Source organism: Barbus barbus (genome assembly GCF_936440315.1).
Source record: "Barbus barbus genome assembly, chromosome: 13".
NCBI classification, from domain to species: Eukaryota; Metazoa; Chordata; class Actinopteri; order Cypriniformes; family Cyprinidae; genus Barbus; species Barbus barbus.
In genome coordinates this window covers 20,619,224-20,691,312 of record NC_136741.1, presented here as the reverse complement: position 1 = coordinate 20,691,312, position 72,089 = coordinate 20,619,224, and the positions used below count along the sequence as shown (strand labels likewise).

Below are 72,089 nucleotides of genomic sequence, written 5' to 3'. Positions count from 1 at the left end.
CTATTATTGCTGCTGCAATGATGCACTTGACTAGTCCTGGCAGGTTTGCCTGTCAAAGGCACATCTCACCCTTAGAGACATGCATACTTTTGAATTTGAAGATGCAGCCAAGCTATTTTCTAAGAATTTCACTTTAATTTCAGCAGCTGACAATGCTGACCAGGTCTCCACACAGGAAGGGCATTGTTAAGAAAGTTCAAGCAGTGATAAGGTTAATAAATAGCTCCACAGCACTGAAATGCCATGTCAATTTGCAATGTCTGCCACATCTTCAACTTGGAAGGTGAGCTGCCTTCATATTGCTTGAAAGTACAGGCAATGTCTGAAACCAGCTGTAAATTGAATTTTAATGGCACCATATAATATGCTGAGCCATGCACTTTTTTGCCAGCTCTCTTCTCAACGTTGTCACAAAGCAGTCATTCTTATGACCCTGAATTATACCCGTCATCGCAGTCTTCAAAGATTTATCCAAACAACCTCTGAAGCATACAGCAGTCGATTTCTGTGTGCAATATGTGGATTAAGTTTTAATTTAGCAAATAATTGTGTGTTTATTGTTGCCTGGCTATAACCAATGCATTTTCGGGAGCCATTAGTTGGGGTGTGTTTTGACTGTATAAATCTAGAATAACATTTGTTTGTTCAGTTGTCAGGCTACCACTCAGACTATTGATCGTGCGTGTGTTTGAGAGAAGGCAGTGAACTGTGTTATGTTTTTTTCTCTCTAACTCAAAGACTATTCGCCTCCAGATTAGGACTGCTGTAGCCTGCCGGGTTTCAAAATTGAACAGAAAAATCCAAGCTATACTGCATCACTCGCCTATCAGATCATATTCCCAACCTGTATATGCATCAGACTTTCTTCTGCCCCTGAAGTATTTTTGCTCCACCTTTACCACTATATCTCCTGCATGTATTTCAGCCACTGCATACAGGACAATTGCATATTAAAATCTATAATGTTAAGCAAATGTTACCCCTAAAAAATAAAATAAATAATTTGTTACTTCATTAAAAAAATAAAAATAAAGTTAAAAAATATGCAGTACTATACTTTATACTTTATAGTACTATAATTAATTATGAAATAAACAGTATTATCTTTACTGGACACAATCATGATTCAAAATGACAGCTTACCTTTAGCAAATACATTGAAATTAGTTGCAGCACTACAGAACACTGAGATTAATATCTTAGAGATTTTGCTTGTGTTGAAATCTTTCTCAGTTTAATTTTCTCACATTCTTGTATATTATTGAATAAACATCCATGGGGACATTTTACAGTCATAAGCAGGGGTCTTAGAGCAGTAAGTCACTGTACAAGGAGATGAGCTTTTATGATGTTGAAGAACGAAAGAAAAAATCCTTTACAACTGAAGTGTCTGCAGATTTTTCTCTGCAAGGGCAACTCAATGCCAAAATCAATAGGAACATCTCCTTTGAGGTAATAATAAAAACAGTATGAGTACATAAAAGTAGGGAGCCTTATAATGCTAAAAAAAATAAATAAATACCAAAACCCTCTAAAGTGATAGGAACCGATAAGATTGTTCTGTAATTCACCCTGTGATATCATAATGACCAGAATGTGCTTTTTAATTTCAATATTCTACCCAGTAGAGCAGATGAGTCTATCTTACAAAAATAGCATGTGTTAATCAGTGGGAGTTATTGTGTGTTTCTCATCAGCTCAGAGGGTACGGAATAATTCCGCCTGTTTAAATGTAAAGTAGATAACAGCTCTGGATGGTGGTATTCTGGAAAGTGATAAACCAGTATGAACAGACCTGGGGTGAAACAGCGCTTAGTCCAACAGAGCTAAATTCATTTTGCTAGCTCACAAAATGGAGTTATCTGAATCAACTGTCCTCTATATTCACTACAGGATATTGAGGAAGGCCAAGGTCAAATTACATCAAAATCTGAGAGCATTAGACTCCAATGCCAGAGAAAGTTTTCCAACTCAGTCAGAGATAATCTCAAACTCCAACTGCGCTCAGCAGGGACTAAAAAGCTTAAGAACTGATAGGATCCTCAGACCACGTAAAAATGGTGCTGTAGGCAAGAAAACCGATGATTTGATTAACCATAGAATCCAATGGGTTCAATGAGAGCTTTGAATAATTTGCTTTTAAGATTCAATGCCATGGCTGTCTGTATTGTTTAGGGTCTATAAACACGGTAAGGTAAACATCTACTGAACATCTGCTGTTTATCTAAGGAAGTTACTCCCACCTTATTGTGAGCTTGATTCAGTCATATTAAATATGTTGACTTGAATAAAACCAGTTCATTTTGATGTCACCACACAAAGACCTTTTTTAGGTTTACTGACGAAACATTTTACACTGCATAAAGTGACGTGACTTATGCAATGCTAACGTGCCATGCTCTTAAAGGAATAATTTTCCCAAAGATGAACATTTGCTGAATATGTACTCACCCGCAGGCCATGCCGGATGTAAATTAGTTTTTTTTTCTTCATTTGAACAGCTTTGGAGAAATTTAGCCTTACATCACTTTTTCACCAATGGAGTAAAGCGTGTGCCATGATGAGAGTCCAAACAGCTGACAAAAATATTACAATAATCCAAGTAAACCACACGACTGTGGTCCATCAATTAACGTCTTATGAAGCAAAAAGCTGTCAAAAGAAGTCCATAATTAATGCATGTTTAAACTTCAAAACATTGCCTCTAGCAAAAATATGAGTTCTTTATCCATAATATTGCTTTTGCCAGTGAAAAGTGTGTCTCGTATGAATCAGAACAGAAATATGTACAGATCAAGCAAGCAAAACAGTTCTAAAATATGTTGGTGGATTTTGACGTTACTTGCCAGAAGTAACAGTTTTAAGTTAAAATGCCTTAATGAGAGATATGTTACTTACAAACACAAAGCTTTAAGCTTCACAAGACTTTACTGATGGATTACTTGTGGATTAATGTGATGCTTTTATTATTTTGGACTCCCATTCTGACAGCACCCATTCACTGCAGAGAGTGAGCAATCCATTGGTGAGCAAGTGATGTAATGCTAAATTTCTCCATATCTGTTTCAGTGAAGAAACAAACTCATTTATACATGGATGGCCAGAGGTGAGTAAATTTTAAGTAAATCTTAATTTTTGGGTAAGGTAGTTCACCCAAAAATGAAAGTTTTGTCATCATTTATTCACCCTCATGTTATTCCAAACCTGTGTGCATTTCTTTCTTCAGGAAAAAAAAAAAGCTCAAAAAAGTTTATTTTTGATATACCAACATACCCAAACAAGTTTGCTTTTAATATGCCAACAAACATACGTGCATGTCCACTAGTTTTACTGAGACATATTTCAGCCACTTTTGACACTACTTTTATTAATTAGCACATTAGGATATATCATAGATGGTACTATACAGTAGTTGAAACATTCTTGAGAAGCCATTTGCACTTGATTATGTTAGAAAATGTAAGAACACCACTAAGAGTTTGGCCTTCGAATGATGGTTTGTCAGACATACTACAGGCCATCTGTTACATGCCTTCCCAAGAGCTATGACTCTAATCCTTGAAGTCCACACATGTCTTTATGTACTGTACATGCATAATCAATGATTGGGGCAGCAGCAGTATTACTTTTGGTTAATCATCTAGGCTAATTACCTATTATCTAATACACCTATTCACAATACAATGAATATGGCAAAAGTTACACTGTACAGTCCAATGGCTCTGTAGCCGTTCAGCACCACGGACAGTTCCAGTGCAGCGTTGCGTTCAGAGAATGTCCCTTCTGGACGTTGCCCATGTATCTAATCCATCACATTCAGTTTCCCGATAACACACACAGGACTGATGCGTGTTCCAGCAGATTGCCAGAAGACAAACAATCTCACTTTGCCAACCTCTGTAATGGATTTGTGCTGAATTTGTCCATGATCGGAGAGCCATTTTGATTGTAGTCAGACTTGGGTTTAACCAATACTTTAACACCAATGAAAAATAAGTTATTCCTGGTCTGAAATCCTATCGGCTACACATCAAAGCATGGCTGTTGTGAACTCATGCTGCTTAAATGTCTCTTGTCATTTTCTGATTTATTCTGATAGTAAAATTTGGACATTAATGCAACGGACTGAAATCAGAGGTATGATTTTTATTAGCTGCCACTGCTGTCTGAATCACTCCTGCACAGAGGCTTAGGGCCAGGGATAGAGACTTCAGCACCCACACACAATGCTCGCGTTTCAGAATAACATCAAATGAAACTGTATCAACTACAGTTTGTACCTTTAATTAGGAGAGGACCATTTCCAAGTTATCATGTGGCATGTTTGGACCAGCTGTGTTATAAAAGTACAATTTAAAATAACTAACACTTTTAAATAACTTAAAAATGCTATTATTTTAACATTACATGATTTAATAGCTAATAACCATCCCATCCCATAATGCTTGTAACATTGTCACAGTATTTTTTTTTATGACAATGGCAACCACACCTGACAGTTTTTAGCTGCCAACTTTACAACATTTTACAGAGAATTAGAATTTATACTGTTTGCATAAAAATCCTTATAATAATATTTCCATACTATTATTAATTCAGAAAATGTGAAGTGGTAGAAACACACCAACACTTGCAAAAATAGATAACATTGTGTTCTGACCTGCTGACCAGTACAACTGATGTATTAGTGATAGCTTACAGTATTCTAAACTTATCCGGAAAAAAAGGAGAAAGCATTTTCTTTAAGCACTTACACAGATCTCTAGATTTGGTAACATAGCCTGCTTATCATTCCACCCTCGTCTCGGGTTTTATGCATATCCTCCGAAAAGCCATTACAGAGGGCTACTTGTGTTTTAAACATGTGACTTGGGTGAGAGAGGGCGCGCGCCCGCTTCTGCCAGCGTCTATCCATTGAAATTTGGCTCTGTCTCTCTCACACACACACACATACACACGGACAACGATGCAGAGTAGGAGGGTCAAGCAGAGCTATGTGATGTGACTGACTTTATAGAGGAATATCTACAGGCACTTTCAATAGAGACCGAAAAGCCTCTGTGTCGCAGTCCGTTGGCGGATGTTAAACTGAACCTCGCGCTTTAACTGATAGCTGCGGTCTGTTTCTAACTGTCTGTACTGCTAGTGGATTTATCTATTCGACATTGTTTGACTAAATGCGGTTATTTCTTCTTCAAGGAATAATTCAGAGCACTACACGGATAACATTACCTTCGCATTATAATGGGAGCGCTTTGTTTCCGAAGTTGGACTATAGTGAAGTAGCATCAATTTAAATAATTAGGTGCTGCCTGTGCGACCTTTCGTCCATTTTGTCTTTACGCCAAACAGTTTTCATTACTTCCGTGGGTTTATAGCTGGTGCCCTTTAAATACTCTTGTGAAGAAGAAAACACTGATTCAGCGAAGAATGTTGTGGTGAGTTATATTTTTCATTCGTGTTCGTTTTGACATGCTCTAAGTTGTTGTCAGTTGCAAATATAATCGTTGCTGCAGCGGGACAACTTTGAACAAATGCTACCTGATCGTCACGTCGTTCTCGTGAATGATGAGCATACAGCAGCCCATCAAGACTACACAGCTTCTTACACGAGTTACAACTGTGATCCCTCAAGACCATTCATGTATTTATGCCATGTGGTGTTTGATACAGAGACATGTCTCTCTCTCTCTCTCTCTCTATCTCTCTCTCTCTCTCTCTCTCTCTCTCTCTCTCTCTCTCACACACACACACACCAAGTTCCAATACTGCTAAAACCATTTTCTTAATCAGTGTTTTTCTAAGCATCATAAAACAATTCTCAAAACAATAAGTATATTCCAGAGGCAAAGACTTTAATGGACTTTTATAGAGAATATATATCTGACATTAAGTTTTGTTTTTCCTTTTTTAAGCATAAACCCTGCTAATGTTTGTCCCATTTATGCATAAATAAAGAAAAATGTATTTAATTCACAACGTATTCTCTGAAAACAAGCCTTAATATTTTATGCAGCTTTGCTTCTCAAGTAAATTTATCTTGTTTTAGAGGTATTCAGTGGTATGAGGTGTTCAAAGTTTGATGGAAAAAATACTGGGAAAAAATAAATAAAATGATTAGTGGAAGCTTATTTTGCATTTGACCTGTGATGCATGTTACAGGTTATAAGGGTTACACACTTCACAATTAATCTTGTTCACATGAATGAGTCTTGAGCTGATTTTGTAACTACCAGTGATGCATAAATATCCATGCATATTTTTTTCTCTCGAACAGTTAACAATTACAGTGTGGGATTCTAATGTCAGTGTGTGAAAGCCAAGCAAGCTTAATATATGCTACACAGCTGTATGCTTACAGAAAATCTATACAATGAGGCATCAGAGTTTGCTGCCCAGTGAATCAGCTGCTAGTATATTTTTTCTATAATTGGTGTCACTATATCAGCTGTACCATTTGCTAGTTACTTGGAATTACTTTAAACTAAATGACATTAAATTATAGAAAAATCTAGTACCTTAATGTGAATGGGGGAAACAACTGGGTTCTGATGAAGAAATACTGTATATATGTCTGGCCAAAGGAGAGAGCACTGAAAAAGCCAATGATTGTAGCAGAAGAGTGTTACATGACTCTTCATTATCCACAACAGACGTGCTGTGAATCATATTTCTGATACAGCATGCATAGCAAACATTCAGTACTCTGGTCTTAAATTGATAGTTTTCCCAAAAAGGTTTTTTTTTTTCTTATCCTTTACTCACTCATATTCATTCTAAAGATTTTCTTCTGTTGAACACAAAAGATGATATTTGCATGAAAAATGTTGATCACAGGTTTGGAATGACATTAGCACAAGTAAATGATGACAATATTTTTATTTTTGGGTGAGCTTAAAGTAATCGACCGATATTTTTTTTTTTTTTTTTTTTTTTACCGATACCAATTATTTGCATGTTTATGTGCCCGATAACCGATATGCAGAACCGATAATTATTTACTGTTATAAAGTAAATACATGACTGCGTGAAGTAAGTCCATACTTCACTTTGGTTTTTCCTCCTTTCAGTCATCTTAACAAAAAATGTTTTGAGAATTAGCAGTCTTTCATACAGGGCTCTAGATTCTTCCCACTGATCTCACTTTTGCGACTAACTTTCTCAGTTGGTCGCAGAGCACATAGTTTGGTTGCAATTAGTTTTTTGTTTTTGCTACAACATTTGATTAATCAATGCATGCTGATGAACTTTTATCATAGTTTGTAGTTATATAGTAACGAAAGTGTTCAACATTCAACTCGTTCTTTTTCATCTGTATTATTTATTATTATTTATTATTTTTTCATCTGTATCTTTTTTTGTGCGCTTTCACTTTCAAATTTGGGATCTTGGTGTCACATTTTGCAAGAAGAGATAATTGTCTGTTTTGCTTATCTATACACCTTTCATTTTTTAAGACTAAAACAAAATATGGATTCATTGTTATTCTTAATTAAAAAGCACAACTACAATAAAACAGGACGTTGACAGTGACAAACTAGCTTACATAACATTTACTAACAAAAACGAATACGACGAGGCATGGCTTTGGAGCAGCGCAGACCATGCACTCGTACAAATGCGACCACATCAAATTTTAACTCGCAACAAATTACCATTTTGGTCGCAGTCTAGAGCCCTGTCATGTAAAATTTAATCTTCGTATTACAACAATAAAAAACATTATTTATGAAAAGCTTTAGCAGCAACACTAATATTAGCAGTAAGCAAAATAAACGTAGAATGTCTAATGTTTTCAAATAGAGAAAATAAATAAAGGACAGGAGTCATCAACTTCATTTTTAACAACAGTTTTAGTAGGTTTATAAGCTGTTTAATAGGCTAAAGAGTGAAGAATAATTCACTGGATAATGTTAATTCACGGAATAATATTCTCTGGAATATTGGAATATAACAAGCATTGCATTTTATTGCATTTCTCAACTGGCATGCTCTATTTTTTGTCGTTCTAAATTATGCTGCTGACAGCGCGGTTTATCTATGCATTTACACAGAACTATAGGCTACTCAAACTGGATTCGAAACTGCGATCGATTGCAGAGAATTTCCATAGAGTTGTATTAATTTAGATGTTTATAAACAAAATAATGGTTATATAGTAAGTGTTAATACAATTTAGGGTGCTTCAAAAAAGGGAATCTTGTTAAAAGTTACATGCAGTGGCCGTGCTGAGCATTTCTTGAGCATCAACCACTGAGTGAACTGCAATATGAAAGCGGCTTCACGAGACTAATGATGAGACAACAGAGAGAGAATTAAATTCAATGCTTTTATTTCCAACATGCGCTAATTCATGGCTGTGTTATTTCAGGCAAAGTTATATCTTTATAGGGACAGGGCTTGATGGAGTATCTTATTTATCATATTTCTTAGAGCCATCTAATTTGTGCATTAATGACTGTAATATTAAATAGTTTACTAACTACAGCAAATCAAGTACCTGCACGCCGTTGTTGTTGTCTCGTCTCCCCTCAGATGCGCTGCAATTGCGATCCTGCGCGCAATTCTCAAAACGGGAATTTTGAGAATCCGATATTACAAAACCGATATCCGATTATGGAAAAATGCTTAAATATCGGGAAAAATATCAGTAAATCGTTATATCGGTCGATCTCTATTTAAGATGTTTTGCACACCATTATTAATATGTAAGATTATTCAATTAATTAATTATTTGAACTTAACTGTCTAATTACAGTGCCACTAATGGCACCAAAGGGAATTGTGTTCTTTTAAGTCTTCTTGTATTTATTTGGGTCAGGCATTAGACCTGGTAACCGTGCGTTTGGAAACTAGATTTCTTATTGTCGTTGATGGAGGCACAGAAACCTTATGTGTTACTTACTGCAGAGTTTATTCTCTATGTGTGAGTGCTGTTACCCCTGCACAGTGCATGTCTTTGCAAAAGAGTCATTGGCAACACAACACTGACAATCTGAATGCTGCATTCACATTTCCCTGTGTGAAGGGTCTAACTAAGTGTGTGTGCCTTTGTATCCCAGCTGTCTCTCATCATTGCTATCTGCTGGCACAGTTTTTGCCATTTTCCAAAAACACCATTTAGAGCTTTTGGCGGCCACATAAAAGAGAAAAAGACCTTTTAGCGCAAGCACACACAGACAATTACACAAATACATGCAAACATCAGCATCCAGTAGTATTCTAGCTCAATGGGTCATTCATCCTATACTGATGTGCGATATACCCATGGATGAGAGCCCGAGAGAGCCAGCGAAATACCTTTCCTAGTCTTGTGAATTTTCCTCAATGGGGCCTTTTTTCTTCAAATGGCTGTCTGCAGGTAAAGTGGCTTCCTAACAAGTCCTCAAATTAATGAATGACTCATGCGTGAAGGCCCTTCTGCAGCAATTCCAGCACATCAGAAATTTCACAGCGATGACTGATTGGTTGAAAATGCAGCAAGCAGACAGGCCTGAGCAGGAGCAGAGCTTCATGATGGTGAGCCGTAGCCCATTATTTTATGATAATGAGCTGGATCACCGAATCCATCCTGATGCTGAGATTTCTACGAGACAAACGTGTGAAAAGACAGGCGCAGGAACATTGGCTCCTTGATTAGAGCTTGAAAACAAAAAGACCCTCGGGAGTACGCAGTTGAAAAGAAGGTAAAGATGTGACATGACACCTTTCAACTAGGCAAACAAAAACCTTGATGCGTGTACGAAATGACAAGCAATAAGAGATATGCATGAAAGCGATGCTGCTAAAAGGTTTCCGGTGTCATTGTGAATTCCTTGACATGCAGAATTTGTTTGATTTTTACAAAAATGTGTGCCTTTTAAACCTGTGTCACATTGTGTCCTAACCAAAAGTGACACAATAAAACAAGCAGACACCTCCATGGAAATCTACGTTTTATTTTCCCTTATGAAAAAGAAGTTTATTCAAATGTGCTATTAGTATACTTCTTTTAAACTATAAAATAGGAAAGTATACTTTTAGTCTACTTTTTATGTACTTCTCAGAAATGGGCTTCATGTACTTCTCAGAAATATACTTAAAATGACATTTGAGTATACTTGACTTATACTTAGAAAAATTCTAAATATATTTGAGCTATACTTGTGCTCCTAGAATCCCTGTTTTCATTGTTATAGGGTAGGGGGCGCTAGTACACATCTTCTGTACAAAATTTCCAAAAACACAAGCGAAGAAGAAACTGAAACAACAGATGCTCCCACATTTATTCTAACACGATCATCAGACATAAAACAACATCAAAACTCATAAAATTATAGAATAAAATGTCACCAATGCAGAGGTAATATATGACTGTCAAGCTTTGGGGTGTTGATCGACTCGTTTATGTTTTGATTATCATTCTGAATCCAATTCATAGTCTTTTTTTCAGCTTTTTGTTTATTTCTTTATTTTTTATTTATGAAACTTAGCCACATTCAAGTGTTTAAAAAAATTGTGCATGAAGCTAGAATAAAATGTTTTTGTTTACAAGCAGATAATGTTATTGTTTCTGATGTTTTATATGTTCTGGGGTGTATTCCAGAAAGCACGGTTAACTTACATTCAGCTAAACCCTGAACTTTGGGTTGATTAACCCCAAACCTTGCTTCCTCGAGGCAGGGGCGTAGATTACGCGGGGGACATGTCCCCCCCACTTTTTATAAAAAGTAAAGTCGTCCCCCGCACTTTTTCATTGGACAGTTGTGTTCTCGACATGTTGAGGTTTTAATGGAGCAATGTATATAAATTATATAAATTTGTATTGATTTAAAAATCAAAAAGACAAGATAATTTATACATGACGTTTACGTTTCCATGGCAATCAGTCACTCATTTTTTCACGTCACAACATGCCCAGGCTCGCGCCCGCGGTCCCGCGCTGTGTCCATCATTCATTAGAGGTCGAGATGAGTTCAAAGCGACAAAAAACTCTTCACTCCTTTTTTACGAAGAAGTCAAGCAGCGTAAGTTGGATCCGAATAGTGTTGCACACTGTTGAGTGACTCTGCCTATTGCTCTTGTTGAATAATTAGCCAGTTTTGATGTTCATTATATGGAGGGGAAAAAAGCTGCCTGGACAAACATGCACTTATTTATTTTCAGTGTATTTTTCCGTAAGTCTTTTGTAACGTCTTTTATTTTAACACGTATGTATGTTATCAGAACCCTTCAAATAAGAATAAAGATAATGTTGAACTGAGATTTTACAGCGTTTGCAGCATTGTGACATGTTTAACTCTAATGTTCAATTCTACATGATGTATTTCAATCAAGTATGCAAGCACTGATCTGATACAGGACCGATCTTCATTTAGGGATGCTCTGTCATTATTGCACTAATTTGACGTTTTTATGTGTTGTCAAGAATGAACAAGAAACAGTCAGTCTAGGTTTGTTAGAGCAGAATCAGGACGACACGCAAGAAATACAAACTTCACAGGTGAGAACTGATAGAGTGGCTTTTAACACCTGGCTGTTTTTACATTGTATGAAATCTATTAATACACAAGCGTTTGTAGGATTATATATGGACCAATCATATAAAACACATAATTAGTCAAATATAGAAAAATAAAAAATAACATTAGTATGATGAACAACTTCTCAGCTATCATTTTTAACTACAGTATGCAATTATTAGCTTGCATATTGGTTGTTTATTAGTACTTAAGCACATATTAATTCTGTATTCCTCATGACCATATTCTGCATCCCATAATTATACCTAATACCTAAACTTAACAACTACAAGGACTACCTTACAAGCTATTAACAAGCAGTAAATGAAGAGTTTATTGAGGCAAAAGTCATAGTTAATAGTGAATATGTGTTTATCATTCTAAAGTGTTAAAAAACAATTAGGATAAAAATGATTGGTTATTGTCCAGCGGTGTACTTAATTAGTTATTTTCTTCTGTATGTCACTATTCCCTGTATGTACATGTTTCAAACACTACTTTATTTGCTGTAGACAGACGCAGAAGTGAATTCAGAGATGAGAGTGAATGAGACAGACAGTTTCAGTGAGGCTTCAGAGGTAAAGATTATTTACAGCATTGTCTATGATAAGATATTTATTTTAACATAGAGTAATCAGACTAATGTATAATAGAACAGAACAGAATAAAGGAGTATGTGAATGTGCAAGTATCCATTACCGTGTGCCATGTACTGTACATACAACACACACAAAATACAATTTGAAATATGTAAACAATAGTAATATGTAAACTTTTGGTAAGATGGCGCCGGTGAGATCGGCTGCCGTCACGACTGCTCCGACCAAACTTTGTCTTTTTTTGTTATTTTTTCGTATTGTTAACTATAAACACCGGTTTCTTTTTGTAAGATGGCCATTCTTACATACGACAGGGCCACTCTTATTTCTATTGGTGCACAATGCACTAACCTTTCGCCGATTTTGAACCCGGACCCATCCTGGCCAAGCGAGATCCTGAGGAGGAACAAAGGACCCGACCCGTACCGGCGTCCTCGAGGGAAACGAGCCGGCGTCAGGAACAGGCTGAGGGCTCGCGCACACCGCGCTCCCTTACCAAGTGTCCTGCTCGCCAATGTCCAGTCGCTGGATAACAAACTCGATGACCTCAGGGCAAGAGTCAGGTTCCAGAGGGACATTCGGGACTGCAACCTTCTCTGCTTCACCGAGACATGGCTGAACCCAGCGGTACCAGACCACGCCATCCAGCCGGCCGAGTTCTTCTCGGTTTACCGCATGGACAGAACGCTGGACTCGGGGAAGACTAGGGGAGGTGGAGTATGTCTGATGGTGAACAAACACTGGTGTGACGGCGCGAGCATTGTTCCCCTCTCACGCTCCTGCACACCGAATCTTGAACTTCTGACCATCAAATGTCGCCCTTTTTATCTCCCTCGGGAATTTAGCTCGGTCATCGTCAGTGCCGTTTATATTCCACCTCAAGCGGACACGGACACTGCGATATGGGATTTACATGAAACACTACACCTTCACCAGACACAGCACCGGGACGCCGCATTCATTGTTTTGGGAGATTTCAACAGTGCCAACCTCAAGCGTGCACTGCCGAACTTCCATCAGCACATCAGCTGCCCCACCAGGGGCGAAAGGACATTAGATCACTGTTACACCCCATACAAGAACAGCTACAAGGCACAGTCACAACCACCGTTTGGGAAATCGGACCACGCCGCCATCTTCCTCATGCCTGTTTACAAACAGAGGCTGAAACAGGAAGCCCCGGTGCAGAGGGAGGTCCAACGCTGGACGGACCAATCGGTGGCCGCTCTGCAGGACGCGCTAGATGACGCAGACTGGGACATGTTCCGGCGCAGCTCTGATGACGTCAGCTTGTTTACGGAAGCGGTTGTGGGATTTATAGAGAAACTAATGGATGATACGGTGCAGAAAACCATCATCAGGACGTTTCCCAACCAGAAGCCGTGGGTGGATAAAACCATCCGCGACGCCCTGAGATCCCGCTCCGCTGCCTACAACACAGGGCTCATCACCGGGAACATGGATGATTACAAGGCTGCATCTTACAGCGTGCGCAGATCGGTGAAGGAGGCGAAGCAGCGCTACGGGAGGAAACTAGAGTCGCAATTCCAACATGGCGACTCTAGGAGCCTGTGGCAGGGACTTAGAACCATCACGGACTATAAAACACCACCCTCCAGATCGGGAATGCGGACGCCTCTCTGGCTGACGAGCTGAACACTTTTTATGCTCGCTTCGAGGCTGCAGCTAATCACGCTAACGGCGCTAGCAGTGCTAACTGCATGCACGCTGAGGAAGCCGGTGAGGACAACGTATTCACCATCACGGAGCATGACGTGAGGAGGGCATTCAAGAGAGTGAACATCAGGAAGGCAGCAGGACCAGATGGCATCACAGGTCGGGTTCTGAAGGCCTGCGCTGACCAGCTAGCACCGGTGTTCACCGAGATCTTCAACCTCTCCCTGGAACAGTCCATAGTCCCCTCATGCTTTAAGCAGTCCACCATTGTTCCTGTCCCCAAGAAACCGCAGCCCACCTGCCTAAACGACTATCGCCCTGTAGCCCTCACATCAGTGGTGATGAAGTGCTTTGAGAGACTGGTCAGAGACTTCATCATTGCATCACTACCAGACACACTGGATCCACTACAGTTTGCATACAGACATAACCGCTCCACGGAGGATGCCATCTCACACCTCCTCCACACCACAACAAGTCACCTGGACTGCAGAAAAGGGAATTATGTAAAAATGCTGTTTGTGGACTACAGTTCAGCGTTTAACACCATAATTCCCTCCACACTCACCTCCAAGTTGGAGGTCCTTGGTCTCAGCACATCCTTGTGCCAATGGATCTCCAGCTTCCTGAAGGACAGACAGCAAGCCGTACGGATGGGTAAACACACCTCATCCTCCATCACCCTAAGCACTGGAGCCCCTCAAGGTTGTGTTCTGAGCCCCCTGCTGTACTCACTGTACACTTATGACTGTGTGGCCACTTCCAACTCCACCACCATCATTAAGTTTGCTGATGACACTGTTGTGTTGGGCCTGATCTCAGACAACGACGAGACGGCCTACATACAGGAGATTAAGAACCTGGAGAGTTGGTGCCAGGTGAATAGTCTACACCTGAACATCAGCAAAACTAAGGAGCTGATAGTGGACTTCAGTACGAAGCAGGAGCGGTCGTACCAGCCGATCACGATCAGCGGGACTCCAGTGGAGAGAGTGGACAGCTTCAGATACCTGGGTGTTCACATCACGCAGGACTTGACTTGGTCCTGTCATACCAGCACCCTGGTGAAGAAGGCCAGGCAGCGTCTGTACCATCTGAGACGCTTAAAGGACTTTAGACTTCCCTCTCGGGTGCTTAAGACTTTTTACACCTGCACCATCGAGAGCGTCCTGACGGGCAGCATCACTTCCTGGTTCGGGAACTGCACTATGCAGGACAGACGAGCCCTCCAGAGGGTGGTGCGTTCAGCGGAACGTACCATTCACACCGAGCTCCCTAACCTGCAGGACATCTACAGCAAGCGGTGCCTGACCAGGGCCAGGAAGATAGTGAAGGACCTCAGCCATCCCAACAATGGACTCTTTTCTCTGCTGCGTTCAGGGAGACGCTTCCGCTCCATGAAGGCGAACACAGAGAGAATGAGGAGGAGCTTCTTCCCGCAGGCCATTCGGAGTCTAAACCACTCTCCACTCTAATCACATCACCCCACACTTCCACTTTGCACATTTTTCAAGTACAATCTGCACTAATTTGTAGAAGGTTACGGAAGGATAAATGAGTGGGACTTACATACCATTTGTCTTTGTCTTTAGTATCCTTTTACTCACTTATACACTTTACTGCACTGCACAGCACAGCACACGGACACTTTATCACTGACATACACTTTACTTTTTATAGAATCTATATAGAATCATATTCTATTTTTTATTCTCATATCTATTTGTTATTTTATTTTATTGCTAGTTTATTCTGTATATATGGTTACTGTACTTTTTCTATTTGTATTTTTGTAAACTTGAGGTTTTTCTAATTTTGTTGGACAATTTGTTGGACAGTCGTACAATACATTTCACTACATGTCGTACTACGTATGTATATGTATGTGACAAATAAAATTTGAATTTGAATTTGAATTTGTACCCTTATAAAGACATCTTTGTAACTTATACTCAAAAAGGTGCACATTAGTACCTTAGAATACCAATATGTACCGTAATGACTTTTGTACCGTTTGACTTATATTTCACTGCTGGTTATACTCTGTATAATGGTGTATGTGACGAATAAAAATCTTGAATCTAATGTACAACTATGAAACTTTTTGGGGTAAATAAGGTACAAAGATGTCCTTTTAAGGGTACTGTCCCAGTGACAAGCTGTTGTATTTCTTTCTTTCTTTTTTCTCTCTTTCTTTCCTTCTGTTTTATAATCATATATAATAATATAATCATAAAGCATATTAAGCAAAAAGGTATGATTAAAAATAAAACCTGTCAATTAGACAAGGGTTAACTGAAAAAAAAACAAAACGGGTATAACACTAGACATTCCGTATCCCCCACTTTTGAAATGATGGCTACGCCCCTGCCTCGAGGTATGTGGTTCCAAAAACGCATCCGGGATTAAGTTCATTCAACTCCGAGTATGTTCCTGGTTAAGACTCAAGACATTCTCAACAGAGCGACGAATCGACGAGTCACTATGGAAACGGACGCTAAGAAAAAGCGCACCATGCTGTTTCTTTCTTCTTCTTTTGTTCGTTTACATGCTTAGTGCATATCGCCACCTAATTGATGGTTGTGTAATCATTTTTTTCCCCGTTTAATCTTCAATCCTTGAGAATATGACTTATATTTTTAGTTTGATGCCAATTATATATTAAGTCATATCAGATATGTATTTTTATTATAGAAATACATTATAGAAAATGCCAATCCATGTGTGAGATGATAATATAAAATGTAATAAGTATATATAATATAATAAATTAAACATTACCTTGTCATAGTGTTTTATAATTTATACAGATAACTGTTATATATGCCAAAATAAGTGAAGTGAAGTGAAGTGAAGTGAAGTGAAGTGAAGTGACATACTGCCAAGTATGGTGACCCATACTCGGAATTCGTGCTCTGCATTTAACCCATCCATAGTGCACACACACAGCAGTGAACACACACACACACCGTGAACACACACCCGGAGCAGTGGGCAGCCATTTATGCTGCGGCGCCCGGGGAGCAGTTGGGGGTTCGGTGCCTTGCTCAAGGGCACCACAGTCGTGGTATTGAGGGTGGAGAGAGCGCTGAACATTCACTCCCCCCACCTACAATCCCTGCCGGCCCGAGACTCGAACCCGCAACCTTTGGATTACAAGTCCGACTCTCTAACCATTAGGCCACGACTTCCCCGTAAAAATAAATAAAAATAATCATATTAGAATGATATATTACCTTATTTATTACTTATGTTAGTGCTCTCTCTCTATATATATATATATAAGGCTATATTATATAATGTTGTGCGCTATCTGTCAGGCCCACTGAAGGCTGGTCAGTATGTCACGCGTGCACTAATAGCACTGAAGTGAACTAACCCTGAACATAACCTGCTCCAGAGCAGGTTATCTTCAGAGAGCAAGTTACTATGGTTACTTACATACCCTAAAAGTAACCTCCGATTTTGGAACCGAAAGCCGAGTTTATCCGCTCACTTATCCTCAAATTTACCCGGGTATGTCACATAACCTGCTTTCTGGAATACACCCCAGATATTCATATGACATAATATATACAAATCAATATCTAAATAGGGACATAGTAGTATACTTAAAGTATGATGTAAAGTTCTCTTTAAAAAAACATACGAGTATACTGTATAGTTTAAAGTATACTCCTTTGTGAGTCTATGTGAGAGACGCATTCAGAATCAGCACATGGTCACTGTCTAGTGGGCTTTGTTTTCAAGTGCGCAACTCTAAGGCTAGAAGGGATACGGATGGCGCTACATGGCATTCGCTGTTCTTCTGCTGGCGGTTATCAAACAGCGTTGCATTACTGTGGGCGCCCTCTTCTGGATTGGGGGCGAATTGCCTGTATTTGTTGTAAAGCCTCATGCACCGAACCGAGATGTCCATACCGAATACCGAATATATGTATCGTGCCACCCCTAGTTGCAGTACAAGCTAAAAAATTGATGTAAACTAGTTGTGTACTCAAAGTTTACTACTGTTATACTTTAAAATTATACTTTTAAGTATACTTTTATACTAGAAAGTGGGCCAATTTAGGCCCAAGGAGTACTGAAATAGTACACTTAAGTATACTACAGGTACACTGATGTTTGTACACTTACTACATAAAGTATACTCAAAAATATACTTGAACTTTACTTAAGTATACTTAATAAAATAAACTTGAATTATACTACTTTTTGGTAAGGGCTAACCAGCGAAGGGACATTTTGTTGATCGGTTTCTATTTCTGCTTCATCCATAATGAGATTTCTTTGGCCCAAAATCCTCAGCTCGGCTCAGTTATTCGATGTGGACAGAAAACCTACAATGAGGACATTGATTTTTGTCATAACTCACAAGATGGTAACACAACTTCATACTGTATCTGAAGCAACATTCAGATCATTTCAATCCTACAGATTTCCATAAGTGTTTTAGTTAAGTTATGACTTTAAGTTTAAATGCGAAGTATTTTGGAAGGAATTTGTTAGATATATTTATATAACGTGAGGGCCAACCCGTAATGGTCTGTGTTTGAAGAGGAGACTCTATGTCTGGCTGAATTTAGAAAAGAAGACCATGGGTTGTTTTCTGAGATTAATTGCTGCTTTTTCCTTCCCTGTATTGCGCTGAGCCTTTCACTGATATGTGGCCATATAAAAATGTAAAAGAGAACTTTACGATCAAAAAGGCAAAGTAAAGCAACAATTAAATCAGCATCTTGTACATTACCACTGGCTCTGTGCGCTATTACTGTTACTTTTATTTCTAACCTGTAATCAATTCTTTGTAGGGTTTTATCCGAACCAACATAAATTTTAATGGAATCCAGCCCCCTATTTATTAGTCATGGTTAACTGATTTACTGTAAACCTTTACTCTGTGCATACATGTCCTGACCTGAATATCACTTAACTGGATGACTCATCAAAACCATAAGCTGTGGTCTTTTAAATCATGGATCTTCTAAACAAATGATTATATCCATGACCAAAAGAATGATCACCTTGTTGTTCATGCTTCCTCAAAGATCGAAGGCTTTATTCATATAGATTTGTATTACAATTAGACTTTTTATATAAAAAGTGCAATGATTTCACCCTAGAGACATGAACTGAGCATTTTCAAACCCTCATATTAAAATGTGTGCCATGTCCATAGAGACATTATACTCTCAGGAACATGTGATATTAAATGTGGCTTCCAGAGTGCTGGTGAACAAACAACACTACATTTATTATTTTCTTTCAATTCTTTGTATTCTTTATCTTTTTGTTTGCTTTTTCCACAAGATTTTGCATCCTCCATTGTCCTCCAAGTTGCAGTCACGGCTGATGTAGGACAGATGACCAAAACTTTCTGAGGTTCTTGTGGTTCAAGGATAACAATCTTCTCCAAAGAAATCACAGAGTACAGAATGAGAGTACATGTTTTTGGGAACACCCCATCTCCAGCTGTGGCAATCTTCGGGATAAGACGGGCAGCGGAATTTGTAGAAGAGGAATATGGTAGAGAAGCCAAACAGTTTGTCCATATCAATTTTTACGTGGATGACGGCCTGATCTCTGTTTCCAGTGCAGCCGAAGCCATCAGTCTCCTGGAAAACACCAAAAACATGTTGGCTGAATCAAACATACAGCTTCACAAGATTTCTTCAAATAACCATCAAGTCATGGAAGCATTCCCTTCATCTGATAGGGCAAATGACCTGAAGGATCTGGATTTAAGTGTCAATCCTCTGCCTCTGCAACGAAGCTTAGGGGTGAGTTGGAGTTTAGAGACAGATTGTTTCACGTTCCAAGTATCTCCAGATGTTAGACCATTCACTCGACGGGGCATACTTTCAACAGTTAACAGTCTCTACGATCCTTTGGGATTTGTTGCTCCTGTTACCATGCAGGGTAAGGCCTTAGTAAGAGAGCTGTCTTCAGACCAGTTTGACTGGGACACACCACTCCCACCGGATAAGGAGACCCAATGGAAGGCATCGACAGATTCTTTAACCGATCTCAGAGAAGTCCAGATTCACAGACCCTATGTACCAGTCTCTATGTCCTGTGCTTCCAAGAAAGAGGTGATCATTTTTTCTGATGCTTCCACAGTGGCCATAGCAGCGGTTGCCTATCTCAGAGTTGTCACTATGGATGGTCAGTGTCATGTTGGGTTTATCATGGCTAAATCGAAGTTGGCACCATACCCGGCTCACACAGTGCTGCGGCTGGAGCTGTGTGCAGTAGTTCTAGCTGTTGAGCTAGCAGAACTGATTACAGAAGAATTGGATCTGGAACTGACTGCAGTAAAATTCTACACTGACAGTAAAATTGTGTTAGGATACATCCACAATACATCTCGGCATCTGACAAAGAATGTCAGAACTACCCATGGATAGAGTGGCAGTAGATCCACCATTCACTCACGTGGGCCTAGATGTGTTTGGGCCATGGAGCATAATGTCACGCCATACCAGAGAGGGAAGTGCTGACAGAAAAAAGATGGGTTGTCATCTTTTCCTGCTTAAGTACACGAGCTGTCCATTTGGAGGTCATCGAGTCCATGTCAACTTCTAGCTTCATTAATGCCCTCAGACGGTTCCTGGCAGTTCGCGGACCGGTTAAACACTTTAGATCCGACAGAGGAACAAATTTCATTGGTGCCTGTCGAGAACTGAATATCAATACTGATGATCCAGAGCTAAAGGGGTACTTGCAGGAGCAAGGTTGTACATGGTCATTTAACGCTCCCCACTCTTCCCATATGGGAGGAGCTTGGGAGAGGATGATCAACACCGCACAACGCATTCTTGATGCACTGTTGCTTAAAACCCGTCTTTCCCGTCTTACCCATGAAGTCTTGACTACTCTCATGTCTGAAGTCATGGCAATAATGAACGCTAGACCTTTACTTCTTATTTCTTCTGATCCCAACACATTGGAAGTTCTGTCTCCTTCAATGCTTCTCACACAAAAAGCCAGTACTCTACCGGCACCCCTTGGAGACTTTGACATGAAGGACCTCTACAAGAAAGAATGGAGACAGGTTCAATGTCTGGCTGATGCTTTCTGGAAGGCATGGAAGAGAGACTATCTTGCAACATTGCAAGTACGGAGAAAGTGGACGGCGGAAAAACGAAACCTTCAAGAAGGAGATGTCGTCTTGCTTAAGGATTCTAATGCGAAACGCAATGAGTGGCCTATTGGGCTTATTGTGAAAACCATACCCAGCAGCGATAATAGCGTGAGGAAGGTAGAGGTAAAGATAATTAAAGAAGGATCTGCAAAGGTATATCTGAGGCCCATCTCAGAGGTGGTACTACTCCTGCCTGGAAAGTCATAGAAGGTTCAATAGTGGTATAAAAGTTATTATACCAGGCGGGGAGTGTGCTGTTGCATATATCTTTTGTGTTTTTGACCTGCCACCTACTGGACATTTAAGGTACTACTCGTGACATGTTTATTTTTACTTTTGTTTTCTCTCAGTGAAGATCGTCTAAAACGCAATGTACTTTGAGTGGGTGATTTCTTCGTTTGAGCCTTGGATATATATGTTCGTAAGTGCCATATTTGTGTTAAAACATACTGATGTCCATAAGGAGTTGTTTAATTGTTGAAATAATTGATTGATACTGCATTTATTGTGGGAAAACTAATTGCTTTAATTATTAATGCTACATGCTAATGGTTTAAGGGAACGTTAGGTTTCTCTTTGTTTAACACAAATGCATATATTTATAGTATATACAAAGCTAAAGTAATGTTGTGAAGAAACTATGTACATTGTATTGTTTAACTGTATATGTCATAGATATAAATGTAATGCTTAAACATAATTTTCTTCTTTGTTTGTAGTTTTACAATTGAAAATAACCAGTAAAGTCACCAAGGTCACAAGACTGCTTTCTGGAGTTTTCTTTGTTCGCTATCTGTTAACCCTTTGCTAAAGTGACGCATTGGTGAGAACAGAATAGTTCTTTTTGAGTAATGCTCTGACTAATGTGCAAAGACATGCATATTTGTCATTTATGGATCTGGATGATGCAACAAAGATAGCATATGAAATATACACTTGCTGTAGAATATTATGTTTTTTTTTCTTTGCATATGGACACACAAGGTTGTCAGTTGTATCAACAGTATGCTAAAATGTCCCTGAATGTTCACTGCAAATTGATATTATTTTGTCTAATGCTCAGTGTTTCATCTAGAATCTGACAATTATTTTAGTTTCATGGCTTGTCTGCTGCTAGAGGTCCATTTCTCAAAGTGACAGCAAGATTAGAGGGAATATTTGATTTGCATTTAACACTCAACACAATGGCTGTCATTCCTTTTCCTCCTTTTGGTCCCATGCACTGATATAAGCTAGTATTTCATATTTCTTTTATTGCCTATCTGCTGGGATATTCTCTTTGATACATTACACACTGCAAATCTCTTTGTACACATCCTTTTGTTCTCAAACGAAACACGGATAAATAATTATGAATTCCAGACACATTATTTCACTAAGAAACCTTTTACCCTCAGGCACACAATGAAAGACACTGATGATTGTCATGGGTTAGAGAATAACATTGCTAATTTAGAGTAAAAGCTCATTAGTCAGCGGAGAGAGGAGGATGTGAGGTTTATCGGTTCCTGCTCAGACTTTGAAGGTGGTTTCAGGTATGACTTCAAGTCAAGCCTGAAAGAACCAGAATTACAAATAGTGGGATCCTACTTTAGAAATTGTAATACAACCCTGTAATCAACTCTCACCTAAGATAAACACTTTTTCAAACAGTCAGACAACCCTCCATCCACCCTGCGGACACAAATTTAGAGCAGGAAATATCTCAAGAGTATCTTCATTTGCATGCTTCCAGTAGAGACAGCCAAAACTCATTGCAATTGCACAGGTTGCAAATGAAAGAACTGAACAGATGCCCTCAGTCCAAAGTGCACACTTGAGTCTATCCTCTAAACGTGGTTGACTCAAATGCCATTGAGAACTCCAGTTTGGGAGATCCCAGATCTCATCATCTCAACCTTTCAAAAGTACTTTGATAACACTTCACTTTGAGCTTGGTTTCGTGAAAGATCTGAACACCTGTAGTCATTTCATTTAAAAAATTCCCATTTCAGCGTCCTCGCAGAGATGTTCATCTTCACTGTAGACAACAAAGGAAAGGAAATTTTCAATGCCTAAAATAAGAATTTCTCTATTTATTTCTTGCTAAATTGATATTCTTTGTATTATCTGTTTGTTTTTAGTCAGTAATTTATGATTAATCTGTCCACAATAACATTATGAGCATAATCTAAAATGACCGAGTCGCAATGCTGCTTAATGAATATAACTCAACACGCTTGAGCAAAATGGTATACCGTTTAAAACAAATTGGCTTTTTGTCATTCAGACAGCTATTTGTCTAGTCTGCTTCTCTCTTATTACCAGGCATGGCTGTAGTTTTAAAATGATTCGTCCCTCTAGGTGAATACACAGGACCTTGTCATAGTCACCATTTACATGACAAATTACAATACGAGTGTTTGTATTGCTATTGTAGACCCTGCAAGTTATGATACAAATACTCTTGCTACATCTAGTTTAAATGAAAAATTGCATGTCATGTAGCAAGGCTAAGATGATCGTGCAAAACTGTATACATAATTGTCTCCCCATAAAGAGCTTAAAACACATCTTTATGAGTTCTACGGCGATATAACAATTGTTAATCCAACATAACTCTGAATTATTATTTTCTCCTTGTTTCCCAGAAAACTAGCTAATGTTTTGATCTGCTCTCCCACCAGATTGCTTAATTTGGCTCATGCAGATACTTATTTCATTTCTTTATCCTCATTTATGTGTTTACAGTTTCTCCTCCATCATTTATTTCTCTGTTCATCCCACACATTTTATACATAAATGTTCTTTTAGTCCTCCACACGTCACACTTGTCAAGTCAAGTCAGTTATATTGGTGAAAGCTCTTTTCCCAGGACGTATTGTTTCAGAGCCTTTTTATAGAAAGTCGTGGTTTAATCAACATACAGTTGTGTAGGAACCAACAGAATTGTCACTTTTATGTCATTTCAGACCAGCCTGAAGATATTTCAAGCCCGTTTGGTGTTCAATTATATTTAAGTGGCACCATTGGTGCTTTTCTTGCGTCCGCCGTTGATGATAAAATATAAATTTCTCTCTCCGGGTAGATATTTTATTTGTGGTCTAAAAGTACACCTCGGCTCCTCTTTCAACAGCATTTGATGAAGTGTATTGTTTTTGTAACCACAGATATTGTCTGATGATGCCCCTGTAAACAGGGAATGACACATACCTGATATTATTCCTGCAGATAATAACCAAAATCCTGTTACTGCACTGGGTGGGGGAGATAATGTGATTATAGCAACAGATTGCTTTGAAATGAACTGTGTTCTCAATGAATACATGTTTGCACGTTTGGCGTATGAAGATAGGATGCAGGTACAGTTCTGAGCTGTTGACTCAAGGTTGCAGGTTTTATCTCAAAGGACTGGAGAGTTACAGAGATCACAACCCTGCTCTCATTGGCATTCTGCTCTTGAATAAAGTACTTAAATAAAAGTTGCTGACTAAAATGAGAGTATTTTGCTTTTTTATAAAGAGCTAAGCTGAAATAACTCAACAGTATGCTCAGAAGAGTACACGAGCCAGAAGCACCATGCATCTCAAAGCTTTTCTCTGCCCTTGTGACTTACATTACACATCTTTTAATCGTTTCTTTTTTTCCACATTGCCACCTGCCAAGCAAAGCTACCATCCCCCCCAAAAAATAACTGGAACACATATAACAATGCTTTGCTCTCGGGAGAAATGTAAACACTGATTTTACATAAAAGCAAAACGCTTGTTACTCAAGGCAGAAAAATCGAAAGAATTGCTGATGGAAACGTTGAGATTGCGGTATTTGAAAGGGCCTTTTTTTGTGGTGCACTGTGGCGCTGAAGTGCTGCGTATTGTAGGATCCCTACTGAGTGGTTACTGTGTTCCACCGAGACTTCCTCATCAATATGCATGGAGAAGTACGGATGTCTGCATTGAAGAATTAGATGTCATGCAGAAAAAGCCTTGGTTTTAAATCTGCTGTAATCACAGCAGAAAGCATTGCAGCCCAGATCGGGGCTGCATTCACACCATTATATATGTGCTTATCAGTGTGCTACATACATTATAGTTCTGTGTGAGATGAGGGTGTAGATACACTATCCAAGAAAGGCCTCCCATAGGAATAAATACCAAAAGTGGACAACCTATGATTGCCATTTGAAATGTTAAGCTTAAAGATATTTAATTAAATTATATGGTGACCAACAGCTATGTAATTTTTATCCCGCTGCAAATAAATGTACTGCAGTGTAGGCATAGTAGCGCTTCTGTTTTTATATCCACGTCTTTTTTGTAATTAGAGGTTGTACTAAGCAATGATGTACAAGTCAATGTGATGCATTTATTTCGCAAGGTCTGTATTTTAATCTGTATTTGCATCTCCTTTCACACTGTTCCACAAAAGCATGGCGATTTTTCAAGTCGCCCACACATATGGTCACATGGCACACATGACTTGACAGACTGTCATCAGAGTACAGTAATGAGACTCTATTCCAACATCTGGTTTGGTCACGGCCATGAAGAATGATTGACAGCACTTGGTGGAAATATGGAAATAATAACAGGGTTAGACCAAGGGGTGGGACTGCGGGAGACACTGAGAACTAACTACTGAAAGAGATGTCGAAAGTGTGCTCATGGCATTGGTTTACCATGGGACTGAATTACAGAGCTTGAATTTAAACCGTATCTAGCATGTTTGCCTTTTTATACAGTTTGCGCTTGAAGCGGAAAAAAAAAGCTTGTTGAGAGTTAGAAATAATTTGGATTAATATAAGCAGTTTTAGGGAGAACCTCTCCATTTCATGTACCGGCGCAGTTGCACAGCGGATGCTAAAATTGGAAGCATGTGTACAGGAGGTTCTTATTATTTCACTTACATTCTTTTATCGTTAATTTGGTGATACTTTGTTCCTCTGAAGTACTAAAACACTCATTACCATGCAGAGAACATTTTTATGTGAATACATTACACTTCTCAGACTATTAGTAGATTATTCCCACAAAGAATCATCATACTTTTCTCCCCTCTCTATGTTGACATGATCTCTCCGGAGTCCTAAATAGTTTTCATGGCCTCAAGGAAACTGAATTTCCTGTTAATTGCCGCTCTTTTTGTCTCTGTGTGTGTGCACTTTTCACTTAAAGGAACAGTTGTTTTGGTGAGTGTGTCTTGAGTGGAGGTGAAGGTGACTGAGTGTTTACTAATGCATCTTTGTTCTTTCTGTGTGAATCTGTGTGCTGTGTGTGTTTAGGCAAGCGTTTGTTGGGCCGAAGCCATGCTGATCTTCAGTGCCGGGTGGTGGAGTGTGGTCTTGCACCAGAGCCTGTGCTGCTGAAGCCTTGTGCTGCTCCCCCATGGCTCTATGGGAGCTGCTGTTGCTGACTTTCAGCCTCCGCTGCTGGCTGACAAGCTCTGCCAGTTTAGCTGAAGAAGGTCCTGCAGGCCCCCTGGACTGGCTTCTTTCTGACAAGGGCCCATTTCACCACTCACAAGAGTACACTGAATTTGTGGAGAGGAACCGTCAGGGATTTTCCACGAGATACAAGATCTACAGGTTAGTTGGAATTGAACTGAGGCTTGACATGGTTTTTGATGGTACCAGTTGTAGTTTATGCTTTATATTGGGTCAGAAGGTCAGCGGGTCATGATCCAGTTATACTATATTTAAATACATTAGCCACATTTAGAAAGCTTGAGCATTATTAGAATGAATTAATATGATTTAGATAAAACTTTGTTTCCCAAAATGCATGATCTTTGTTGAATTTCTTTGAATCCGAACAATCCAGTAATTCTTATTCTGTTATGTCACTCCAATTCAAATTCCAACTCATGAATTAGAAGGGAGGCTATTCTGAATTTTGCTTAACGCTGTTGCTGTTTTGTTGTCTTTATAAAACAATTCTGTTATAATCAACAGAAATCAGAACAGAACTTAAACTGTCTCTGAAGAGTTGACTGACAAGAGTTGAAATCAATAGAATTATCTATATCAAGTAATTAGACATATCATATCTAAATATAGAAAGAAATACATATATTATCACAAAAATAAATTATCAAGAAAGAAAGAAAGAATAATATTTTTTTTTTCCCCAGTAAGGATGACTTAATTAATCAAAAGTGACAGTTAAGACATATACATTGTTACAAACACAACAGTAACGTGCGGTGAAATCTTGTCATGGGTAGGCTGTGACCTATCAATGTGGCATATATGTTCATATATTCATTCAGTTAATGTAGCAACCCAAGTTCATATCAGGCATCATCACATCGCTGCCTGCATACAGCAAAGTCAGTCATGTGTGAGGCTAATGCACAATCAAATCTAATAATCAAATTAATGGACACATCTATCTTATGATGACTTATACAACAAACAAATGTTTTGTGCGGGACACAGTAAGAGAGGGAAGCGGCGCGGTGTCAGCGAACCGACAAGCAGCCTAGTCACTCCTTCAAAATGCGCAAACGCGCACAGACAGCCACACACACGCTATTGGTCTGGTGACGGCGCACCAGGATTTGAATAGGCTACAGTCAGAAAACATTGTGTCATCAGTACAGCTTTAAAGTACAAAAACATCTTATTCGCTCCTACAAACTGCGCTAGGCGCACACACCGACACGCAATGAGCATCTGACGACGGCGCACCAGGATTAAAAAAAGAGAACTAGAAAACAGCATTTTAACCCTTACGAAATGCACCATAATCGCACAGATAGACATACAGTACAAATGTGGCAGAGGTGATGGAAGAGAGAACATTTTGGTGTCAGCGCACAGCAGGCCTATAGCCCACCATCAGACAACACACACAAAGCCAATATACGGGTTTAAAAAAAAAAAAAAAAAAAATGAATAGTTTACGTTTTAAAGGGGGTGCTTACTTTTATTTGTAGACGAAGTCCATACGTCTATCCCTCTGGACAAAGCTGTCAATTACTTTGTTGTAAAAGTCCTCTTTGTTGGGTGTATTACTCAATTTCATGAGTTGACAGCCAACGCTAGGCGCCGCTAGATGCTAGTATCGGGAAACGCGGATTGAGTGAGAGCGAGTGGATCACGTGACATGAAGCAAGCTCGGTCTCTGCCTCAATGTTGATAATTCAAGACAGCATGAGAACTGATTGCGCATGCGCAAATCTACGTAAACTACGTTCTATGGACCAAAGAGGCACTGCTAACCTCTGCCTCAATGGCCATGGCCTTGAATTTCCTGCATGAAACAATGGTTTTTAGGAGCAAACAATGGCAAAATGAGTATATTATGTGTATTCCTGAAAAACTTTGTTACAAAAAATAATATTTGGAATAAAATAAATGCAATTAATAATGTGGTTTGAGGTTAATTAATAAAGCTCTTGGAATTAATAAATGTAATGTCAACATTGGTGAGGCACTGCCTACCCTGCCTACCCTGACCGCACCTCCCTGAACACAAAGTATAGCGGTTTCCACAAAAGTATTAAGCAGCACAAATATTTTCAACAATGCTAATAAAAGAAACATTTTTGAGCACAAAATTAGCATGTTAGTATGATTAATGATCCTATTAAAATAGGAAACGGTTATTTAATTGTAATAATATTTAAAAAAATATAACAATTTTACTATATTTTTGACTAAATGTAGTCTTGATGAGCATAAAAGGCTTATTTCAAAAACATCTTAAAAATCTTACCTGTTCCAAACTTTTGAAAGGTAGTGTATTCTAAGGGCCTTCTTTTTGCTGAAGTGAACTTAGCAGAAGTAACATAATACACTTTTCTTTTTTTAATTGCAGTTAATAGAATTTTGCCTGTTAGAAGGTGAACAGAAATTCCAGCTTTTAAATTACTGGTGATTTCTCATACATTTCCATCAGTGCAGGGGCAGTTATCGAATATTCATCTGTTCTCAGAGGCCACATTTGACATCATCTAATTTGTAGGAGCTACTTCATGGGTGCTCTGATTGGCCCTTCATCAAAACATTGGAGATTTTTTTTAGTCTGTTGGTTAAACCTGGTGCATCAGAGGCTCAGTGCTCCCTCCGCAAGATTAATAGTCTTATCATGTGGCCAACTGATTAGTGGGCTCTTAATTCTTATTACTCGGCATTATCACCTGTTCCCTCGAGATGGCTACTGTCGGCAACAAGGCTGTGTTATGGGAAGATTACAACCACTCCATGATTAAATAAGTGAGTTGTATCAAAATACTAATTGAAAAGGAGCAGCTTTCACGCGGATGCCAGAGTTTAGGTAAAACATTTAAATATAGCAATTTCTCATTAAATAGACAGACTTATTAAGCTCCTAAATGTCTGTGTTCCTGTAATTTTTTATATTATATTATATTATATTATTGTGACAACTTACATGGGGCCATATGTAATGCATTTAAATGTAGATTTTCTGTTATGATATACTTAGCACTATACTTAGGCCGAGCCTAAAAAATATTTTCCAGTTCAGTCCCATTCACTTATTTCTCAATATGCACTGGGCCTTGAATAATTGAACAGCTGCATTGTTTGACAGTTTGCCACTTGTATTTACACAGTTGTTGTTGATATTGTTGTCAGCTGTTACATTTAGTTATTTGTTGTCTTGTGATGTAAAGATTAGTTTGTTCGTTTGCTAAAAAAGATTGCTTTGTTGATAATTACTCTAGTCGTGTTTTATGAGGGCTTCAATGCTAATTTAATCTTGTCTTGTGATTTAGAAGAAGAAAAAACATTTTGCTCTCTCTCTCTCTCTCTCATGGTATGTGTTGTAGTCAGGAGCGCACAACGAGGAGTAGGAAAAAAGGAGCATCTTTATTCAGCTTCAACACAACTTCCATTATTTAACATAAACTTAACATTAACTAACATCAATCCAAGACAAAGACTGAGGGAGAACTGAGGACTCATAAAGGGACCGACCAAACAAGGAAACAAGATAATTAATACAACACAGGTGATGAGGATGAACGATAATTAACTAATGACAGGAAACTAGAACAGGAAAAACCAAATAAGGGCAAAAAGGAAACTAAACAGAAACCAAACCATGACACTGATGTACCAAATATACTTAAAAGTAAACAAACACAATACAAACACAGATATTTTATACATTTTTAAAGAAAGTATCTAATAGTTGTTTTTGATATCAATTGTTTGTTCTTTTGAGTGTAGTATATGTGTACAGATAATGCATGGAAAGGATGATAAATTCATCTTGGTGTCTCATATTGTGTTTGTGACATTCTTAGATCGGATTGCATCTTTTAATGCTAATGCAGATTCGTAATATGTTGCACAGCCCGGAGCCTTTTACTTAAGCAATCTCTTTTTCAATGTATTTCTTTGCCGATAACAACGCATGCATGTAGCAGACCTAGCGATATTAAAAGTGGCAATATGATATTGGGGGTAGCTTTTTCTCCTTCTAGCACAGCTTTGTTACATTGCTCAATTCAAATAATCCGCAATGACAGGTAGAAGATGAATTACCAGAAGTGGTTCTCCTACATACAGTGGTGTGTAACACTGTCGTCTGGGTAATGAAAGTGCACCATCTCATCCCTTCTTCAATTCTCCACTTTCTTCTTGATTGAATTTGAAAGAATTTTAATGAGCTCTTTGTTGGAAATAGTTATTTTTTATTTGGGAGATTTCACTTTGTAGAATATTGGGAAAGTGCCATGACATAACATTCAAAGACGGGGTCCAAATATACCACCTGCTTTACAGATTCACTGCCACGGGATAGTTTCCAGAGAGGCTGATGTGCGCACAGACTAAAGCAATTCTCTCTGTCACAATCTTAATAAAGTAAGTGGGAAAATCAGTTTGAAATTGCTTGTGAAAGGTCATTTCATAAAATGCTATTTCGTTTCATGATGACAGCTGCCCTTATTTAAAGTTTTCTCTTTTTAGGGCCACTTCCTTCTGTATGATATTCAAATCATCTTTTTAATACGTATCTTAAAGGCAGAGATAAAAGCTTGTGACATAAGCCTCGAGGACTTTTTGTTCTGCAACAAAAAGCTGAGAAACAAAGCACAGAAAGCAGAATCGGTTTCAGTGCTGTTGTGAAGACTGATGATGACTTCGGTCGTAATGAGCATTTCATATAGCACAGCAGAAGTCCCATAGAGTGCTTCCTAGAGAAGCCTTTAAACTGCTCTCACACAAAGCCTCACCTGATAAGACAATCCAAGCTTATCATGCTCAGCTGTGACGGGAAAGAGAATGACAGGGAGGATTTTCCGTCTTTACTTTCCTCTTTGTAGGGAACCTTTGAACTCCTTAAAGCTAGCTCATCACAGCTCCCAAAGAACTGTCCAGTTTAAAAAGTGGCTTATCATGGTGCCATGTGAAATTGAGATAGATCATCTAAATTCAAGCAAGCAGTCATCGTCCCAATTGTTGGTATAGCACATGCCAAATGCAATATTATGGTTATTTACAGCAGCTGAGGGTGTAGCTTATGAAATTACCCAAAATTATATTCTGACATAAATCCAACAACAGCTTCGACCATACATTAATAATGTGTGTTTTTGTGACATAATTTTGACATAATTCTATCACTTTTGACCCTTATGAATTGCAAAATAGCAGATGGAATTAAGGGTGTTTGCTGGAATGAATCGATCAAACATCTGGGTCGGGAGGCCTCTGTCATTATTCCTGATTTAATGTGATAGATCCCCTTTCAGAAGACCACCCCAGCTCCATCCATCACCTGTGCATGAGGTTACTCACTATTTCTCGGCTAATGGAGAGGACAGGCTCTTATAGAAGAGAGGTGCACCGTGATTGGAGTGTGTTTTGAGATGTATTGAGTGTGAGATTGTGCCAATGCCTTTTGTAGAGGCATGTGCCTATTTTAGCGTATGCATAATTGCATAAAGCAGAGCTTAAAATATGGACCGGGGGTTCAAAGAATTATAGAGAGAAAAGGCTTGATTACTTAATTGCCTGTAACTGCATGAATTAAATTTGTTATTTTTGTATGCATTGTGAGTTGCTGCTGGTGAGACAAAGAGGAGCATTAGTCTTGACCTTCGCTTAAGAAACAAAATAGTTTATGTCAGGGCTAATTAAAAACAAGTTTTATAATTGCTTCATCAGCTACTCATCCTGCAATAAGTTGGCACAAATGCTTTTAGTATTTTGCTCTAAGGAAGATCCACTGGTCTACTAGGGTGTGTTTATGTCAGCTACCCAGTGCCAGTTTATTAGTCCACATGCTATTTTTCTACTTTAAAAAGTGACTTGGTGGCCTCTAATGTATGTTTTTTCATTAAAGATACCCAGCTAAAGACATGTTTATTTTCACTGTAAGCAGTTGGGATTGCATCAATCAGCTTAAATAAAACTGTGCTAAGATTCAATTTAGCATCTGAAAGGGTGGTGCACAGAAGAAGCTGAAATGTTCTAAAAACAAGCCAAGCTTGCTGTATTTTTTTATACTTTCCATTAAAATACCTTTTAATCATATAAACAGTTTCATATACTTTGAACAAATATTGCTTAATTGGATCTGTACACAAAACAAAGGTACACAGCTGTCACTGGTACAAAAGCTTGCACCTTACTTACCCCTAAATGGTATATAATAGTACCTCCCTTACAAAAATTAACCATGGTTTATTATAGGGACTTAAAATAATATATTAGTACATTAAGGGTGTGTTTACACTTGGCAGTTTTGGTTTGATTAAAAAACTCTTTTTCAGTTGCTTTGTTAGTGCAGTTCATTCGAACACTGCCATCCAAACTTTGGTGCAGAACAAACAATCAGGCAGATACCGCTGTCTCACCATAGCAAATAAGATTTCTGGCGCTGTTTTGACTCTTTGTTAATTATCAGCTGGAGAAAATTCCACCTTATGCATATGCATATAACAAGCGCATTAAAGCATCATTTTCGGAAGTTCGGTAATATGTCATAAAAGCTGTCCAATCAGGATTTGAACGTATTCTTATGTCTTTTGTTTTGTATTGTTGGGTTCAGTGTTTAAAATGACTGTGAACAAAAAGCGAACCAGGACTAAATGTATAATTTTCTTTTCTGGACCAGACCAAAATAAACAACAAACCTGAATTAGAAGTGTAAACACCCTAAAAATGCATATATAGTACCTACAGTGTTATTAGTGAACCAGCCCAGTAACAGTTTTGTACCTTTTTTTTTTTTCTTTTTCTGAAAGTGCATTTAGACTTTCATACAGTATGTCAGCAGTTAATTTGTATTGCATTAACTCAATATAAGTCCAATAGATTTAGAAACATTTAGTTTTTGTTCATATGTATGATATATTGTCAACTATGTGTCATGTGGTGCTATGGAGGAAGCCTAGGAGCGGAAACAATTGCAAAAATGCATGAGTCACCAAAGCCTGGAGCATTGTTTCTGGTTTTATTTTTGCCTGGAAGGATTTCAGAGCTTTGTGGTGGTATTTTTTTCATTTAGCTTTTTTTTTCTCCTCCCCCCTTTTATGAAAGGTATTGGTTGTCACCACAGGGCAGACTTCTATGAGTCTTTTTGTCGGGGCAGATTTCTGTCACGAAGTGTTTATTGAGCATAGCACCTGTCAGCTGCACATTCGGAGGCAGCGCCCTACGCATGGTATTCATCCCCCAAATGAAACATGCTCTGAGAACTTGAGGCTAGAGATGCAGCTTGGCAGGAGTGCTGGTTGCCCTGCAGGCCTCCTTCTATCATGTCCAAAACAGTGGAGAAATGTTAATGAAAACAGATCATTAGGGACAGGCCTGTTTACTGTCTCTGTTTTTCTCATGCAGGGAATTTGGCCGGTGGAAAGTGAATAACTTGGCTGTAGAGCGACGGGATTTCCTGAACTCCCCTTTGCCTCTCACCCCGGAGTTTATAAGAAACATTCGACTCCTGGGACGCAGACCCACTGCCCAGCTAATTACTGACAACCTGATCAAGAAATATGGGACCCATTTTCTACTGTCAGCTACACTAGGAGGTAGAAAAACATATTCCTGTGAAACATCCTCATGGTGGTTTTGCACAAAGGTCATAATTCCTACTGTGAACGAACTTGAAAAGCAACTAGTGTTTTTCATACAGAAGAAACACTCTCATGATCTCATGCATATTTACATCTCAATATCAACTCTATCACATCAAGCAAAATCACTTTTCCACATAATGTATTACTTCTTCCACTGTGTGGTTGAAAGGGGGAGGCAGGTGTAAACAGATGGCATCATGTCCAGAATGGGTTACTTTTCAGAAATCCACACACATTATTTAACTCAGTTCTCAAACTCGGAGCAGTCTGTGCTTACAAGTTGCTTCACGTAATGCAAAAGTATTGGCTGTACACAACTGATGTGGCCTTCGCTGCTCTGGAAAACAAGCAATATTATGTAAGGTTAGATCATGAATATTGGAGATTCAAGTCTTGGATTTGCAATAGATCTGCTTGGAATACAAACTGCCAGAGAGAGTTACAGAGCATATACAGTATAAGCATTAACTGTAAAGTCACACTGATCTGCTTTATATTATAGGGTTGGATACAGGTTTCCTGATTTAATTCTGCTTGAGAATTGAATTTCTTGATTCGATTCCAATTTATTTATTATAGTTTTGATTCTGCTAACACTATATGCCAGTGCTGTAAGTTGTGAAGGTCAGTGTTGTATGTTAAACCGGTAACTTGTCTTTTTGAACTATTTATAAAAAATAAAAATAAAACACAGTTGATTATAGTAATTTGTTTTGAGAATCGGGATACACTAGACAAACTGTATGTTTTTGATTCACTTGATGAGTCATTTGTTCGTTTAAACTTTGCATTACATTCAGTACAGACTGCAAACTCACATTTCTATCTCAGATAAAATATAATTTCTTATGCTGAAGATTTCATAGAAGTCTCCATTCCTGAAAACCAGTTCTGGAAACAGTGATACTTGATATATGACATTACACAGCCACCGAAGTAGTTAGGGTAAAAGATTGATCTTGGGATATTAAGAATCAACATAATGAACTAATAAAGGATTGTTCAAATGAAGATTGTGATTAATCAGAACATCAGTATTTGGTCACACCATTACCAAAACATTAGCTATGACTTTTGCCTCGATAAACTCCTAATTGGCTGCTTATTAATCGTTTTTTAAGGTAGTTGTTAAGTTTAGGTATTGGGTAGGATTAGGGATGTAGAATATGGTCATGCAGAATATGTGCTTTATAAGTACTAATAAACAGCCAATGTGTTAATGATAGACAAATAAGCAAATAGTTAATAGTGAGAATTGGTCCCTATACTAAATTGTTACCCTTTATTTTTACTTTGCCCTGTAGTAGTTAAGCTTATATAAAACTACAACTTGCATCAGAATCCTTAATACATTCTGCAGGAGCATAGCATAGATAAATTCTTACTGTAAAACATTTCTATATCAATAAGCATGGTCTGTTCTGTTTCTGCTAGGAGAGGAGTCTCTGACTATATTTGTGGACAAGAGGAAGTTGAGTAAGAAAGCAGAGGCGAGCGACTACACCAGTAACAGCACGGCTGTGACTCTGGAGGCCCTGCACCAGCTGGCTGCCTCCTATTTCATAGACAGGGAGAGTACTCTGCGAAAACTGCATCACATCCAGATTGCTTCCACTGCCATCAAGGTATGTCATTAGTCAAGTCGAGCCCACAGCTTCCTTCTTTCAAGTCCTCAAGAATAATCATGTTCAGTATAACAAAGTGCATTTTTTTTTCACTATCCCTGTTGCCATTATCCTGCTATGAAAAGTGTCATATGCTATGAGTGGGTATCTAGAGATATCCATTCACCGCTGAATATGACAAGTTCTGCATTGTGAGAAAAAAAAAGTAGCTCTGGTTTATGAATGGCCTATGATGCTGAGTAATTAAAATATGGGGTTGTTTATATATATATATATATATATATATATATATATATATATATATATATATATATATATATATATATATATATATATATATATATATATAAAAAAAAGCTTAATTTGAGGAAGTATCAAAAATCAGGCAGCAACATGGTGTATCTTCACAACCTATCTGGATGTTTTGCATCTTGACAGCCTAATGCCTTTTGTACAGCCCTACAAATGCAAAATGCAGTAAATATTGCAACACTTAAATTGGGGATGGCATCTGTTTAATGTATATATATACACTAAACAGAGGCCATCCCAAGTTTTATTGTTGCCATATTTACTGCATGCATATATATATATATATATATATATATATATATATATATATATATATATATATATATATATAGCAACTCACTATATATATATTATCAGTGCCGTGAAAAGGTTTTTGCCCCCTTCCTATTTCACAGTTAAAACATTGAGATCATCAAACTAATTTTAATATTACACAAAGATAACCCGAGTAAATACAAAATGCAGTTTTGAAATAATGATTTAATTTTAAAGGGAACAAATCTGTACAAACCTGCCTGGCCCTACATGAAAAAGTAATTGTCCCCTAAATCAAGATTCAAGATTTTTTATTTGTCACATACACAATTATACAGAGTATAACCAGCAGTGAAATGTAGGTAACTAATAACTGGTTGAGCCACCCTTTGCAGCAACTTGGCCACTCCAAAACCTTAATTTTGTTTTTCTTGAGCCATTCAGAGGTGGACTTGCTGGTGTGTTTTGGATCATTGTCCTGCTGCATAACCCAAATGAGCTTGAGCTAGATGTCACAAACTGAAGGCCGGACATTCTTCTTCAGGATTTTCTGAAAGAGTGCAGAATTCATGATTCCATCAATTATGGCAAGTTGTCCAGGTCCTGAAGCTGCAAAGCAGCCCCAGACCATCACACTACCACCAACATGTTTGGCTGTTGGTATGATGTTCTTTTTATGAAATCCTGTGTTGGTTTTATGCCAGATGTAACGGGACACACACACACCAAAAAGTTAAACTTTTGTCTCATCAGTCCAGGGGTGGATCTACCAGGGGCAGACCCCACCTCCCACCCCAGAATTAAAACAGAATAAAATATAAATGTAAGCAGTGTTTCATGTGATACTTTTCAGCCGTGGCGTTGACAGCGTAACGGAAAATAATGGCAAAAAAACTAGTCTTTCACTAAACTGTGCACGATGGTTGTACGCGCACGCAGCGCACCCAGTGTAGTTGGCTTCATTAACAAATGACTCTTATGAACCAGGTTTTTTTTTTTGTCAAAAACACAAAGCGTAGCCCATTCACTAACAAATTGTTTTACATTTGTTCGTGAATCAGATACTGCTTCTCGGTTTATTCAGAAGTCCTCTGAGAAATCTAATCCTGTCCGGATATGTCTGAGATTCATCCCGTAATTGTTTGGTGATCTGATTCTCTGACCGCTCGCTCCACTTTCATCATGGATATTGGCCTTTCTGCCATATCGGACGAAACAATAACATGAAATCAATAAGAAGATGCCGATCACGAAAACTAATAGCAGAGTTAGGTAAGAATCTTGTATTGCTGTTTTCTCGATTGTTAACATAATATAACTGATTTTAGTTGGCCCATTTTCCCATACCATTAATTCAGTTCTCAAAACAAAGGCACATTTTTAAAAAAGTTTAAAGGAACTCCTTTAACAGTTAAACAGTTGAGTTTTACCGTTTTCGAATCCATTCAGCTGATCTCCGGGTCCGGGTAGCACTTTTAGCGTAGCTTAGCATAGATCATTGAATCTTATTAGACCGTTAGCATCTCGCTCAAAAATGACCAAAGAGTTTCAATATTTTTCCTATTTAAAATTTGACTCTTCTGTAGTTACATCGTGTACTAAGACTGACGGAAAATTAAAAGTTGCGATTTTCTAGGCCGATTTGGCTAGGAACTATATTCTCATTCCAGCGTAATAATCAAGGAACTTTGCTGCCGTACCGTGGGTGCAGCAGACGCAATGATATTATGCCTGAAAATAGTCCCCAGCTATATCATAACTAGTTACCTAGCTGGGGACTATTTTCAGGCGCTGTGTAATATCATTGAGCCTGCTGCACCCCTGGTACGGCAGCAAAGTTTGGCTTTACCAAGCTGACCTTAATTGAGGCAAGTGAGGACTGCGGTTCTTTAGATGTTGTTCTGGGTTCTTTTATGACCTCCTGGATGAGTCGTCGTTGCGCTCTTGGGAAGGTTCACCACTGTTCCAAGTTTTCTCTATTTGTGGATAATGGCGCTGACCGTGGTTCGCTGGAGTACCAAAGCCTTAGAAATGGCTTTATAACTATTTTCCAGACTGATACACTATAACTATTTTGCTTCTCATCTGTTCTTGAATTTCTTTAGATCGCGGCATGATGTGTTACTCTCTTTAAGCATGCTTTACTTTGTCAGACAGGTTCTATTTAAGTGATTTCTTGATTCAACAGGTATAGCAGTAATCAGGCTTGTGAAATTTAATTCAGCTTTCTAAAATAATGTGGTTAATTACAGTTCTTTCATGATTTAACAGGAGGGGACAATTAAGTTTTCACATAGTGCCAGGCAGTTTTGGACAGCTTTTTTCCCTTAATAAATTAAATCATTTAAAAACTGCATTTTGTATTTACTTGCATTATCTTTGTGTAATATTAAAATTAGTTTGATGATCTGAATCTTTTAAGTGTGACAAATATGCAAAAAAAAAAAAAAAAAAATCAGGAATGGGGCAAAAACCTTTTCACGGCACTGTATACAGGTACATCTCAAAAAATTAGAATATCATGAAAAAGGCCAATATTTTTTGTCACTCATTTCAGAAAGTGAAACCCATATATTATATAGATTCATTACACATAGTGAAATATTTCAAGCTTTTATTTCTTGAAATTTTGATCATTATGGCTTACAGATAATGAAAACCCAAAATTCAGTGTCTCAGAAAATTAGAATATTACATAATATCAATAAAAAAATATATATTTTAAACAGAAATGTCAGGCTTCTGAAAAGTATGTTCATTTCTATGCACTCAGTACTTGGTTCAGGTTCAGGTCAAGCGAGTTTAATGGCCAATCAAGCACAGTAACACCATGGTCATTGAACCAGCTTTTGGTACCTTTGGCAGTGTGGGCAGGTGCCAAGTCCTGCTGGAAAATGAAATCAGCATCTCCATAAAGCTTGGAGAAGGAAGCATGAAGTGCTCTAAAATTTCCTGGTAGATGGCTGCATTGACTGTGGACTTCAGAAAACACAGTGGACCAACACCAGCAGATGACATGGCAGCCCAAATCATCACTGACTGTGGAAACTTCACACTGGACTTCAAGCAACATGGATTCTGTGTCTCTCCTCTCCACTCTTCCTCCAAATTCTGGGACCTTGATTTCCAAATGAAATGCAAAATTTACTTTCATCTGAAAAGAGGACTTTGGACCACTGAGCAACAGTCCAGTTCTTTTTCTCCACAGCCCAGGTAAGACGCTTCTGACGTTGTCTCTGGTTCAGAAGTGGCTTGGTAGCCTTTTCCTGAAGACGTCTGAGCGTGGTGACTCTTGATGCACTGATTTCACTGCTGGTTATACCCTGTATAACCAGCAGTGAATGGTTATACAGGGTAAATGCACCTACATTTCACTGCTGATTATACCCTGTATAATTGTGTATGTGACAAATAAAAACTCTTGAATCTTGACTCCAGCTTCAGTCCACTCCTTGTGATTCTCTCCCAAGTGTTTGAATCAGCTTTGCTTGACAGTATCCTCAAGCTTGCGGTCATCCCTGTTGCTTGTGCACCTTTTCCTACCCACACTTTTCAGTAATGACCCTCTGTGAATTACCCTCTTTGTGGAGGGAGTCAATGTTCGTCTTCTAGATCATTGCCAAGTCAGCAGTCTTCCCCATTATTGTGGTTTCAAAGAACAAGAGATACCCGGAATTTATACTGTAGGGATTGTCATTAATTGAAACTCAAATGTAAATATTCTAATATTTTGAGATACTGATTTTTGACTTTCATGAGCTGTAAGCTCTAATCATCAAAATTAAAACAAAAAAAACTTTTGAAATGTTTTACTTTACATGTAATGAATCTAATATATATAAAAGTTTCAGTTTTTGAAATAAGTTAACTTTTTCACGATATTCTAATTTTATATATATATATATATATATATATATATGACACGTTTTTTGTTTTTTTTTCTTCAAAATGCAATAAATCCATTGAATCAATATAAAAGTTATTTTTCATATTGAAACTGTTGAAAATACACAACATAGTAAGTTAATCCACATATGACAGCCTCTGAACTTGGTCAATACTAATCTTATATACATGCACTGGACTAAAAATACATTCAATCAGTCATCGCTCCCAAATTGAATTCAACGGGTCATCTTGTTAATGCTGTAAATTAATTACAATAATAAAAGAAAATGTTATCAACAAGAACATGAACAACAATATCACATTAGACCACAGAAAATCCAAAATGACATTTCCCTTGCATTCAACTTCCAAAATTGCATTCATCTTTGCCATGTTACATTCATTTAGTTGACTAGTGCTATACGCTGTATTAACAAAAACATAAATGGCATTAATAAAAACACTTACACTTACAAGCTACGCAATATCGTGTTCATAATCGAATGTGACTCATCTGCGATTATGAACGCGATATTGGATAGCTTGACAGTGATCTACGGATCTGTGTATCCATCTGAAAGCAATGTGTTGAAGATTTGCTGTTAATCACAGAACCGACTTTACTGATGAGATGCGCATGACAATCACATGCGATTTATTGTGCAGCCCTAAGTTTGTTTGTTGATCACAAAGTACAAAGTGGATGAGGAAAACTAGGATGCCGGGTGTATTCAAAGCACCGTCATTACTGTCTACAGTGCGTGGAATGGTTCACTGTAGGCAGGCAAGGCAAGTTTATTTATATAGCACATTTCATACACAGTGGTAATTCAAAGTGTTTTACATAAAAGAAAGTGAAATAGACATTAAAAATCAATAAAAACATGGAAATAAAAATAATAAAAACAAGGAATTTTAAAAATGATATAGAAATTGATTTAAAATAAATTTAAAGAAAATGATTATACTTAAAATTCATTGCAGTCAGTTCGGACATACACTCACCTAAAGGATTATTAGGAACACCATACTAATACTGTGTTTGACCCCCTTTCGCCTTCAGAACTGCCCTTAATTCTACGTGGCATTGATTCAACAAGGTGCTGAAAGCATTCTTTAGAAATGTTGGCCCATATTGATAGGATAGCATCTTGCAGTTGATGGAGATTTGTGGGATGCACATCCAGGGCACGAAGCTCCCGTTCCACCACATCCCAAAGATGCTCTATTGGGTTGAGATCTGGTGACTGTGGGGGCCATTTTAGTACAGTGAACTCATTGTCATGTTCAAGAAACCAATTTGAAATGATTCGAGCTTTGTGACATGGTGCATTATCCTGCTGGAAGTAGCCATCAGAGGATGGGTACATGGTTGTCATAAAGGGATGGACATGGTCAGAAACAATGCTCAGGTAGGCCGTGGCATTTAAACGATGCCCAATTGGCACTAAGGGGCCTAAAGCGTGCCAAGAAAACATCCCCCACACCATTACACCACCAGCAGCAGCCTGCACAGTGGTAACAAGGCATGATGGATCCATGTTCTCATTCTGTTTACACCAAATTCTGACTCTACCATCTGAATGTCTTTTCCAGTCTTCAACCGTCCAATTTTGGTGAGCTCGTGCAAATTGTAGCCTCTTTTTCCTATTTGTAGTGGAGATGAGTGGTACCCGGTGGGGTCTTCTGCTGTTGTAGCCCATCCGCCTCAAGGTTGTGCGTGTTGTGGCTTCACAAATGCTTTGCTGCATACCTCGGTTGTAACGAGTGGTTATTTCAGTCAAAGTTGCTCTTCTATCAGCTTGAATCAGTCGGCCAATTCTCCTCTGACCTCTAGCATCAACAAGGCATTTTCACCCACAGGACTGCTGCATACTGGATGTTTTTCCCTTTTCACACCATTCTTTGTAAACCCTAGAAATGGTTGTGCGTGAAAATCCCAGTAACTGAGCAGATTGTGAAATACTCAGACCGGCCCGTCTGGCACCAACAACCATGCCACGCTCAAAATTGCTTAAATCACCTTTCTTTCCCATTCTGACATTCAGTTTGGAGTTCAGGAGATTGTCTTGACCAGGACCACACCCCTAAATGCATTGAAGCAACTGCCATGTGATTGGTTGATTAGATAATTGCATTAATGAGAATTGAACAGGTGTTCCTAATAATCCTTTAGGTGAGTGTATAGCACAGTGCTCATTCAACAAATGCACAGTTAAACAGATGAGTTTTGAGTCTTGATTTAAATGTGGCTAATGTTTTAGCACATCTGGGGGCTGTTCCATAAACCAAGATTAGAGTATAAGCCAGGCTTATTTCGGTTAGTCAGGCTTATTTTTGGTAGATTCGGTTTCATAAATCAAACTTAAAAAAGTTCCAACTCAGTTACCCCGGCAACTTATGCTGGCAAACTAACCTGGTCCGGAGTAGGCTAACTGTCAGGCTAAGCTGAGCTCCTCTAACTCTGACCAATAGGAACGCATCGATATTACCACTGACTCTCTCACATACAGTCAGTTTAATTTATTATCGGTCCAAAAATAAAAGTATACAGAAAATACACCTTAAATAATCAAATAAATAAAAAATAGGCTACAACCAACTGTATTTAATGTATTGTGCCCAAAATGTAGGCGAATGACATTTTAACATAGTTGCTACTTCAGAAGTCTCTAGCCATGCAGCATTTCTCTCTGAATTTATGACAGCTGTACCTTTTATGGTTATTAGAACATTAAAACATTACAATCTAAAATGTCTCTTTAAAGCATTAAAGCATAAAAACACAATCAAAAGTTAAAATCACTGAATTAAAAATGTAAATTTATAATAGAAATCAGAGTACATTTTACTGATAAGAGGAACTCATTTAACTCATTTGAGCTAGTGATTAACAGTTGCTGCTATCATAAAAATACACTTATATGTAGTAAAATTATATGTCACATTTAATGTCCAACAACAAATATTTTAGCAGAATGTATATTTTATTCAGAATTCTTGCGCTAGTATTCTATTCTGCTCCGTCTGTGTAGCGCGCATGCGTGCCGCAACGCTCGTTCTCTCGCATAAGCCTCGCCCACTCCTGACAGCTAAATGGATATATTTGCATGGCTTTGTGACATTTACAGATGTAAAAAATATACCTGTGACGTATCAGTTATGCACTGAGGAAAACACAGTGTTTCAAATGCGTTAAACAGCACAAATATTCGCTGTTTGCTATGGTGGATCGATTTGATCCATGATCGACATTAAGGGCTGCTTCAGAATAAGCGTGTACGTCACATTATCCTGACTCACTGAACCTGGATAGCATTAGTCAGATTGCGTGAACTTGAATTGTCGTTTATGGAACCGCTTTAGTCCCGATTGATTTGTTAGGTTATTTCAAGTCAGGTTTTGGACTTTAATCCCCGCTTTTCTTAGCGTCTTTTATGGAACAGCCCCCTGATCTCTTCTGGAAGCTGGTTCCAACTGCGGGCCGCATAATAGCTAAAAGCAGACTCCCCCTGTTTTGTGTGAACCCTTGGTATTTCTAACTGACTCGATCCTAATGATCTGAGTGGTCTGTTCGGTTTATATTCAGTGAGCATATCAGCAATATATTTAGGTCCTGGGCCATTGAGTGACTTATAAACAAGTAAAAGTACTTCAAAAACAATCCTAAATGTAACTGGAAGCCAGTGTAAGGACCTGAGGACTGGTGAGATATGCTCAGATTTTCTGGTTCTAGTCAGAATCCTGGCAGCAGCATTCTGGATGAGCTGCAGTTGTCTAATGGTCTTCTTGGGAAGGCCAGTGAGGAGACCATTACAGTAATCCACCCTGCTGGTGATAAAGGCATGAACAAGTTTCTCCAAGTCTTGACTGGAAACAAAACATGACAGAATAACTTGGTGGATATCGCATTTTGCGTAGAATTAAAAATGGACTTTTCATTACCAACCAAATACAATACTGATTTTGGCAGAAACTCAATAAAAAAAAGGTGTTTATCGCGATTTATATATATATGTATAATTTAATACCTAGACAAATTACGTTATTAATTTATTGGCCAGTCTAGTTACTGCTTTTTGTCTATGCATAGCGGTATTTTTGCCTGATTTTTCTGTATAGAAACAATGATGGAATTCTGTATCTGCAATAACCAGCTCTAGATGGAAGAAAAATACAGAAATCACTATTTGGGAACTCCTAAAGAAAAAAAAAGAAGGAAAAAAAATGTATCCTATTCCAGGAAAGGACTCATCAAAAAGTAAACACAGAACAAAATAACTTTAATAATTAGCCCATTTTTCTTTATTTTTTTCTTTATAATGTCTTGATATCATGCTTGCCATATGCCATACCTTACTTTCTTAAAATCTATATTTAATCCTCACAGATCAACACAGTCTAATTTGAAAAGCCAAAGAATGCTTGGTGCTTCAAATTTGTCACAATTAGGGATTCAGTCAATGCGTTATTTGAAGTAGCTGTTTCACTTTTGCTGACAGCCATTAAAATTGGTCACACAAAGCAGTACAAATCCCCCAAACAAACATTTACTGTCACAGCAACGCACAGATTGACACACATATTCCAGTCCACACTTTGATGATCCCTCCCCATCCCATTAAATACAACAACGCTTTCCCTCGGCTCACAACTACTGCAGTGCTTAGACGGATTTATTACAGTTGGGAGGGCAGATCTCAGGTGTCAAGGCTGTGTATGTCTATTGCTGGTGAGAAAAGCAAAAGAGCCTGTGAGTGACGGAAGCAGCCTGCCAAGCAGGACAGTGCAGCTCCAACAGCGCAAGAGAATGAATCGCAGAAGCAGCAGGGGCCTCTGACACGCACATCATTTCCAAAGGGCGTTGACCCATGTCTACATTTCATGGGACAGACTGAGGCAAACGTTTCTCCATATGATTTCCAGATTAAAGAGAGCTGGAGTACAGAATGGGGTTTCTAGCTCCCCCCACTGGGCACCATGGAGGGGAAATTTAGCTATTTCCTTTAATTGGAAAAGCCTATTAGTGTGGTGGTGTGCTGGGACTGTGAGAGGAAAACACTGGAGCGAAGCTCTTTACAGAGTCAGGCTTTATCCCACCTTTGTGGTTTTGCTCAGGTTGTTTGTCTAATACGTGAAAATCCGAGCCATTCTGCAATCGGCGGGGATCATTTTGCTCATGATTTGACAATTTCTTCATACCAGATCAGCTCTAAGCCAAGCCAGAATTGAATTTACAGCCACGATACCTTCGGAAACACACACCGTGTCAGAATTGTAACCGCAGGGAGACAACGCCAACTCTTTTGCAGAGAATTGACTGTTGTGTTCTGTTATAAGTTGCATTTTTCAAGCAAAACCCACCATGCTGGTCTGAGCTGACATGTCCCATTCTGTCCAGTTCATTGAGTCTCCCACACCACTATTTTGATAATTTTTTTCTGGTTTGTTTCGGTTTGTTTGAACAGCATATTGGTCATTCAGTTAGGTGGTCTCTTCCTGACTTAGCTGTTCATAACCAAAATAAACTGCACTGTGGACCAAAATTGTGCCGCAAGTCAAAACTCTGGCTGTGCGAGACCATCCATGGAAAATCTAAAAAATTTAGTTTTGTCTAGTGGTGCTTTCAAAAAGAAATGCTGAAGCTGTGCTATTTGTCCAGCTGTGAAATTGGAGAAAAGCTTTCCATCAGCCAAACTTGGTGGCTAATATCTCCACACAGAATATTGTTTTCTGCTATAATTGAGATATTTGACTGATCCATAATAGCTGCTCACTATGCAGAGTGGGAATCAACAGCAGACTGTTGATATTTCACATTAAGCCTGAACAGCAGAGTATCACACAAGTCCAGGTGGCCTATAATTTGCCATTACAAGGTATTTTGTGACATGCAAAGTATTTGCTTTGAATAACAGCTGTTATCTGTAAAATAAATCTAATATCATGCTTCACTTGTTCATCAATCAGTAGCCCTTTACCATATGGCACATCATACGGTGCATTAAATAATAAAGCATATAGATGTATCATCTGATTGCATCAGGTATGGTCGTTATAAAAAAAATCAATTGCTGCTGAGCTAAGCTTTGTGTTTTATTGCAGTTCAAGCTTTTGCTCAAGCCAGGGATTCGGGCCATATGTTCTGTAGTAACTAGGGATGGGTCAGGATGGAAAACAAGTTGTCTATATATATTTCTTTCTTCACACTCGCTTGCTTGCTTATTTATGTATTTGATTGCTTAAAAATGCATCTTCTGGAGAGAGAAAAAAACCCTAGAAAAAACACTGTAATTCAAAAGTTTTGGGTTGGTAAAATTATGCTCACAAAGGCTGTATTTATTTGATCCAAAAATACAAACAGTAATACTATGAAATATTATAACAATTTAAAATAACACTTTTCTATTTTGATATATTATTTTGAAATGTTAATTATTCCTGCATGTAAAGCTGAATTTTTACATTACTCCAGTCTTTAGTGTCACATGATCCTTCAGAAATCATTCTAATATGCAGATCTTGTGCTCAAGAAACATTACTTAATATCACAGTCGAAAACAGCTGTGCTATTTAGTAATTTTATGGAAACCATGATACCTTCTTTTTCAGAATTCTTTGATGAATAGAAAGCTCAAAAGAACAGCATTTATTTCAAATTAAATTGACCAATTTATTAATATGTCCCTGTTGAATAAAATGATTTTATCCAGCATAAAAATTAAAACTGTAGTGTATATTTGTAGGAATATGTAAAATGGTAACTCAACTAAAATAAAGGTTAAGATTGATATATATATATATATATATATATATATATATATAAACATATAGTTCAAACCTGCATGCTGCAGAGTTCCCTGTTACCAACACTGGACTTTTCAGTGGGTTTGGATGGAGTGGCAGAAGACAACCTTGTCTTACCTTATCTAACTGTCAGCCTGGAAAATATATTGTCTGACAGGCTGAATCGAAAGAGATCACTGAATTGATGAAGGTTCACTGGCACCATAAGAGAGAAAAGTGTGAATCAATTATGCGTGCTTCTCCGTGTCATGAGGAGAGAGGGATGACTAGAAAAGAGAAGGAAAAAATCGAGTGTGATCTCTTATTGCAAATGCGGATATTAGTGGGGCTAGCTTGCAGTAAAGGTCAATTGAGATGCCTAAATCAATACAGCTACACAGAGTCTGACCATCATTAAGTACCTTCTGCTAAGGTTAGATAACATTCTGCATTGTAGAGAGAAATGGACTTCTGTTTTCCTTGTGGGTGTGAAATAATCTCTGAATAAGGAAGCTAATCAATTAAATACATTTCATAACATAACATAGCGGGGGAATAAAACATTGTGCAACAGCCTGCTCAGCTCTCTCAATAAGATGAGAAGAACAGTAAGTGATTATGTGTGAGAGGACCACCACTGCATGCGCATTAGCACCACGTCTGGGACAAGTGACTCACCGAGCACAAGAAGTTCTTATAATGCATCTGTCCACAGACAGGCTGCTTATTATCCCTTTTAACAAGGAAAACATGGGAAAGGAGTTTATTACACTATTTTCCATGTAAAATACCATGGTACAGCAGTAACCGCACAGTGAAACTGATAATTTTGCAGTCTGAATTTTGTTTCCCAGGTAACTGAAACAAGGACTGGCCCTCTCGGTTGCAGTAACTATGACAACCTTGATTCTGTCAGTTCTGTGCTGGTTCAGAGTCCCGAGAACAAAGTCCATTTGCAAGGTATAATATGTTGTTCAAATCTAGTATGTCAAGTTTTGATACTGTGATAGGCATTTTTTATGTGAAACACAAAAGCCTCTTTTCCAAAAGCTAGAGAGCTCTGCTCGAAGGAGTATTTTAAGGTATCATAGTCACGTTCTTGACATGAAGGTTGCTCCGAAATATTGGCATCTTAATTATGTGGCTTCCAAAGATGATGTGTGGAGAAGGCAATCTCAGAAATAAAGTGATAACTTCAAATCTAAAATGGCAGATTATTTAAGTGAAATACAGATTATAAAATTATTCATTCAATACTGAAATGTAAGTTTTGCTTGAGAAAAAAAAAAAAAGTATGTTAATTTATTAATTTATATGTATCATCATTTATTTGATTCAAAATATATTAAATAAAATATATATTAAAATAGTAATATTGTGAATTATTATTAAAACTGTTTTCTAATTTGATGTATTTTAATATATAATGTATTCCTTTGATAACAAAGCTCAATTTTCAGCAGACATTATTCTAGTCTTCAGTGTCACATGATGCTCCAGGAATCATTTTAATATGCTGATTTGGTTTTGATTTTGTTATTATCATCAATATTGAAAACAATTGCATTGCTTATTTTATTTTTTATTTGTGTGTGTGTGTGTGGAAACCATGATACTTGATTATTAAAAGAGAGTAAATATAGTCTCAATTTGCACATTCCTTTGTCTTCACATTTATAAGCATATAGTTCAGTCAAACCTATCTGCCACAGGATAAATCATAAGAGAATTGAGTTTGATCATAATTTGTTTTGATTATTGTGGACAGTATGCATACTAACTAGGTTTTGGAAAAGAGTAAAAATCACTGTAACGGCTAAAGCACTTGTTAAGAAGTTTTAGCATGCGTTACGTTTTCAATTGCTGAACAGAAAATATGGTAACCGCAGGCACTGCATGTCTACCAAGTATGTGTGCGCTTTGTGACCACATGACTCTCTTTATCACACCACTTTAATCAGGTAACCCAGTAGGCTATTCATAAAACAATCTTTCTTTTCTCTGTAACTGAAGGCTTGCAGGTCATTTTGCCAGATTATCTCAGAGACACGTTCGTCCAAGCAGCTCTTAGTTACATTGCCTGCAACGGAGAGGGGACTTTTGTCTGTCGAGACAATGACTGCTGGTGCAAATGTGACCTCAAGTTCCCAGAGTGCAACTGCCCCTACATGGATATCCAGGCCATGGAGGAAAGCCTTTTGCGAATCTCTGAATCATGGGCTCTTACCTACAAGGAGTTTGAAGATTCAGGTAGGAGACTGAATTCAAGTATGTTTCAACTGAATCATTTTTGTTATTCACTTGTCCTTCTGAAGAAACATCTCAGTCACTTTAATCAATTAATTTAGATGTTATTTTGGAATTGTATTGTATATTTATTATTAGTTATTATAGGAGTTTAGAAAATTATGTAATTTACTACTGTTCATTCATTGCTGAAGATGGACAAACACATTTAAGTATTTATTTGATTAAACCTTATATATTTGCGACTGCAGATTTCAATTACAGTACATTTCTTTAAAGGCCATTTCCTCTAAATTTTTTATTTTTTCTCCTGCATTGAGCCAGAAACCTCCACTTCAGCACTTACACACTCAACAAATTTTGCAGTTTCGTTCCTATCTATGCTTTAAAATTTTTTACAGAATATATCATTCATATATCATTCATGTTATTTATATAACATTTTATTCCTACAAACATGGTGAAAATTCTATCTGTTGACAGAATTTCTGATTTATGTAGTAATAAAAAGGATATCCAAAATTCCCTGTGTAAGAAACTTTAACTTTAATATGTCAACAAAAATTAATTTTGAACTTGGTTTTATCAGATTTTTCAGATTTGTGTTCCGGAAACTGATGCAAATTAGTTCATATTTAATTAGATAACGCATCATTAAATGTTTTACCCTGTTGACCTGTGGTGTCTTATCTAGTATAATTTATCTACTTTTTTCACACTGGTCACTGGTCTGAATAAATATGAAAAACTTTCAGTGAATCCTGTCCTTCAGAGACTGTGGGATTAGAAAAAAGATCCTGCTCAACATATTGCCTTACAGTATGTTGAGCAGAATTAATCACCCATAAAATGCTTTATTGCCCATCCAGCATCTTTCATCAAGCTTATGAATGAGAGCACTTAGCATAATGTTTATGTACTGTATTACTGCCTGTCGAGGTCACCCCACAGTGACCATTAATGCTTGAGCAAAATTAAAACGCATGGATTTCTTTTCTTCCACACTGTCATCCATTTCCCCTCTTCCCAAAATATCCCTGTTCAATTACTTTCGAAGTTTATGTTATTAGAGCTATCAGGAAGTGCCAGATATACAGTACATGCTTTCTCAGGTATCGTAAATGTGTCCATAGGAGCATCAAATGCATTCAGCATTCTGCCCCATCAGCTAAAATGAAATGCTCTGTAGGAACCGCATGAAAAATGTCTCTTCACTGAAATGATTCCTTCTTAATGCCAAGGAGAGTGAGAGTGCATTAAGGCATTTATCCACTGTTCAATCAAGTTTACATGACAACATTCCTATATCTGAGAGAACGTACTCTTTCTTCAACAGATGAGTTCAAAACATTTCTGATGAGGCTGCCGCAGAATTTCTTCCTCAACTCCTCGATGATCCAACATTTGTGGTCGCTGGATGGTGTATTTCAGCGGCGCTATGAGCAGCTGGATAACAGCATGAAAAGTCTCTTCAAGCGAGCCCAGCGCGTGGTTTACAAGCTCTTCAGCCTCAGCAAGAGGTGCCAAAAGCAGCCCCACATCAACTTACCGCGTGAAAGGTGAGCACAACAGACTCATTATCTCCTCATTGTGATGATAAATACACTGATACTTAATTCCGAAATGGAATAATGCCCCCAATTACTGTATCCAGAGAGGAAACTCTTCACATCATCATTATTACTTGTGTTCATGAGTGGCCCACATTTCAGACTCCACGGGCTGCCGAGAGGAATGTTTATCAGTGTGCTTCAGAGTGAAAGGGAGCACTAGTGCTCTTGTCTCCAGGGAGACAACTTTGTGTTTACCCACAATCAATAAGACTAAAGTTGGTATAGTGGTTCTCAACTGGTTTTGCTTCAAGCCCTAGAATTTACATTGGCTACCAACACAGTTTATTAGGGATGTAACGATATTAAAATCTCACGATACAATATTATTGCGGTATGAAGTCTACGATACGATATTTATTGCGATATTTAAAAAAAAAAGGCAAATGAATAACTTTTAAAGTTAAATTATTCTATCTAATGCACTTTGAGAGTTCAAAATTAAGAGAAATCTTAAGTCAGAAAAAAAGTCAGTGAATTGACTTGTACCTGAACTTTAAAGGGGACTCAACCCTCTTTTTATTTGTGATATACTGTCTCAAGTCTAAATTTCATTCACACTGGTGTTTGTGAAAATTAATATTTCATAGTTTTTTTGTTTTTTTTTACACTACAGTAGGGAAATTACAATACTTCTTTCCCAACTTCTACACTTGAAAGATATTTTGAATTTGGACTGCAGTAACATTGCCCATTTAAACTGCTAGCTGTCAGCAATTCATACTGCACTTTTAAGCTTTTATTTTGACGGAAATGGTAGTAGAGCTTTTATTTTGAAGGAAAACTCCACTCCCAAGACTACACTTTTTGCCCGGAAGGCCAATCTTTTCATAGCATCATGTGACCACAATAATATCGAGACAGTTTTGCTATTGCGATATTGACAATATCGTTACATCACTACAGTTTATTATACAAAAGTAAATAAAAATGCCCTTAAAATGAAACATTTTCGTAAAATATGTAAGTGAAGGATTATCTGGATCTGGATTCATCTTGCATAGTTTTCTTCATGGTGTGGAAGTTTGAGAGCAGCCTGTCCATGTCGGCATCCTTTGTATTTACACTATTGTGTTATCCGAACTATAGACAATTATATGGTTAATTAAATGAAAAAAAAGTTTATTCATTCAATTAAAATCACAGATCACACCTAAGATTAAAATTAATAAATCATAAATGTGTGATTAACACAATGAATACCCAAATTAATGTAGAAGGAACATAAAGGAGATAATTATGAATAAATAAATGAAACATACATTTGTAAATGTGAGCACATTATGCACAGGGAGTGGGAAAAATGGATGTTGCATTAAATTGCATTAATTGTATTTTTAACGTTACAGTCCATATTAATCAGAAAAATTAGCATATTATTTTTCACAGCCCTAATTTAATGATTTGTCAAAACAGACCTGCAACCCATTTTATGCCCATAGCCCATCTGTTGAGAACCAGCAGTTTAGAGTAGTGTTATTTTTCAAGTTTAGACCTTGAAATCTCCTTCAGTATTGGAACATTTGTAGGTTTGCGAAAATTAAACGTGAAGCAATTGCTGTTAGAGAGAGATGCTAAGTGAAAGTTTTGCCATATTTTAAACAGAAGAAGGGAAGAATATATGCCTGTACTTTTGTAGATGACTTTTTGTGGAACAGAATTGTTTGTGCTAGTTTTAATCTTGCCATCTGCTGCTGTACCGGCTTTGGATACATGACAATTTAATCTCAACAATCATGGTTTAGGCAGACTAACTGATATTGATGTTTATCTTATCTTAGGCCACAGTCGTATTGGCTGAACTACTTCCAGTCTTTATTATACTGCTCAGAAAACAACCAGCTAGGATCCTTCTCAGAAGAACTGCACACTTGCATTTGTGCATATGACCACAGTTCCTGCCAGGTACCCACACCATGCTCTGTGGGTGAAGGTGCCGCCTGCGCTGCTTGTGCCAACGACAACCACACTCGCTGCGGCAGTTGCAACGTCGGCTACATATTAAGTCAAGGGACCTGTCGACCAATGGTGGCAGATTCTACCGAGAACTACCTGGGCTTTGAGACTGATCTTCAAGATCTGGAGCTACGCTACCTCCTACAGAGAGCTGATCGACGTTTGGAGGTCCACGCTATCTTCATCAGCAACGATATGCGGCTGAATAGCTGGTTCGATCCTTCGTGGAGGAAAAGGATGCTTCTTACGCTAAAGAGTAACAAATACAAATCCAACCTGGTCCATATGCTCTTAGGCATCTCCCTTCAAATTTGCCTTACGAAAAACAGCACTCTGGAACCTTCCCTCACGCTCTTCATCAATCCCTTCGGAGGCAGCCACTCAGAAAGCTGGTTAATTCCTGTGAACGAGAACAGTTTTCCAGACTGGAAGTCTGCTAAGCTGGACCTTCCACTAGAATGCTTTAACTGGACCTTGACTTTGGGCAACAAGTGGAAGACCTTCTTTGAGACCATCCACATTTACCTGAGGAGCCGCATAAAAACTCCAGGCACCGGGGCCAATGACAGCGTTTACCTGGAGCCTTTGGAAATGGCCGACCCTACTAGAAATCTGGGGTATATGAAGATCAACAGCATTCAAGTGTTCGGTTACAGTATGCATTTCGACCCGGAAGCAATCCGGGACTTGATCCTGCAGCTGGACTACCCGTACACGCAGGGCTCGCAGGACTCGGCCTTGCTCCAGCTGCTGGAGATCCGGGACCGGGTTAACCGACTCTCTCCACCGGGCCAGCAACCTCTGGACCTGTTCTCCTGCTTATTACGGCACCGTCTCAAACTGACAGCTAATGAGGTGGTGCGCATTCACGCCTCGCTTCAGTCCTTCAATGCCCGTCTCCCCAATTCTCTGGATTATGAGACCACTAAACTCTGTAGCTAACGGCTAAAGCATCACAGCAGACAGCAATAGAACAACTGTAAAAATGCAGAGTAGACTGTTAAAGTAAAAGCTGCAATGACGTTCCATGATAGAGACACTTTTGGACACTGATGACAGTTTTTTTTGTGACTTTACTTTCGCTAGTAGATCATCTTGCTCAAAAACAGACTAATTTTTATTGTATAGTATACTGAGTACAAAGAAGAGATTTTAAAAATATATGGAGTGTTTGTTTGTAATTTTTATATGTTTTTTTTGTGTGTTTTTTTTTTTTTTGCTTCAGTGACAGTGTGCTTTCCTTGGAAAGAATACAGTGATGTCAGTCAATTTTGTAGATAAATTGTTATTAAAACATCATCGTTGTAATGGAGTAATGGTTGCATTATTTATCAGCATATTTTTATTGCTATGTGACAGTTTAGTTTATTGGAAAATGAAACACATTTTATATTTTCAATTGAGTGCACTTAATGAGGAATTAAATACATTGAACATATGACTTACAACTTTGATAAAATAATAATGAAACAGTTTTATTGGCATAATTATATTATATGCTTGTTAGGTTCATGTTAATTTCTTTTTATTCACATCTCATTGGAAGAGAGAGTGTATTTATTTATTTATTTTACTAAAAGCATTACAAAGTCCTGTACATTATCAGTACATTGGAGTATTGTGATTTACTTATATTTCTTTGCTGATGTTACATGTGTCCCCTCTATTAATGATCATTCTGAATGACATCGGCACAGTTATTCTAGACTTTTAAGCCAAACCAAAGTTGTTTTTTTTTTTGTTTTTGTTTTTTTCTCTCTCCAGTTAGTCATTATTGGAGGCACGAGGGTTGATTTAACAATGTAAAGGGGTCGGGGTCTGTGAATATAATATTTAAAAATTTTGAATGGAGCCACATATGCAATGATTTGAGCTGAATGTTTTCTATTGATATTCTGGATTCATCTAAACATTGTTCATTTTCAGTATTTGGAATTCAGGGTTTGTATTTGTCTAATCAGGTTTTTATTATTTATTTATTTTTTCCATTCATATATTTCCATTGAACATTGGTTTATTTTAACCACACACTTTGTTACATCAGAACAAAGCAGTTTCTCTGAACCATAAAATATATATGATTACAAATGAGCCTTATACTGGAATGTAACAGTGATGCCAAAATGGGACAAAGATTGTGGAATCCAGTGTGCCTTTGTGAATACACCGTATACAGTTTTGCTTTACTTAATTTGTGCATATCAGTACATAATGCATATTTTTTGCTGTTCATGCTTGTCAGAAATATTTTTTTTCAGCCATTTCTCACTTTTTTCTTGCATTACAGTACATTAATTTAGACAGTGTGAATGCTAATTATTTAGAATCAACACATGATGACAGATTATGTTAATTCCAACAAAAAAGTGTCAATCACCTCTTCATAATCTGTGTTTGCACCTTTTACCTAGAATTAGCACAATAAATAAAATTAGCCTTACCTAACTCACTTACCTACTACATTCTCTTTCAAAGTTTACACATTTTCTTTGCAGTATAATAAGCATTTTACGCTGCATAAATCCCACAGAATATAAACTGCAAAGAATATTTTTTATAACTTTTCTTAGAAAAAAGAAAGATTTGTGCCTGCAATGACTAGGAGAGTTCTCAGTAGCACTTTAGTATAGGGAACAATAATGCTCACCATTAGTTGTTTATTAGTGTGCCTATTATTAACATATTATATTATATATATTTATTACTACTTATAAAGTACATATTCTACATGACCATATTCTACATCCCTAATCCTACCCAATACCTGAATTTAACCATTACCTTACTAACTATTAATAAGCAGCAAATTAGGAGTTTATTGAGGCAAAAGTCATAGTTAATTGTTTGCTAATGGTGAGAATTAGACCTTAAAATAAAGTGTGACCGAGTTTTCATCCGAGAGATTTTAACATTGAAACTTGGAATTGCAAGTAAAAAGACGATGCTTTTCCAGGCTTGTTTTCTCATTCAAGGCATATTTTCAACAAGGCTGTTTTATATCTGTAGAAAATCTACTAGAAATCAACACAGATTGCATAATGTAAAGGTCAAAACATTGTGTGCCAAAGGAAATTGTACATGTTTGAAGAAAAGTTGCACATAATAAGATATCGGAGACACCTTTCAAATCCAAATTCTCTCCATTTGTGCTTCCCTAGAAAAGAATCAAAAAGAGGGAAGATCACTACTTTTATTTCTTCTTGGAGCATCTACCCGCATTGCAGCTACTGCAACATTTTCACATGTGGAACACCCCACGCTGTAGCAATTACTCTGCAAACACAAATGACCAAGGGAGCAGTTACTGCCAGAATGCATACACAAATCACCTGCATGCTGCACAGAGAGCCTGTAAAATGAGAGCTTGTCAGTTGTGCTGAAATCAGTTGACACGTTGTTGTAATGACAAACATGACAATAAGAAATGGCAAAACATTACATAGGCAATCGGTCTTTCTCACAGCCTGACAAACAATTTATCATTCTGTTGTAATTGTATAGAAAGAGCTGTGGAAAAGAAAAGACTGAGCATTGCATTATATTTACTGTGCAGCTCCTCTGATGAAGATGGAAAACTCACCAGCACAGACAGAGATTAAAGAAAGAGCATACATCAACTTAGTAGGTCAGCCCTTTATTCACTAAGCACTCTGAGGCAGTGCGCTAATGCTTGATCAATAGTGGCCGTGTTGCCTCTTTGATCTCCTCAATGTAAACATTGTAATGTTCTTGTGATTCACGATGAAGATGCATTGCTAACTTTATCTTGGGCTTCAGCTGTAGGTTTCTGGAGGGCCAGATACTGCAGTGAACAGGAGGCAGGCAAAAGGTAGCTGTCTGCTGCCAATAAATCAATGTGCAGCTTTATTACCTGAGAGAACAAAAGGATCCGCAGGGAGATCAATGCCATCAAGAACCACCGAATCACAAACCAGTGGCATTTTGTTGTCCAGGGCCAGGACCGTATCAACATCAATTTATTACTCACACTGTCCTTTCCACTTGATGTAGTTTGTATGAGCACAAATCAATCACGATTTTACATCCAATTAGAATTTACCATTGAATCGCACCATTGTACTCCCTTTTGCTGCTGATGTTGCAGAACTTTGTATTCACATGCTAAACATGATGTTTAATTAGAAATAATTAAGCAATACCACAACAGTAAATATTGAGTAACTTGCATTTTAGAAACACAATTCCAGTCAACTCTTATGAGTAGCAACAAACTTCAACAGTAGATTTGAGATACTAAAATAGTAGTAGACTATCTGATATTGTCTAGTTACATCTCTGAAGCATGTTTCCATAGCAATATTTACATTTCCACACACCAAAGATTTAAATAGGTAAACATGACTAATTCTAATATCAAATTCAAAACGCCTAACAGTGAATAAACAAGACATTCTCAAGAGTCCAAGGACAGAGAAAAACTAAGTATAAGCTTATAAGCACATAAGGTTAGGGAAATAAATTATAAAGGTCACTGATCTTAGATACACTGCAGAAATGCATTGCCTCCAAAAACAGCCCTTTTGGGAATCCAGGGCACTCTGCTGGCTGACATAAACAAGTTAAAAAAAATAGAAGAGGACACTGCTGTGCTAAAAGCTGCATGTGGTCTGTTGGACTTGAGAAAATAAGTGACTTTGACAACCTTCCCGCTTTCAACATTAAAATCCTGCTACATACAAATCACCCTTTCATGTCCAAATAGATATAACTATTCCCAACTTGCACAATTTTCTCTTTAAACTACATCCTCACTAGTTTCTCCACAGAAATCTAAAATGTTCTACTCCTGAAGTATTATGTAGTCCTACATTATCCCTCTTGATTACAACAAGTGGAAGCATTCCCTTAGGGGAGGGGCCTACACCTGCTTCAAACTGAACTGTTTGATGAGCTTTGCTGTAATGAAGAGTCGGAGGAATTCGAAAATTTGCATCCAGTTCCCAGAATGCAACTACTTCACAAATGATTTAAGCGTGACCTACAGAGCCAGGCAGACTGCTTATACTTAACGTATATTAATGCACTCAAGTTGCTTTATGGATTTATCCAACTTGATTTAAAGCAATTTGCATTTCAACTTCAGGCAAGCATGTTCATTGAATCGTTTATAGAAATATGCCAATTTATTTGCATTTTCATTTATTTGAGTTCTGGCACTATGATTACGAGATCTCACCTAGAACCAGACAAATTTGAGAGTGCAAAAAGCACTGGAGATTGATGTCTGATCCATTGTGTTGATCTCAGTGAGTTTTGATCTCCTGGTTCTGGTATCCGAAGAGATGATTATAAGACAAGTTCAACCTGACAAAAATAAATAGGACCCAATCACTCCCAGCTCACAAGAACCCATTTTAAATTGCCAACGAATTGCTTTTGGGGATCCCTTAGCTGGGTTCTAAATGTATCTCTTATTAGATAATCCCCTTGCACAGCAAATACTCATCCGGGATTTTTAGTGGTCAGAGTGGGAGTTATGTATTACCTATAACAGGACTAAAGCCACATTGTACAAAAGTCTTTTTATCAGGGTGCCTGTTTGAGACTTCTGTGTCATTGTGCGTATGCATTAGGGTATGAAAATGTAATTTAATGAAGAACTTTGGTTGAGCCGTGCAAGAAAATCGACTTTAAGAGGCAAATCCATTAGCCTCACCAAGCGTACTATATTTGTGCATATTTTAATGGTAGATTGGAACAAGAAATGCGTAAACATAATATGTTGATGGCTTTATAAATTCAGTGGAATATCTGCAGTCTGTGAGAATACTACAAATGAATAGACAAGTACATACTAATACAGAACAAAACGTTCTTCTTGAATTTCTGTGACTTACACTCACCACAGAAAGAAATACAAAAGGTCTAAATTGATAACTGATTGTGTTCCCAAACGTTACATCATTTGATGATGACACCACAGGCGCTTTGGTACAAAAAGCGCATTATTGTTTATTTCACTGATATTCAGGCTACAGGCTGAATGACATTTCAAAAAGACATTTGTTCAATTGTTGTTACACTCAACAGGATACAAGAAGCACATTGTCTTACATTCAGCTTTTCATGGGTTGCTGCAGGCATTTAAAATCAAGTAAAGGATAATGTTTTGTGAAAAGATAACCCTAGATTTAATGCCGTATAAACAGAATAAATTATAAAAGAAAATGATGAGCCTTAGAAAGACCGTTCAAATTACTAATATTACTGATGTTGTTTCAAAGATGCCACCAATCACGTACTTCTATTGCTGACAGATCAACCATACTGACTCAACCGTGATGGCTGTGAATTATTTTGACATGCAAAACTAAACAGACAATTAACAGAGCATGTTTAACAGAGATATGAATCTAAGTTTCATCAAACTTAGAGTCTAATATTAGCATTAGGACTGTCAGTTAATCTGTCAACAAATACAATCAAATATTATTATATTGGGTTTTTTTTTTTTGTAAACACCATCAATGAATTTGTTTAATTTAACATTATGAATGTTTAATTATGTTCTGTGTGACTGATCCATGCTCCATGTTCACAAAAATTTTTCACAAACAAATGCCACTACATAGTCAGAACACTACCAGGTTTCCTGCCTTTTCATCTTGCTTCTTGCTCAAATCACAAAGAACACCTAATTTTAACAATTTATTTCCTCATCCAGTTATGTGCAAAGCATGCTGGGAACTATAAATGTACTGCTCAGGTTCAGTTCATAGCAACTAAAATGATCCAGTCCCAACTTCTGTTTAACAAATTTAACTGAATCGCACACAATAAATGTTGCATTGTTGCATTCAATTTGTTACCTGAAGGTTTGATCCCAAGGTAGAAAGCGTTACAATTTATCCACAAATTTGAGTAATTTTTCAACAGTAAAATGCAGGTGTTCCTAGTACGCAACAGCACATGAATGATAAATGAGGTAGCAATTTTAAAGTGTTATTTGCACTGTTGCTTTTTTTTATTATTATTATTTTTTATCAATATTGGGAACTTGTTTTGCAATGTCTGGTTTTCAGTTTTACTCAGAATGATTCATTTAATGCAAAAAATAAGCCATTGATTATTACCATTATCATGCCTGAATGATAGCCTACTATTATTTCCTGAACATGCATTTTAAACAAGAAATGAAAACTTCAGATGCAAAAGCCGCTAAACACCACCCCTATCAAAAATGAGACAATGACATTGAACCTCAAAATGCCACTTTCTTTTGCCAGTAAGAGCCTCTAAGTCCACCGAACCTATCAGAAGATTTTTCTCAACATGGCAACACGAAAGCTGTCAGTCAAGACATTGGAAACAAAGTAACTGGCATTACTTATTTGAACTCAGATATTTCCATCTAAATTAAAAATGAATGCGTTACTTTACTAGTTACTTTAAAAAAGTAATCTGATTACGTAACTTGCGTTACTTGTAATGTGTTACCACCAATACTGGTCTTCGGCCAGTATACATTAAAATAAAATAAAATAAAATTTCTATTATTTTTTAATGGATTTTTTTCAATTTCTTTTTTTTTTTTTTATTAATTAATTAATTCATTCATTTGTGTAGTTGTTTAGGCAGCTGTTTACTATGTCTTGTCCAAAGAGTTTTTGCCAAAACTTGTCCTAAGTCCTAAACATAGGAGCCTGATAATAATAATAATAATAATAATAATAATAATAAAGTCAATTTAAAGAAAAAATGTCTGATGGACTTTTTTGTTTTTTGCATCTGAAGTATTCAAGTATTTTAAAAGGTTTTAATTTAACATGTTCTAAAAGTAAACCTTATTCTTAATAGTTTTTTTACAAAAAAAGAAAAATAATAATAATAATGAGATTGATCATAATTAAATCATTTGACAGCTGTACTAAGAATACTGTTTGTGTTGCAATGTATTAAGCTCTCATTAAATTTACAAGTCATGCTGTAAAGTTGTGGCAGCGATCTGCTGAATGGTGTTAAAATGTTCCCATGTGGTGAGTCATCAGCAGCTCTCACTCTCGACCTACACGTACATGTATATTTAGGGAATGTCAACATTAAATCTACAGGCTTGCCGGGTGGCAAGAGAGAGTACATTCTCTTGACATTCTCCTGACGTTGATGTTTCTCGTTATCCTTCCTACCTAAACAAACCAAAAAGTCTTAAACCATTAGAGAAAATGCTATTTTTATTTTTTTTCTCCATTACAAATTATGTTAACAGCATAACAAATTGAGTTATAAGTTGAAGTGAAAAAAGTTGTTTTGCTTTAATGACAGCAGCACTCAAGCTGCATAAACTCTTTGTACAGTGATCGTGTTATCCATCATGATTTGAGAATCTGCAGAGCATCTTGAGCTTCAGTGGAAATGAGAACATCTCTCATCTGAACAAAGAAGTTAACAAGCTCCGTGTCACAAATATGCTTATTTGGTTAGTGACCTAGAAATAGTGCAGCATCAAAAACGCTTATTCGTAACATTTGTTTGTTTTCAGTCTTTCAAAATTCTCAAACCTCACTGTTTACATTATGATCTTACCAGTTGGCTCACTTTGATTAATTAAACAACACAAAAATCTCTGCATGACATTGATTACATAAGAAAAATATGTTAATGTAGAGAACAAAAAGGCTTGAGACTTTACAGGCTTTTTAGATTGTTCAAAGCATACCTTCATTTTGTAAATGGAAGTGTGACAATTAGTATGTCTTCATGTATACATTCACAATTATAACTTGAGACTGTTTCATAAAATGTCAAATTTTAATGGCTTTGTTCTTGTTCTTGCAGTCACAACCCACATTTCCTGTTGATGTTCTACATCCTGTGCTGAATATGGAAATGGAGTTTTGTATTTTTTTGATAGAGACAGACTATGATTCAGTTTTCCTTGAATGCAATGCGCAAACATTCATCATCCGGGTTCTGATTTTACATTCTCTTTTTATGTCTCTATGTGTGTGTGTGACATATTTAGTCTCTCTTGAGAGCATTGCAATAGTTGCTGAGTCCAAACGGAAGAGATGGCATGATAGACCCTGGTGGGTTCAGCAATAGGACATCTTAATATGTAGGAGAATATACTAAGGACTTTACATAATAAATTAAAGCAGTGAAACTCAGTAATATATGCAGAGTCTGGTACTAAATTATGCCAACGAGAATACTTATTGTAGGTGTAGCCCATATTTTTCTCTCTTTAACAGTCAACAAGAACAAATTATTAAAAGAGCCTGTCAAAAGTGTTGAAATTTGTTATCTTATATTTGTAGAAGTGACATAGTCAGACAAATCTAATTTCAGTGGGAAATGGGCTGATATAAATCTAAAAGACACAAGACAAGCATTCATTATAGTAAGGGCCAAAGATATAAAAATAATGAGAGGGATTTAAAGCTTGTGAAAACCAAATATCATTTTTGCTAGACTCTCTGCCATATTGAGAAAAACATAGCCCTTTTAGTTCTGCTGGTAACTGCACCATGTAGTATTAAGAACTGCATCTTGCTCTACATTCAAAATTAGCTGTTTATTTTGATGGATTTTTTTTAATTATTATTTTTTGATGCAATGGATCCAAAAATACGATAATGATGAATAATGAACTCAAAATATAAAATATTAAGGCAGCTATATATGTTCGTGTATAAAGAGCCAATTATAGTGTGTCAGAAAAATACTGTGATAAAGTGTGATAATACCAGATTTGCAATATTGAAGTTGTTACATTTATTTGAATTTCCTTATTGAATTTTATATAGTCATTGCACTAAAGCCATTTTCTAAACTAAGAGTGTACGGTTAGATTTATAAACTTGCAGATGAACATTTTAAACTTAATTTATCTATAAACTCTAAGGGAACTGCGGCAGTAACTAAGGTACAAAAGCTAAAAGGCTCAGCTTTGTGACTTATTTATCCCTAAATGGATCATATTAGTATCATTAGTATTAACACTTACAAATACATATTAGTGCTTTAAAATAACATATTAGTACCTGAAGTATATATAGTAGTACATTTTGAAAGAGTTTTGCCCCAGTGACAGTTTTGTACCTTTTTTTTTTTTTTTTTTTTTTTATTCCTGAGAGTGTTTACCACTTTAGCTTCCGTAATATTTTCTTTAGGCCAAACAAATACTCCCATCCCTGAATTTACGCTATTGGTTGCAGAAAATAGTTGCCATTTGGGACTCAAACAAACAAGCAATGCTGGGAGCGTGAGGCAGTGTAAAAAATAAATAAATAAATAAATAAAAATTGGAGCCTACATGGACAACCTCACCAGTTCATATTACTCTCTGATGAGACCACATCTTGCAATGTGCTGTTAGTGGGTTTCAGAAAAAAATGAAGATTCTTTTAAGAGGGTACAAATGAGAGCCTTGAAAATAATCAAGAGGAACTCAGTAGAGCTGCCTGATTTGCAGGCTCAGAAAGAGCAAACCATTGTGATGTCGATAACAACATGTTCCAGACAGATCATCCACTTCACACGCTCCCACTAACCAAAAGTGAAAGAAACAATGTGACTTCAACTAAGACAAGGACAAAATGTTTCAACACCTCCATCATTCAGTGAAGTGACATTCAGCCAAGTATGGTGACCCATACTCGGAATTCGTGCTCTGCATTTAACCCATCCAACGTGCACACACACAGCAGTGAACACACACACACCGTGAACATACACCCGGAGCAGTGGGCAGCCATTTATGCTGCGGCAGCGCCCGGGGAGCAGTTGGGGGTTCGGTGCCTTGCTCAAGGGCACCTCAGTCGTGGTATTGATTCAAATAGGCTTTTTAATATAATCATTATCTTAATCATCGTGGAAGTTAGATTTTATATATAAACGCTGTATCTGTGTGTTTTAGTGTTCTTTTGTGGTTTCTGTGTTGATTCAGTCACACAGCAGAAAAACAACTTCAGTGGTTAATTCAGCCTTTGAATGGTTTAGTGGTTTCTGCAAATTAAGTTGAAACTGAAGAAAATACTTTACCATCGGCAAAATTACAGACATCAAACTTAATCTGAATAAAAATGAATGCATCTTAACAAAACAGTGAAGCTGCAGGTTACGGCAACAAAGCAATGGCCAGCTAAATCATCCAGTATGATGCTTGATTGGCAAGTGGAACACTTCAGACTTGGTGCCCAAAAGAAAAAAAATAAAAAGTAGTTGAAGTGCTTACCTGGGTGATAAACGTCTATGTGCTATAAGAAACTGCTTGACTTTCATCACTGGATGATAGATACTTCCTGTGTGCATGATCTGGGTCCAGAGTCAGGTTTCAGAAAGTCATCTAAAGGGAACTTTAAATATATACTGACTCTAAAGGACTGAAAGGGGGTTATTCAGTGCGAGAGGGTTGGCTGATTTTCGTTGGCTCCAAACATAGTGATGCATACACAATGTCTTTAATGTCAAGTGCTTGTGACACTCAAGACAAATGATGCTCTCAGCTGAGCTGAAGAATATGAGGTTTCCACTGCAGAAGTATAGCAGTCAGCGGCCTATGATTCAAAAAGACCCCTTATCCTCATTACTTTAACCTCTACTTTGATTTGAAACAGTCCAGAATCATTTGGGTGGCTATCCTTTGTGTACGGTCAGAGCCATTGGTAACCTTCAAGCATTAATTATAAGGTCTATTAAAGGAAAAATAAATCTGAAATGTAGTCATTATCCTTCTCCTCTCATATTTAGCATGTGAGGAGCGTAACAACCCTTCTGTCTTTATGTTCGAAGAACAAAAATGCCATCTGTTTATAGGAACTTTAGATACCTGCAGTATTTGCATGTGCCAAAGCAGTTTGCATCTGAAACGCAGGATAGGATAATCAGCATGCGGTATATGCATTTTCTTTGAATGAAGATCAGCTGGAGGAGTGAAATCTTCTTTATGGCAAGTCTGCATATGTATCACTTCACTTTCATCTGCTTTTGCTAAAATAGATTTATTGCTAGAGTCAATTTAAAAACTAAATATGAATGACGCAATAAGATTTATTTTAATTTTGTGTCTTTGTCCCTGATGCAATTTAGAAGTGGGATTGTGTGTGACACATTCGAAAAGTGCACAAATGCCTTTTTAGAAAGCCAATTAATTTTTGATTTCAGTAGGGCAAACTTTTGGCTTAGGCCCAAGCATTACTTTGTCCATAATTAACTCAGCCCTAAGCATGAACAAGGTTGTTTTGAATGTGAAATTTAAGCAGGCTTGCTTTTCCAGGCTTCCTTTGATTGGCGTGGCAAAGCAGTTTTCACAAAACGCTCTTGCATTGTTAAACAGTTTTTTCTTGAGGTTGAGCTTAATTCAGAATGCTTAACACTTCACACTGAAGAGCTGTTAGAGTCCTGGTTTGAAGTTATAGATTTTTTTCAAGGACAAGTCAATTTTAGTCGCTATTAACACCTTTATTATCACCTTTGATTAAAGTTTTTGAAAAGGCTTGTAAGCAGTAAGTCAAATGTAAGCCAATTGACCTTTAAGACTGTTAACATTGCTTTTAAATGGATAATCTCTGTATTTAAGATGTATTCTTCTTCATGCGCTGATCCTCTTTGGTACAAGAGACCAAAGGGATTAAAGGTATAAAGACCCTGATGGTATCAGGCATTTATCACTGCCAAAGGCCTTGGTGTCTGCTTCTCTGAACACATTCAAAGGCTTAGATAAAAAACCCTGCTCTCAGAATATAATTAAAGTAAGGCTTTTCATTTTTTAAATGCACATTTTGAAATGAATGTGCATTTTTTACTTACATATTTGGATTTATGCGACATATCATATCATATATGGCATATCTGACTGAAGAATCACACGAAGGGCAGAAGCCCTGATGTTTTCTTTTATTTTATACCTCATTTATCTTCAGCTTTTGATACTGTGATTCTGTATGTAATGAAACATCTGAGTTAATGTTGCAAGTCTAGTGAGTCACTTCATGTTGTTCTTTGACAGAAATCTGACACAAAATAAAAAGGAAAAAGACACATGGAGTCTTAAAATGAACAGCAGGCGATTTTCAAACAATGCATAGAATCCAGCAGGGTTTATCATTACAGCACCTCTCTGTGGAAAAACTCTTGTATAACAAGGTTGTTGAGCTTTTTTTTTTTTCAAACCTGGATGAACCTTTCTGAATAAACCACCCTCTCCCATCCCCCTTTTCAAATGTTAATAGCTGCACCCTACAATCTATATATCTACTCAAGTGTATCTTATATAAAGCAGTTCAATGTGGCTAAGAAGAAGAAGAGGAGGAATTGTTGCTTCCATTTTATCGATTGTGTTATCACAATGAGCGAGGAAGCTTTTAGGCTGACAGGCCAACTTGCAGCGGAAGTGTTGGGGTGTTAGAAACTCTTAGACAGGAGGAAGATGGATATGACATTTCTGAGGTGAGCTAAAACCGACATGCCATTAAAAAGCAAAAAAAAAAAAAAAAAACTTACTACCTTTTAAGCACACAGCAGCACACTGCTGTTGAAAACCTTTCATTTTCTCCTGATTTATCAAGTACACGCACGCTGTGTTATAATCCCATCACTTAGGTTTTGGTAGAGTTCAAGAATTTGAACATTTTTATATAAATTGTGAGTACTACAATTCCAGCCGCAGAAAGGAGCCTATCATTTCTTTCCTTTCAACCAAGGGCAATTATTAAAATAAATGCATCCCATCAAGGTTGTACTAAACATATTAATTGGCAGATTTCACGGCTGCATTTGAAGTGGCAGCGCTGCTCATAACCCATAACAGAGTGAATGCTGAGAGTGGTCATTCCAGTCCTCCTGTGGTAGGAGAGTGTCTGGCTACATTTTTGGACTCATTAGTTGTACACCACTGCAGAGCTGTGAACTCTCACTCGAGAGGGTCAAGATGAAAAAAAAAAAGGTTACTATGGATTTTCCTGCAAAGGGAAAAAGAATAGAGACTGTGGAATGGATTTTCCTGCAAAGGGAAAAAGAATAGAGATTGGTTCTGTGTGACACATGTATTGAATTCTGTGTTGAAGAGCTAGTGAGATATGGCATTTCTTTCTTTTATATTGGCTGATGAATAAAATACCTGTTCTAACCCAGCTAACAGGGAACGTTCTGAGAACTTTTTGGACTGAAGTTATGAACAAAAGTTCTTCCTGTAACACTAATAGAACGTTCATTCCAAGCTGTCTTTAGTAACATTCTCAAAATGTTTCTACATTTATACATTGTATATGCACTGTAAAAAGTAATTAGTTGAGTTTACTTAGAAAACCCGAGGAAACTGATTACCTCAAATTTCTCAAGTAAATTAGTTAATCAATTTTGAGTTGATACAACTTACTATAACTTTGTATACATAACTTGTGTATTTGTCGTGGTAACTAGAAAACTTGAGTATTCGTAACTCAATCTGACAAGTTGAGCCAACTCACAAATGTAAGGTAAGTTTAGTACAAACAAAACAGTTATCTTAACAAGTCTGCTTGTTCACATTACTAGAAAAATGTGTGGAAACTGATTACCTTAAATTTCTCAAGTTGTACTCAAAACTCTAAGTTATTAAAACAAAGACAGACAAAAGATTTTTGGCACAACACTGGGACATTTATTTGTTCCATAAAAATGTTACTCAAGTCATGCCTTTAAATCAACAACACACATACTGCAATTACATACAACAATCAATGCCCCTTTTTTATTTATTTATTCAACAGGAAACAAAACATTCTTCAGTTTTTTAGTACTGAACAACTTTCCTATTCATGTTGAAGTTATTTTAAAGACTTAACTCTATTCTAAGACCAGCTACTTAACATTGAGCAGACTCCTCGTTTTCCAACAGGGCAAAAAAATAAATAAAAAAAAATAAACATTCTTCAGTCCTGATTACCATTTTCGTAACCCTGCAATGGTCAATTATGAACAAATTGAAAAATGGTCCATCATGGCACAACAATATGTTACAGCAACAGGTGATTTTTCAGAGATTGTATCTTAGGTTTGAGAGACTTGTGCCCGAGTGACAGAATCACCCTTTGAATGAAATCAAACGTGTTCTTCAGTACAGCAGGATACTCTAAATTCAGAGCATAAATGAGCCCAAAAAGCAGGCACATTGCTTTGGGAAGGTTTCCCAGATCATCCACTACAACTGTACCTTCCAAAATGATTGCAGTGGATGTGGCATCGAGATGCAGAGAGTAAGGTATGGTTGCAGAGTCCACAGGGATCAGACAATATGCCGATTGAAACGCCGGACATCTCTCCTTTGTCATCACAGTCCTAAAAACATGAGCAGCATATGACAAGAATGAAGTGAAAATAAGTCACATCATACCTTAAGAGCATATATTCATGTTAAAAAAAATGCAAATAAATGAATGTATTATGATGTAAAGGACTTTTCATAATGGACAATTTTTCCTCAAATATTTTAGTTGGAAGTTCATCTAAGATGGTTTAGAGAACATTCAAAAATAAACTTCCATGAAAAATATTAAAATGGAATGTTCCCCTTAATGTTCTAAATATTCATATAACTAAGAAAAGACCTTTTAAAAAAATATATAAAACTGCACATTCTGAACATTCTCTCAAAATTCAGAAATAACATTGCTAAAACCTAATGAGAACATTAACATTAAATGTTCTTAGAACATTTTTTGTTAGCTGGGAAAGATGACATGGCATTTGATTTAGGATGTTTGGACATGTTTGAATTTCCTTATGCTGTAGTATATTAGCAAGACATTTGTCTTTTGGCATTTTTAGACATTTTAGAATTCTACCATCCACAGTGAGTGACCTCAATATGTATCCTGAACTGAGTAATGAGGCCATTGCAGAGTGGTGTGTCTCTGCATTTGCATTGAGTAATGTAGACGTGTTTGTGACTGATGAAGCCCCGTACGTCCACCCAGTGGATTCTGGGAGATCACTTTTCATCTCCAGAGTTGAGATATTGCATTGACCTCTGCAGTCTGCAACCCAAGATTTCCTTGACATCTGATGTGTGGGTCTCAGAAAGCTAATTAATCCCTGCTGACCTAAGTTTTCGAGGGACTGTTCCAAAAGTGTCCAACCTCTGACTTCTCCAATTCCCTTTGACTCCACATATCACTCCTCTGAAGTCTGAAATGTATCAGAATGACGTAAATGTAACAAACCTCATCTATAAAATCATCTAGTTATGAATGAAGTGTACAAATTACCATTCGCTGCTGTTGTGTGAATTGTATTACAAGTAGGATAAATGGTTCGCTATCAAGGATAATTAGAGGAAGAATGGCTTTCATGGGCCATTATTGGTTCACAAACGTGCGCCTAGTATACAACTTGTTCTACTAGCACAGTGTTTCCTGTATTACAATTTAGCTGCCCACAACAGCATATAGTCGGATTCGTCTACTAACAACTCTTATGAGCCAAATATTTGATTCAGAAACATCAATGAATCAGGCTCACTTTAGTTATCTTCATTTTCGACTCAAAATTAATCACAAACTGTTAATATGAATATGAATATATAAAGATTCACATTATGAATTTTCTTGTAATCAGTAGTCATTTATAAAAATAAATGAATCAATCAATCAATGAATGGATGGATGAATCAATCAATCAATCAATCAATCAATGAAATTTGCCTTTTTCTGCCAACATATTTCTTCTTCAAAAGTATAGACAATCATTAATGGAACTGGTAAAGAACCAAAACCATTAGGAAGGATCGTTATATTTCGTATCCTTCCCATCCTTAATTGCAATCCTTGGAGATCCAAGTCTCTTATTTTTGATGCTGTTCAAATTAAATTATTAATAGCAAAGCAGCAACATTGAAATAAAGAAAATATAAAATATGCACACAGTTCTCACAATGTCACCCTAAATAGTCCCTGAGGGCTTAATGTTGCTCATGATTTTTCTTTCTTGGCATTTTTAACTGTTATTATAGGACAAACAGAGAATCTCACCAATATTTTTCAGGGGTCCTTGTAGAATGTGGCAACTCCCAAGATCATAAATATATTGCAGGTTTTTGAAAACTGAGAGTATTGAAGGTATTTGCTAATTTATTGCACCTGTTTTTCCAAGTGAAGTCTGCTCTGGGCAAAATTTGTTTTTATCATGATTCCGGTTGTAAGCTGTTCAGAAGGGACCAAAAGCCCCTTCTCGCCTGTCATTTTACACAGTCTAGTGTGTTCAGCTGTTCTGTCTAGGGAAATCATCTGAAAGTTGTCTACATACAAAATGCACCTTTTGAAGCGAGAGGGTGTGATCTTCAGGCAACATTTGTCTGGCAATCTTATGCTTTGGGAATTGGTTTCATCAAACCAAGAAGAAAAGGTGGAGACTTGGGTCAGAGACAAAATAATGCCCAAAAACAGCATCTTTGTGGAGTAAAGGTCTCATTTATTGAAGATTTTCTTGTCGTGTGTCCATTTGACAGAATAGTTTGTCTTGAAGGAAAACAATTATATTAATTGTTGCACAATGAAGGCCTTTAAAACATGTCACATCAGATTAAAGAACCATAAACATAGATAACATAAGAAATGTTTAAACTGAGAAATTTTACAATTTTATGCACAAAAATGAGCTCATTTCAAATTTGACGCCTGCTACAGGTCTCAAAATAGTTGGGACGGGGGCATGTTTACCATGGTGCAGCATCTCCCCTTCTTTTCAGAACAGTTTGAAGACGTTTGGCCATCAAGGTTATGAGTTTCTGGAGTTTTGGTGTTGGAATTTGGTCCCATTCTTGCCTGATATAGGTTTCCAGCTGCTGAAGAGTTCGTGGTCAGCTTTTTTCGTTTAATGATGCGCCAAATGTTCTCTATAGGTGAAAGATCTGGATTGCAGGCAGGCCAATTCAGGACCCGGACTCTTGTACTATGAAGCCATGTTGTTGTAATAATTACAGTATGTGGTTTTGCATTGTCCTGCTGAAATACACAAGGCATTCCCTGAAATAGACATCGTCTGGAGGGGAGCATATGTTGCTCTAAAACCTTTATATACTTTTCAGCATTCATAGTGCCTTCCAAAACATGCAAGCTGCCCCTACCGTATGCACATTTGCATCCCCATACCATCAGAGCTGCTGGCTTTTGAACTGAACGCTGACAACACACTAGAAGGTCTCCTTCCTCTTTAGCCCGGAGGACACAAATAACTTAATTATTTGCTAGATGTTCTCCCAGCTGAACCTTTTCAAAATTTCTTGCTTTTTCAGCCCTTTGTTGCCCCCATGCCAACTTTTCTGAGACCTGTAGCAGGCATCAAATTTTAAATTATCTTATTAATGAATAAATTTATCCTTTTAAACATTTGTTATGTTCTCTATGCTCTATTGTGAATAAAATATTGGCTCATGTAGTTTGAAAATCTTTTAGTTTTCATTTTATTCAAATAAAAAAAAAAAAAAATGTCCCAACATTTCCGGAACTTAGGTTGTATTCTTGAAGAAGAAGAACAAGAAGAAGAAAAATGTACATTTATAACACCACAATTTGTGTAATATTACGTTGAGGTCCGTAATACAACTGATGAGAGTGACAGTAAAGATAACATCTCCGCACATTACAGTACAGTCCCATTAGTTAACATTAGTGAATGCATTACCTAAAATGTACTTACAATTAACATTTCATTGGATACAGTATTTATTAATTTAACATTAGTTATTAAAATATTACTGTTCATTGTTACTTCATGTCAGCTCAGGTCCATTAAATAACATTAACAGATACAACTTTTGATTTTAATAATACATTAATAAATTAAGTTAACATTAATTGAAATGTCTGAAGAAATGCTTTAGAATTATTTATCATTATTAATGTTAACTAATGCATTTAGCTAATGTTAGCAAATGGAAAAAATCTGTTCAGACTGCTGCAGTGCATCATTCTATCTTTTCCACCTTTTTTGGAAAGTCGAGGAAATGCAACAGTGCAATATTTTGCTTATCGGTTGAGTGAATTATTCAATGACTCACTCGTGAAGACAAGCAGTCGATTTGTTCCCAAATTAATCAATGTTATGAACGAATCAGGTTCGTTAAATGATCAATGATTCCCTTGTCACCACCTATACTGTCCTAACTATGTAACACACCGGAAGAGTCACTGATGTAGCATTTGGACCAATCAGACACACAACTATTTGTTATATTTAACAAATAATCTCTTATGCCCCCTCACCTAATCAAAAGGCCAACTATGAGGGTCTGTGGACCCTTCCCCCAAAATGCATCTAACACCTATGAAAGGCAGAACAGGCCTCTGGCAACCCATCTGATAACACTTGTTGTATTGCTCAAAGGAATGCGGGCAGAGCAACTCACTTCATTTCCCTTTAGGAAAGAGACATTATGCCATAAAAATGGACTCTTCTCTAATTAATTCATAGAAAAACCGTTCTTTGAATGAACACACGTATCTTCAGGTCAT

The 72,089-nt window shown here is 37.3% G+C and overlaps 1 protein-coding gene across 1 annotated transcript; it reads left to right on the top strand.

Annotated features, from left to right (window-relative positions):
• Positions 1 to 21,259: 21,259 nt before the first annotated feature.
• On the top strand, positions 21,260 to 53,950 carry LOC306879541 (BMP/retinoic acid-inducible neural-specific protein 3-like). Its single transcript, XM_079432562.1, has 8 exons — positions 21,260 to 21,342; positions 26,182 to 26,484; positions 33,721 to 33,911; positions 35,394 to 35,584; positions 47,680 to 47,785; positions 48,839 to 49,075; positions 50,409 to 50,631; positions 52,464 to 53,950. Exons 2-8 carry the CDS (start codon positions 26,285 to 26,287, stop codon positions 53,578 to 53,580), a joined length of 2,265 nt encoding a protein of 754 aa, XP_079288688.1. The 5' UTR covers positions 21,260 to 21,342; positions 26,182 to 26,284; the 3' UTR covers positions 53,581 to 53,950.
• The last annotated feature ends 18,139 nt before the right edge of the window (positions 53,951 to 72,089 follow it).

What these genes read in the sequence shown, in the direction of transcription:
- LOC306879541 (XM_079432562.1), top strand. Translation starts at nt 26,285, where the DNA reads ATGGCTCTATGGGAGCTGCTGTTGCTGACTTTCAGCCTCCGCTGCTGG. An exon ending in ACGAGATACAAGATCTACAG is followed by an intron (nt 26,485 to 33,720) that starts GTTAGTTGGAAT and finishes TTTCTCATGCAG; the next exon opens with GGAATTTGGCCGGTGGAAAG. An exon ending in CAAGGAGTTTGAAGATTCAG is followed by an intron (nt 49,076 to 50,408) that starts GTAGGAGACTGA and finishes TTTCTTCAACAG; the next exon opens with ATGAGTTCAAAACATTTCTG.